General features: G+C 43.7%; 2 long non-coding RNA genes across 2 annotated transcripts; one reads left to right on the top strand and one right to left on the bottom strand.

Moving 5' to 3' along the window:
- Positions 1-31,308: 31,308 nt before the first annotated feature.
- Positions 31,309-31,687, bottom strand: LOC308458521. Its single transcript, XR_013977515.1, has 2 exons — positions 31,467-31,687; positions 31,309-31,432 (listed from the first exon to the last, which is right to left on the bottom strand). It is a non-coding gene; the product is annotated as an uncharacterized lncRNA (long non-coding RNA).
- Positions 31,688-42,657: 10,970 nt separating this feature from the next.
- LOC308458467 lies at positions 42,658-56,737 on the top strand. The gene is made up of 3 exons (XR_013977446.1): positions 42,658-42,773; positions 55,326-55,486; positions 56,549-56,737. It is a non-coding gene; the product is annotated as an uncharacterized lncRNA (long non-coding RNA).
- Positions 56,738-72,089: the final 15,352 nt, after the last annotated feature.

Here is a 72,089-nt window from a genome sequence, read left to right as displayed (position 1 = left end):
TTACCTGGAAGTAAGCCCCAATGAATTCATGGGGTCTTACTTCTGAGTAGACATAGTTTGGCTTGCAGCTTGAAACATTTCCCAACAGGTCTTGAATGGTTGTCAACCTTTTTCTTCCAACTTCAGTTACGTTGTCTTACTCATAGCCCTTATATGTTGTAGCTCTTTCCCCCTCCGCCTTCTAAAATGTAGAGTTCAGCCTGAATTTTGGATAGGTTGAATCTTTTACCGCATTGTGCCATTTCAGGGAAAGTGACATTTCTTGCTCAGTTGACCTACCCAGATTTCTGAAGCCTTTCAAAGCTGGGGTTGAGAAACCTCAGCACCGTTAAAAGCCTTTTTTTGTCATCTGTTCTCAAGCACCATGACTACAAGAAAAGCTCTGGCACAATCACTAGGCTGACAAAAATGTCAAGCATTGTCACTGCTTCAAAGAAGGCTAAAAGCAAGCCAAAATTACACCAGTCAGTTCAATGCTGTTGGCTAGGGTCTAATTAAACATGTCTACATAGAGGCCTACTGAGGTCAATGAGACTTGCTCCTACATAAGTGTTGTCAAGAGTTGCAGCCTAATGTAAAGGATTGCACAGCATGGATTACATAGCCCAAGATATTCTTCTGCCTGAGGCAAAGGATAATAATAATAATAATAATAATAATAAATTTTATTTATACCCCGCCCTCCCCAGCCAAGACCGGGCTCAGGGCGGCTAACAACTGATATAAAAACAAATTGATTGAAATACAACTTAAAAAACAAGATTAAAATACAGCATTAAAACATTAAAATGCAGCCTTATTTCAATGGAAACTCAAATCAAAAACGTTTTTTGAGGGGATGAAAACGTCAAGTCTTCACCAAGGCTAACGATCCAGACTGGTCCTACATGGGCCAGAAAAAAGCCAGGGAAGTCTCCAAATAGGAGTTCCATCACAGGAGGAGAAAGGAAAAAAGAAAGAGGGGAAGGGAATCACAGTGATTCCAAGCCAAAGGCCAGGTGGAACAACTCTGTCTTACAGGCCCTGCGGAAAGAAATCAGATCCTGCACGGCCCTGGTCTCATGAGATGGAGTGTTCCACCAGGCCGGAGCCAGTGTTGAAAGGGCCCTGGCTCTGGTTGAGGGCCTGGGACCTCTAGGGTGTTGCTATTTGTGGACCTTAAGTTCCTCCATGGGGCATACTGCGAGGCGGTCCCGTAGATACGAGGGTCCTAGGCATTGCCCACCCTACTTCTATGTCCAGAAGCTAACCAGACTGGTGAGATAGAGGAGTGAGGTAGTGTTTTCCACCACACACTGAGAGCAGCACACTAGTTATGGCGGGGGTTGCTGACATGATTCCCTCCAGAGGTCACACTTCATAATCTCTATTGGTGAGACAGTGTCCACCACTACACTGGAGAGCAGCAGACCGGTTAGGGCAGGGCTAGCTGACATTGTGATCTCTAGAGGTTTCTCAGCTTCAGTTCACACCATCCTTGACCTTGGGCTATGCTGGCTTGGGCTGACCGGAGTTGGAGTCCAACAGCGTCTGAAGGAAACCATGTCAACTACCCCTGAGTTAGTGTCAAGGAGCTGTCAAGGAGCCAGGTCATCCACAGGGCAGGCACACACCTGGAAGGCATGGAATGCAATGAACTTTTTATCATCAGAAAACAACAACACAGCAATGACCTGGTCTGTCTTAATGGGGGCATTGCTGTAACTAAGCTCTGGCATGCCCTTCCCCCTTTGGTCTTTCACTCTGGTACCCTCCCAAGCAGACGAAGCCTGCGTCAAGAGGGTGAGATCCTCCTCTGGGTCTGCCTGGCATGCTGCTCAGCAATGCAGAGGACCATCCTTAGAGGGGTGCAGAGGCAGCACATCTGGGGCTGTCTGTGCACACACTGTGTCTCTCAGCTTCTAATTCCATCCTGGAAGGCTGTCCTTCTCCTGACACCCAGCAGCAGAGCAAGCTGATAGGGCACCTGGGGAGGTGTGCATGCCTTGCGCCCAGTGGCAGGGCCAGCCGCACGCAGGGGTGGGGCCAGCCAGGGCAGGATGCTCCACAGGGCAGGATGGTCCAAGGTGAGGGCAGAGACTCCATCAGGCAAGGCATCCTTCCACCTGCCTTGTCCCACCCTCCGACCCTAGGAGTCCTCATAAGGGAGCTGTTCCTGGAGGAAGAACTGTGAGGGGAGAGACTCCATCAGGCAAGGCCTCTTCCACCTGCCTTGCTTCTCAATGTGTATTGTATTGTTTTATGTACTGTGGCTTGCCATTGTTTTATTGATTATAGTTTAGATATTACAGTGGTGCCTCGCAAGACGAAATTAATCTGTTCCGCGAGTCTCTTCGTCTTGCGGTTTTTTCGTCTTGCGAAGCACGGCTATTAGCAGTTTAGTGGCTTAGCGGCTATTAGCGGCTTAGCGGCTTAGTGGCTATTAACGGCTTAGCGGCTTTAAGAAAAAGGAAACAAACTCGCAAGAACTCGCAAGACGAAACGTCTTGCGAAGCAAGCCCATAGGGAAATTCGTCTTGCGGAACGACTCAAAAAACGGAAAACTATTTCGTCTAGCGAGCTTTTCGTCTTGCGAGGCATTCGTCTTGCGGGGCACCACTGTATTGTAACTGTTGAGTGGAATTCTGTTTAACTTTTATATGTTGATATTATTATTTTGTACTATTCTAATGATTGTTGAATGTTACTTTTTTGATGGAGGTTGCCTATTTTAAAGTTATCTTTTATTATCACATTATTGTATTGCAATAGATTGCTATAAGATGTACTGTGCTGGTCCCGAGGGCTAACCGTGCGGCGAGGTCCGAGTCCAGTCCATGGTCGAGGGTGCGGTATGGAGGCTGTCCGTTAAGGCTGAAGTGGGGTCCAAGGCAAGGAGTCGGGTGAGGTCAGGAACTCTGGCAGAAGAGCAAGACAGGGTGCAGGCAGGAACAGGCTACCAACAATGTTGCTCCTGCAACCTGGGACTGGGCTGGCTGGCTTTTATCTGCCCCAAGGCATAGGGTGGCCCCGGTCCACAGGTGACTTGCCTCTCCTGGCCTGGAGGCGAGCACTCCTCCTGCGGGAACTTAGTTCCCTCTGCCTCTCTGCCCTGAGCCTCTGCAGCTTAGGGGAGGCTGGAGGATTACCAGACCCAGAGGCAACCTCCGCTTCCTCTGACGGGGCTGAGGGTGGAGCACCTGCAGGCAATGGGTCCTCCATCCCTCAGGAGCCAGAGCAGACTCAGCTGATGCCTGCACCTGAGGATCCAGCATAGGTGAGGACCCTTCAGGCTCAAGCCCCAGCCCCGGCTCAGCTGGTTCTGGAGGCGGGGACTCCTGTGCAGGCTGGGATTCCTCAGGTTCAGCCTCCGAGTCCAAATCCCAGGCCATCACATGTGCATTTTTTGTTTCTTCAGCTTGTAAACCGCCTTGAATATTGTAAGATAGAAAGGCAGTATACAAATGAAAAATGATGATGATGATGATGATGATGCCTGTCTCCTCCCACTCAGCTGCCCTACAGCTGAGGGGGGGCAGTGGGCGGACCGTTTGGGGAGAGACGCATGGCTCAGGCGTGCTGCAGAACCCACGGTGAGTGCCGCCCGGCATTTTGTCAACCCCCCCAGTGGTGACACCCGGGGCGGCCCGCCCCCACCTTGCTCCGCTGCTGCTGAGACACACACCCCTTGAATGCTCAAGTCCTCTGCTTTTATCAAACTCCCAGCTTGCCCCTTCTGCTGACTGTTCCTCAGTGTCCCACCACCAGGCTTTGGGCCCTAAGGTGTCATCTTCGGAGCTCTCCCTGGGGGGCTTTTGGGAGGGAGGCTCCCACCACCCCTCCTCAGCCAACCAGGCCTGAAAGTTAGGGAGTGCAAGGCAGGCTATATGGAACACACAACACACAAAGGGGGAAAGGCTGGGGGCTTCTACTCCTGCTCCCCCCACAACACTTGAGGCAGTCACTTCACCCTGGCTTACTGTGGGGCTGGGCTTGTATTTTTCTGTGACTCCACAGACCCAAATACAAAAGTCTGCAGCCCCCTTTTTGAGCTTCTCTCTCATCAGATCAGCTTTTCCACATTTCTTATGTCCCAAACATTTTTGCTCTGCAAATTATACCTGCCCCCTCCCAAAAAAATAATAATCAAACTTCCAGTTCAAGTCAGTTCTCAGTATGTTAAATCTGCACTGGCTTGCTTCCTTTCTGACAATTTCATACATATTTGAACAGCTCTGAAGGTTTTTGGTTTTTTTTTCATATTCAGGGATGTTCAAGAGGAACTGTATGATGGGCAAATAAGTTGGTATAAATTTGAGAGGATTAGCAATTATTTGCAATTAGATAAATTGCCTTTTCCGTGCCTCCTCTAATTAGCATCCCCTTTACATGCTATTATCAGTGGCATGATAAAATCAAACCACAACTTCTGTTTCCCAGCTTACTTGAATCTCTTGCTGTTTTAAGCCATTATGGCCTGTCAAACAAAAATACATTTCAACTGAAATACCATTTTGATCACAGTGCCCTTCAAAAACTGAGAGCACATTTAAATTCATGAGTTTGGAAAATGTCAGTACGGGGCAAAATAAAATTCCCATAATTATAAACAGAGATTTGTGGTTTTGCATATCTAAACATTCCCTCTGCCTCCTTGCTTAGATGAGCTTATTTTTCCAACTGATTTCTGCCACACATACAGCAGACTGCCCCCCACCGGCCACCATCGCTTCAGACCAACAGTGATCACATACTGGCCAAGGAGTGCCCAGGGCTTCCTTTATGCATCCCTACTTTGTGCATTCAGAATGAAATGTGATCAATTTAATTCAGCCTTTAGTTGCCGTTAGAACATCTTACCACAACAAAATGAAACTTCAGGAAGAAGGGATGAATTAATCTGGGGTGCTTTGGCTGGGTTACTACATGTTCCAGATGTACAAGTGCTATTTAGTAGAAGCAATGGGGGAACAGAGTTGGTAGTGGTTAGGAGAGGAAACCTAGACAGCATCTTAAAAAGCAGAGACATCACCTTGCCAACAAAGGTCCGTATAGTTAAAGCTATGGTTTTCCCAGTAGTGATGTATGGAAGTGAGAGCTGGACCATAGAATCACATAATCATAGAGTTGGAAGAGACCACAAGGGCCATCGAGTCCAACCCCCTGCCAAGCAGGAAACACCATAAAGAAGGCTGATCGCCAAAGAATTGATGCTTTTGAATTATGGTGCTGGAGGAGACTCTTGAGAGTCCCATGGACTGCAAGAAGATCAAACCTATCCATTCTGAAGGAAATCAGCCCTGAGTGCTCACTGGAAGGACAGATCCTGAAGCTAAGGCTCCAATACTTTGGCCACCTCATGAGAAGAGAAGACTCCCTGGAAAAGACCCTGATGTTGGGAAAGATGGCGGGCACAAGGAGAAGGGGATGGCAGAGGACGAGATGGTTGGACAGTGTTCTCGAAGCTACCAGCATGAGTTTGACCAAACTGCGGGAGGCAGTGGAAGACAGAAGTGCCTGGCGTGCTCTGGTTCATGGGGTCACGAAGAGTCGGAGACGACGAAACGACTAAACAACAACAACAACAACAGGAGAGGAAAGGACAAAAAAAAATGAGGTTAAGTCGTTTGCATCTCTCCCCTCCCTGTTATGTTATTGTCACTGTGGCAGAATGGGAAATGGGTGAGGAGGGAGACATGGAATGAATAATAGGTAGGAGTGACAGATGAGGTGGAGTGTGATAGGGCGATACTTTGCTTAATACTCCAGAGCATCTTCACTTTGCCTGTGTTTAGGTGGCTAGCAGAGCTTGGAAAGTTCATTTTAAAAGCAGCTCGCTCACATCCAATATGTCCAGAAAGAAACTAATTCCAGTTCACATTTGTCCCTTTGCAAAACTAAATACTTCTGTTCATAATTCACTTCAATTCAGTCTATTGCCTTTCAGGATTCAGAATGTTACAAGCTGCTGTGCTGATGTATCAAATATACCTAAGACCAAAAAAACATCAAAACATACACCCAGTGGCATGTGAAATATTTTTGTTCAATTTCCCAACCAGGTATGATCTTTAAGCTTAAAGACCCAAAATGTCTAAAGAGCAAAAAAGAAAGAAAAAAGAAGAAAAAAGAAATAAAAAGGATGAACTTGAAGATGAACTAGAAATCTTTCAAAGTTCTCCCCCCCCCCCAGTGAACTTCATTCATGTTCAGTTCATCTAGTAATTATAGGAACTACTTTAAGGTGTAGTTCAGAAATTTTTTGAACTAATTCAGTAAATATCATTAAACTAAATTAGTTCGTTCCAAGCATTGGTGGCAGGTAGAGCATCAAATGCTTAATTTATTTACTGATTCAGGATTTGAGGGTGTGCCTGTTGTCTTTGAAAGTGAAACCCCTGAATCATAATGCTCTGATGTGTGCATATTCCATTCATATGATCTGCCACCACCAACCCTTTTTTTGTGGCAGAGCAGCTTTAAACATGGGACTGATACATGGCGTTCTTCTTCCACCCGAGCATGTGATCTGTTGCTAAGCTGTATGCTGAATTGGGAAATTACTTACTTTTCAGGAAAAGCCATGGAAAGGGAAGAATGCTGTGCTCCAGATGAACAAAAAGAAGAGGTTGTGCTGACCTGAGAATACTCTGCAGAGATTTGTGCATTACAGCGTCATAGCCAATGCTGCTTATACCATGACTGATGCAATTTCTGGACACATTTTTTAATTTTTCTGTATCCATTGGCACAACAAAGCTTTACCTGGTGGCATAGCTGCCAACCCATGATTTCAAGGCCCAAAGTTTTTCACCATTTCCCTGTTGCTCATCAGTTGTTGTTCCTTGTTTATTGCTCGGAATATAGGTCATTAAAAAGCTTACACTGAAAAGGCAGAATGCATTTTTAGTCAAGCTGTTTTTAACAGCCTGAAGGCAGAACTTTATCAGTCTTTCTTCCAAGCTGAATTACTGAAAGAATTTTAATGTGTTAAAATATTTTTGGCAGCAAATGCCAGTGGAAAGAATATCTGATTAAGGGGTTTTGGGTTTTTTTCAAAAAACAAAAACAGATATTGCTGCCACCCCAGACAGTCCCATTGAACCCAGGGGGCTTGCTAAGCAAGCAAGGATTCATTGGGATGGGATGGATATTACTGATAAGAGACACTCTTTGAACACGCACACCTAGAAATAAACCAAATCAACTTAATTGAAATATATATCCAAGTCAGCTTGCTTAGAATTACAAGAAGGCTGTATTCAGAAAGAGAGCTGAAGGGCATACAAAAAATTGAACAAAATATTGTTCATTAATGGAGCAAACATAGGTTATCAAGTTTGTACTGTTCAGAAAAAAATAAAAGTTTTGAAAAACTTACACAAGTGGGAAAGTTGCTGCCTCTAACATTGTTGTTGTTGTTGTTGTTGTTGTTGTTGTTGTTGTTGTTGTTGTTATACAACCCTTTATCAAAAGATCTCAGGGCAGTGTGCTACCTTAGAAACACATTACAAAACATCAATGATAAAAACATAAAGGTAAAGGGACCCCTGACCATTAGGTCCAGTCGTGACCGCTCTAGGGTTGCGGCGCTCATCTCGCTTTATTGGCTGAGGAAGCTGGTGTACAGCTTCCGGGTCATGTGGCCAGCATGACTAAGCCACTTCTGGCGAAACCAGAGCAGCACACGGAAACGCCGTTTACCTTCCCGCCGGAGCGGTACCTATTTATCTACTTGCACTGTCGTGCTTTCGAACTGCTAGGTTGGCAGGAGCTGGGACCGAGCAACGGAAGCTCACCCCGTCGCGGGGATTCGAACTACCGACCTTCTGATCGGCAAGTCCTAGGCTCTGTGGTTTAACCCACAGCGCCACCCGCGTCCCGATAAAAACATAATAACACTCTAATCCAATGCTACTACAGTTACAGTAGTGCAAGGCCAATTTTTGTATCAGAAAGTGGTGGCACGGCATTACATTAATTCAGCATAATGCTGGTGGTCAACAGAAGAAGTTTAAAGACTCTCTCAATGCAAATCTCAAAAAATGTAGTATAAACAACCGACAACTGGGAAGCACTGTCCTGCGAGCGCTCCAATTGGAGAACAGCCTTCACCAAAGGTGTCATGGGCTTTGAAGACACTCAAACTCAGGACGAAAGGGAGAAACACACTAAGAGGAAGGCACGCTTGCAAATCCACACCGTGATCAACTCCCACCCGGAAACCAATGTCCCCACTGTGGGGACGGACTCACTGTTAAGACCATGTTTAGGGAAGGCATTCTTACTCAGCTATGAGTGATCACCAAGGAAGAAGAAGAGATTAATTCTTGGGAGGCAGGGTCCTGTACCTTGATTCTCTCTGTACCTGTCTCCCAAAGGTCCTTTGTACAATAACACTTTGCACAGAAGCTTCCCTGAACTGCTAAGCCAACATCAACACATTCAACACATCAAGGATGCAATACATTCTGTTGCACTAGTGATGGGAGCCTAACACAGCATCATCTGTTTTCATGAGTTCCTTTGTGGGCACAAGCTCACACAACAGGGGCTTATTTCTCTCAAGCTACTTATGGAGAGTAAAGGGGTTACTTTAAAGGCTTCCTCAGAAAAGAGAAGCATGGAAGGTGTTTGTTGTTTTCCTTGGAGCCAGCTATAAGTAGAAAGGCCATCAAAGAAACTGAAAATAAAAACCATCTGCACACTGGTGCATACAATTTGCCATAGGGCTGAAGCCACCTTTGAAAGGTCCTACAAGACCAATTTCAGTTGTGCGTTAAACACATGTTTGCATTAAGTACAGACCTGAGCCATTTATAGAATGGCGGCTGCTGGGAGCTTACACCTAAGTAGTATCAGTCCCTTATGTGAAGTTTCAGGGGATGTGCATAAAACAGAAATGTTTCTTTATCAGTATGGGGCACTCGCCAGATGTCAGTTCTAGATCATGCCTGGAATCATTTCCTGTGGCTTTCTAATTAGTGCTGGGAAGTTGAAGAACCTCGGCAAATGCATGCTGACATTTCTCTAAAAGAGCTCAGCGTGTATGCCAAGATTATGAGCCTGGAGTGCCGTGAAATCTTCCGAAAAGCAAACTAAAATCCACATAAATATATCTCCCTGTAATGGAAAGAGATCCCAGGCTAAGCCAAAGGGTTCTGAGTCACCGATGCAAGTTGTGGATATGGACTTTGCGTGAGAACTGCACAGCAAGGGAGCTCTGCAGCAGAATGGAAGACTCATTCATTGATTCATTTGATTGCACAGCAAAGTCAAAGCCAGACGGCTGCCCTTGTCACCGTCATTGATATTGCTGGCAGAAAGAGCAACAAAATGTGGCTTGACTGCATTTCCTTCTGTCCTTAGGCCAAATTACTCCCTTGCTAAGGAAACAGTAGTTAATGGAAGAAAGATGAAAACCTCTTAACGCTTAACCCCCCCAAATTGTGCCCTTGCCTTTTTTTATTTCATAGAATCGTACACAAAATACGTCATTTATTTATCAACTGAGGATTGTGACAAACATTACATTTAGGCTCCCCCCCACACACACACTTTCATAGAAAGTTGCAATGCTGGGTTTAAACAAAAATAACAAATATGCTTAGTTTAAAAATATCAAACATATAAATTGTACTACCTCTATATAAAGTTGGATATCACTGAAATTGGGATATATGGGTATATCGATACTGGGCTCAGCTCAGGACATCAAGAGAGTAATCCAGTTCTCTGAATTTTCCCTCTCTCACCATTTTATGGCATTTCATTTCCTGTTAGTGAGAGCTTCTGCTATTTTAAATCAGAAGACCTTCTGCATTCCCTTCCCATATTTTATTTTATTTTATTTATGATTTTCAATTTTATACATTTCAGCAATTTTATAATCCTTTTAACATTTCAAAACTTGACTTTCTTCCCCCTCTTTCTGCGGTTCCTTAGATTTATTTTTCATATTTTCTGCATATCCAAATTAATTTAATTTACTCATTTATTCATCTATTTTAAATATATACTCTTATAAAACTGCAGGTTATTACAATAATCCTGCCAATGTTCTTAGCTGTTTGTAATTTGCTTGTAAATATTCAATAAACCCAGTTCCATTCTTTTATATGAAAAATTGTTATCTAGATTTCTTATTTTTCCTGTAAGTTTCACCATTTCTGCATATCCCATAAGTTTTTGTCTCCATTCTTCTTTCGCTGGGACTTCTTCTTCTTTCCATTTTTGGGCAAGTAGTATTCTTGCCACTGTAGTCGCATACATGCATAAACTTCTATACAATTTAGGTAGTTCTGTCCCTATAATTCCCTTTCCATACTTAAGCAATCTTTCCTGTTTTGTTATAGTTAATATATCTAACACACAAGCTCTTATCATGTGTATAGATTGGGGTTGTCCATGTGGTGAACCCAGGGTTATCGCAAGACATTACGCTGCTGGAGATAAAGGACAAGATACACACATGCACCATTTCATGTATGGAAGCCGGCTGGAGCAGTTTACTTCAACAATGATGAAAGAACCGCATATTCCATTGTACCTGAGGCAACAGGCTAGATACGGGAGCGCAGGGCAGGCCATGTTGTGTACACAACTCTGTCCTTCAGCACCTGTTGTTCTCTGGCTCAAAGCATCTACTACCTGAGACAGTTGATTCACCCTGCCTAATGATAGAACCGGCCCTGGATGGGGCAGTGTGCCTTAGTTGTAACTTGCTTCTCGAGGCCTGAACCAAGACAAAAATCTTAATAATATTAATAATAATAATAACAACAATTTATTTATTTATTTATTTATTTATTTATTTATACCCCGCCCATCTGGCTGGGCTTCCCCAGCCACTCTAGGCAGCTTCCAACAAAATATTAAAATACAGTAATGCATCAAACATTAAAAGCTTCCCTAAACAGGGCTGCCTTCAGATGACTTCTAAACGTCAGATAGTTTATTTCTTTGACATCTGATGGGAGGGCGTTCCACAAGGTGGGTGTCACTACCAAGAAGGCCCTCTGCCTGGTTCCCTGTAACCTCACTTCTCGCAGCGAGGGAACTGCCAGAAGGCCCTCGGAGCTGGACCTCAGTGTCCGGGCAGAACGATGGGGGTGGAGACACTCCTTCAGGTATATAGGGCCAAGACAGTTTAGGGCTTTAAAGGTCAGCACCAACACTTTGAATAGTGCTCAGAAACGTACTGGGAGCCAATGTAGGTCTTTCAAGACCTGTCGGCAGCCGCTTCCAGTCATAGGCATAAGGCAAAATCATATCATCTTTGCGATGTCTTCTTTCCCAGATCTACTCCTTGACATCTCCTGGATTTATAACCTCTTCGATTTTCAGAGGTGAGGGGACTCTTGGGCATGTTTCTCCCTCAAATTAAAGAGGTATCTGAGACTTCCAAACAATATGACTGTAGACTACGGGTGAGTGAGTGCTTGTGTGTATAAAGGAGGGTTTAGCTTTGTGGACCTCAAGTTCTCACCTAAGACCGAGCGGCTGAATAACTTTACCTAAGGTCTGACCCACTTGACATTGCTAGGTTCCATTTTAAGGGGACAAGCATCAATCTGAACAACCAGCAGAACAAACAAGCCTTGGGCTGGTGTGCTTCTTTGGCCTGTCACCTTCCCACCCCCACCCCCCAACAAAGACTAGGTCTCCCATTCCATGCAAGCAGTTGCCTACTCAGCCACGAATACCTGTAAGTTCTTTTGAAGGACCTGGTTAGAGTGCTTTTCCCTTTCATAAACTGACCTACTAACCAGACTTGTTGTCAGGAAGAAGGAGATTGCTCGGCTCTGGTCAATGACCTAATTCATTTCTTGTCGAGCTCAATTCTACTTTTTACAGGTTGGTGTTATGATAATTGTTCCACTTCTCTGGGGAGGTAGAGCCAACCTTTCCCCCGATCAAGACTCAAATTCTGGAAAGATTTAGATTGTAGATTAGAAATATCGGTTTCGGCTACAGTCCCCTGCCACGCTGTTTTCCAGTTTCTTTCTTCTGGAAGGCAATGTTCCCAGCCAGAGTAAAGAATAGTAGGTGACCTTCTAGGTCCTGAGAAGGAACTATTGATCCTTAGAATCCGCATACTTACAATTCAAGTGGCAGAGAGAAGTTTTAAAGCAATATATTCTTTTGTTTTTTGAATAGTTTAGAAACAGATCTTTAACACTTAGAATCCTATCGGTATGCAATTTCAAGGTGGTCCCCATATGCTTGTAATTTGTGCATAAAATTGCTGAAAAGTGTTGCTGGGGTGGATCATTTTATATTTATTGTTGCATCCTCCCCGCCCTCCCCTAGCAAAAAACCTGTTGCCCCCAGGAGTCCTGTGGGGTGGGGAAAGACACTGCAGCTTGTGCAATTCTGATCGAGGATGTACAATCACCCAGAGTGTCTCTAGCCAGTGTCATGCAACTAACCATTCTTCTGCTGCCCTTTCTGGCTGCTAGCACTATAGCAACATATAGCAAAAGCACCAAATGGTTTGACAGCTGCATACCTCAAAGGACTGGTATAATTCAAGCAAGGCTAGGGAGTCATGTTTTACACTGATACTCAAGTTTTGCCTGAGGAATTTAGGCTCCCCTGCTGTGACGTTAACATATGAGAGTGCTGGAGGTGAAATAGTTAAACAGGTTACCCAATCAGAACCCAGGGGGTGGAGTCAGAGGGACTATAAAACCAGCTCTGGGAGGGGCGAAGGAGGAGTTCGTTGGGAGTTGGGTTGTTGCTTGGAGTGGGAGTGAATTGGGATAGAGTCTGTGGGGAGGTTGAGTTAGTGTAGCAAAATAAGCTGAGTCAGGAACACTTAGGGGCTAGGAAGACAGGTAAATATCTGAGAGGTGGTTTAGTGAGTGAGAGCAGGTGGTGGAAGCTATAGGTCTGGATAGGCACCCCATGATTGTAACTGACCGATAATAATAATAATAATTTATTATTTATACCCCGCCCATCTGGCTGGGCTTCCCCAGCCACTCTGGGCGGCTTCCAAAAAAAATATTAAAATACTGTACTACATCAAACATTAAAAGCCTCCCTAAACAGGGCCGCCTTCAGATGTCTTCTAAAAGTCTGGTAGTTGTTGTTCTCTTTGACATCTGGTGGGAGGGCATTCCACAGGGAGGGCGCCACTACCAAGAAGGCCCTCTGCCTGGTTCCCTGTAACTTGGCTTCTCGCAATGAGGGAACCGCCAGATACCATTTATGAAACCACACGCTTGTTAAACTGCAATAAATAAACAGAAGTTTATGTTCCAATTTAACCCTGACTGGACTCAGTATTGTACCAGGTAGGGCCTGGGTGGGGGCAGCGAGAAATAAAGTGGTGGCACAGGGATCAATAGATGGTGAAACGTCCGGGGACCCTGTTTGCTATAGCAACGTATAGCAAAAGCACCAAATGGTTTCACAGATGCATACCTCAAAGAATTGGTATAAGTCAAGCAAGGCTAGGTAGTCATGCTTTTACACTGATACTCAAGTTTCCCTGAGGAATTTAGGCTCCCTCCTCCAGCCATGTTGGCAGACCTACAAGGAAAACGTATTGGGGGTGACAGCAAGGCAAGCCATTGTTGTGCTTTATTGTTTCATATTAACCAGAGAACTGACGGAGAGTGCAGAACCTAAGAGGTTGGCTTTAAAAGACCCTATTTGGTGCCATGACTCCACTTACAGAGCTCTTTTAAAAATCAGTTCATGTATTAGTCTTTCTAAATGAAATAGTCCCAGTTAATTGTGGCCATCTCTGCTGTCAGAGATGGACAGAGATGTAGCACCACAGGTTTCCTGGTGCCCTTGAGATGTTTTGAATTGCAGCTCTCATTGTCTTTGACCGTTGGCCATGCTGGCAAGAGCTGATGGGAGTTGTAGTTTTAAATAAATGTAGGCTGGGGTAGCCAGAGGGAAAGGAAACAGGAGCAGGCAAGGGAAATGAGCTATGCATTCTGTTGCTGCTTCTCTGAATGTTCTGCAAGTCTTAAAAACTTCTGCCTATGTCAAACAAAGTGAGAGGTACTGTAGGGAAATTGAGGCAACATCTCCACATTCTTTTGTCTCCTGTACAAAGACAGAACAGGGGCTCCTACTGTCCCAAATATATCTTTAAAATATTGGATTTGCCCGAGATATCTTTTAAAGTTTTTCTGTCTCTTCTATAAACCTTTATGAAATATTTCCTACTTTAAGCACTGCTACCGGCACAAACCCACAGACGGACCCCAGTTGATTTCGATGGAAATTCCTTTTACTATTTATCCTTCTTTGTGAACACAGCAGCTTAATAATAGATCACAATGGATTTCTCAGATAAGAAGAGATTGTACAGGCTTTGTGTGCCATCTTTTTCCTTGTTAAATATTTTAAGAACTGTATCCAGGCAACATCAGTGACCCAGAAAATCTGAAAGTTTATGGACATATAATAGGTTTTGAGAATGATGCTTGTTCACAAAAGAAGCATTCTTTCCTGTTTTGACCTATCAGTATTTTTCAAAAATAATGCACTGAGAAATAGCTTTGACTCAATTCTGAGAGGCTAAGTGTGACTTTGCATGTTGCAGGACAGCATCAAAACAGGAAGAAGGAGTGAGTCATGCGTCCTCATCCCATGCTTCTACAGGTATTTAATGTATGGAGGCAGAGTTTGGGCTTCCTATGGACAACTGGTTGGTCACTGTAGAAAACAAGATAGGCCTTCTCATGAGGTCTTATGACAGCTCATCGATGTCACCATAGGAGAAATGCAGACCTCCCGTTACTCCCCCCCCTTTCCCTTTGCTCACTCTCCTTCTTTGCCTACTCTATAAACCAGGCACCTCAAACCAAGGTGTGATATGCAAAAGGATAGGGAGACCCAGGTGTAGGCAGATGCCATAACAATGCCTCTTGGTCTTCAGTGGGAAGTGGGAATCACTTTGTCCCAGTTTTTATCTAGTGAACCACCCTGATATCTAGGGTGGTATATTATTATTATTATTATTATTATTATTATTATTAATCATCAGTATGCAATTATGTTTAAGAGCACTTGAGAGGTGAGCTTTTGTCTATCTTAGACAAAATATCTCAGTTATTATTGAATGTGTTGAAAGCAGTATTTAAAACAAAATTTGAATTTAATATACTCAGAGCTTGAATGAGCACAAGTCAGTTCTACTGTTGTGCAGTAATCAAACACATTTTGAAGAAATTAATGACTTTTCACACATTAGATTCTAGGTCATATAACTAGGCTATTTAAGTGTCTACCTAAATATCTATAAAGTGTTTGCACTGAACATGCCGTTAGATTGCAGACAAGATATTCACACTAAAGTGCTGAAGAATTCTCATGGAGATTTTTTTAATGAGGAAAAAAAAATCACAAACTGCTGTGAATATGTGGAGCACTGACCATAAAGCTAGAAAAATGAGAAACCGAGATAGACATTAAATGTGCAACCCTGAATTTGCCAGGTCTGAAAGCATGCGATTGCATCCTGCCTGAAAATAGCATCTGTCTGAAAGTGCCCTGGGTCAGGCAGGCCATTTGAAAAGGGCTTCTCTTTCCCTTGCTCTCCTGTTAAACTTATGAATGAATATTGATGTGTTGCGCCTGGTGGTCTGTTTTAATAATTCAGACCTAATTGATTTTTCAGTGACGGCTATGCTATGACTGTCCACCTGTTGTTCCAGAAGGGCTGTGCTCAGTTGGGGGCCGAAGGTGAAAGTTACTTTCACCTGCTCCTCTGCCAACGGAATACCTCTTTAGTTGAGAGTTTCACACACTCCCATTCCACATTCAGCACTGCAGCGGAAAACAGTGTTTATTGATCAATATTGTCTCTTCAAAGTAACACCGCATGATCCCAAATGCCAGACTCTTCAAAGTGCTGTAAATTGAGACGGCAACTCCAAGGACAGGGAATAAAGCTCTGTCAATGGGAGGTGGCCCTGTCTGAGGTCTAGTAATGCCAAACAATACACATTGATCTAACCTTGAGAATGAGAAATGACTCTGCCTCAAAAGGGGAAGCGTTTCTTCCCCCCTGTTTTACAAGCTATTCGCATGATGGACTGTCACACCTCCCCAAAGAAGAGGAACGAGCACTTTACACATGCCTGCCTCATAAATGTTAAAACCTATTGACCATCTACAAAATATTGCCTCAGTGCTGCCAGAAACTTATTTATGGTTTTGATCCACCTCGAATTGTTTGCAGTGTGAGCAGAAAAGGCGGGCGAGCTCCCCCAGGTTTAGTTTGGATTGGGATTATTACGAACAAATGTGGAAGCCGCTTGGGGAAACCTCTCTTCAAGCACCCCCCAAAAGTATTGAATTTGTGCATAGTTTTCTCCAGTGTGGTGTAGTGGTTAAGAGCGGTAGACTCGTAATCTGGTGAACTGGGTTTGCTTCCCCGCTCCTCCACATGCGGCTGCTGGGTGACCTTGGGCTAGTCACACTTCTCTGAAGTCTCTCAGCTCCACTCACCTCACAGAGTGTTTGTTGTGGGGGAGGAAGGGAAAGGAGAACGTTAGCCGCTTTGAGACTCCTTCGGGTAGTGATAAAGAGGGATATTAAATCCAAACTCTTCTTCTTCTCCTCCTTCTCACCCATCCACCCATCCCTTTGTACAGTAGGCTAATTTGTTCACTGAGTCACACATCCCTCTGTCTTCTCTAGCCAGGCTAGCAATAGGGATTTATCAGGGTTGAAAGACACCTATCGAACGCCCTCCCTTCAGATGTCAAGGAGATAAAGAACTCCGCAACTTTTAGAAGACATCTGAAGGCTGCCTCGTATCAGGAAGTTTTCAATGTCTGATGTTTTATTGTCTTTTAATATGTATTGGAAGCTGCCCAGAGTGGGCGGGGTATAAATATATTATTATTATTATTATTATTATTATTATTATTATTATTATTCCAGCCAGGGAGAAACATTCAAGGACAATATGAAGATAATCAAGGAGGAAACGTTGGCGGAAGGGTGTGGCTAGTGGGAGAGTGTGGTCTCAGGAAAGTTCCAAGGGCCAGACAGAGATGCCTGGATTTGGCCCACAGGCCTGAGGTTCCTCACCCCTTATTTAAGTCAAAGATTCAAGACACCAAAAGAGATTACACAGCAGCTAATGTCAGCAGATTAGTCTTTAATGCTTTGACATCTGCTGCGCTCTCTCTTTCTCTTGTTCTGCCACTCTCAGTTTCTTGTTTCTCTGAACAGTTAAAATCAGGAAGGGAAAGCGGAGGGGGGAATTGGGTGTAAGAAATAAATCGCCACCCGTCCTAGGCTTATCCACATTCCTCCCGGGGAGCACAAATACAATTGCAAACCACTACCTGCTCCAAGTGGGGAATTTCAATACAAGCTAGAACGCTGCATGTTATGAACTAGGTCTCCAGAGGTTCCTTTCCGAGCCAGATCTCTGAAGCAGCTTAATGGCAACTGGGAATTGGATCTATAAATTAACTGCTCCATGGCTGTCCCTTTAATTGAAGAAGATTGCACGGTCTGAGCTACCAAATGGCAGTCGTTTAAGTTCTAAAGAAGCAAGTGATTGAATGTGTTAATAAACATGCTGATTATTGCTGTACTGCATCCAGCAGCTGTCAATAAAGGACTGATTTCCATTCAAAATTGTCTTGTTTCATTATTGCTCTGGGCTTCAAGAAGCTCCACGGAATGTGCTTGTCAGACACTTTCGGAACATCTACCTCTTGCCGTTGGAGAAAAAAAAAGCAGATTCTAATTAGTCGAGTATCAGAGGTGACTTTTACAGGCAAGAGAGAGCCTCAAATAGCCTTATTGATTTCCCCACTTTTGTGTCAAAGAGCAGGAGTCTTTCAACATTTCGGTCCTAGGCTGCTAATGAAAGAGAACCTTTGCTGCAATTTACATGAAGGGCAATGGTTGCGGTGTCCCCAGTTTGACAGAGCGCCTTTCCTAATTCAGGCATGGGCAAATATTGGGAAGCAGAACCAAGGCCATGTAGCTGGCTTGGGAAATGAATTTGGAGACTGCTGATCAAATGCCCGGCCTGGCAACAGCTGCCAGAAATGTGAAAACTGGTGATATTTGCAAACTCAACAACCCGTATTACTGCATCCTTCATTTGTGACCAGGTCAGATTCAGGGTGTTCCTATTACAAGTCGAACAGAATCCATTCCGGAAATCCCTTTGACTTCCGAAATGTTCAACTTCCAAAGCTTGGCTTTGATTGGCTGCAGGAAGCTCCTACCGCCATTCGGAAGCCACGGAAGCCACGTCAGACGTTCGGCTTCCAAAAGAACGTTTGAAAACCAGAACACTCACTTCCAGTTTTTGATCATTCGGGAGACAGAACATTCAACTCCCAAGATATTCAGGAGCTGAGGTATGACTGTAGTGTGAAAAGCCCTCAGACAGTTTGGGACCAGTTTACTTGAAGGATAGGCTTGTGCCAAATGTGCCCATTCAACTGCTTCAATCTGCAGAACTGGCCACTTTGTAAGTGTCACATAACCTGTGAGAAATTGATCATTTAGTATGTCAGCACCTACTCCTTTGCTGTGCTGTTTCCAATGTCTGCTGATAAACTTCATGCTTGGACAACTTACCCAGACTTGTGGTTCTGTTATGTCGCTTTTATCTCTGTGTTGACATTATGATGTCTACGACTTCCAAAGTCTGCTTTAAATTGATATTTCAAATTAATACAGTGGTACCTCAGTTTACGAACTTAATCTGTTCAGGAAGTCTGTTCTTAAACCGAGACACACTTTCCCTAATGAGGACTTCCACCGACAGTGCCCTTCCACTGATCGGATTTCGTTCTTAGACCGAGAATTTCAGCAAAAATCTGACGTTATCCATTTCACTCAAAAATGGTGCGAAACTGTTGCAAATTATCCCCTGCAACTTTTGGCGGTGCAAAAAGCATGTTTTATCATAGACCAAAAAAATCAGCCCTCGGTGCCTTAAACTGCGGGGAAAACTTTTTTGGGGGAAAAACCCTAACCCACAGGGTCACAATTGGACCAAAAATCTGATGTTATCCAAATAGTTGCAAATTTCCCCCTGCAATATTTGGCAGTGCAAAAAGCACATTTTAATATAGATTTTAAAAATCAGCCCTCGGGGCCTTAAACCGCAGAAAAACTTTTTTGTGAAAAAAAATCATCAAAAATCTGATGTTATCCAATTCACTCAAAAATGGTGCCATTCTGTTGCAAATTCTCCCCTTCAACATTTGGCAGTACAAACAGCACATTTTATCATAGACCAAAAAAATCAGCTCTCAGCACCTTAACTAGTGGAAAATCTTTTTTGCAAAAAAAATCCCTAACCCGCGGAAAAAGTCCCTAAGTCACAATTTCACCAAAAATCTGACGTTATCCAATTCACTCAAAAATGGTGCCAACCTGTTGCAAATTATCCCCTGCAAGGTTTGGTGGTGCAAAAAGCATATTTTGTCATAGACCAAAAAAATCAGCCCTCCCTGACTTAAACCACAGAAAAACATTGTGTCAAAAAAAAAAAAAAATCCCTAACCCACGGGGTCACAATTTCACCAAAAATCTGATGTTATTCAATCCACTCAAAAATGGTGCCTGCAAAGTTTGGCTGTAAACCACTAAGAAAAATGTATTATTTTGTTCAAACAGTATATGAAATTTGCTGCATACAAAAATATCAAGACAAAATATAGGAAAATTGATACCTGCTTGTGATCCACTGGGTTCCAGCACAAAAGGACCCCTGAAAGAAGGGAACAATAGGTCCACCAGCTTCCCAAATAGTATAATATTATAGCTACATAGGACCTGTGGTAGATTACTTTGAAACTCCCCTATGGATTCGCCCTAAATAAGCTAAGACTTACTGAACCTTTTATCTCAGAGGAAAATTTTACAGCCAGGATTATAAAGGGAGATGCTAAAAATGTGGCACTGTAATGAAGCACATACAAATAGAATAACATGCTGAACTGTGGTCTTTGGGGAAATACATGCCTGATAATAAGTCCAATATTTATAAGTTAAACTGGAGAGCCGTAGAACAGGAATCTTCAATCAAAATTACATAAAATCTGTGCTCAGCTAACTAGGTCCACTGGTGTGCATTAAGCTTTTAAGCTGTTCTCTGGTGGGAATGGAGAATGAAGCCATGTATCCAACTGAGATGCAGGCCTCGGGAAACAATGTGTGGCAACTTGCAAAGTCTATTTTAAAAAATGATAATAATAAAATGACGGATTTCACTAGCATAAATTCTCGAGGCATTTGAGTAAGCAGTTATGCACTTCTGGACATTTTATTTATTCACAGCTTAATTGTATTTGTATTTCACTTCAATTATAGACTGCTCAATGGCCAGTGAAGACTGAGAAAGGGGAGGGCGGGGAGCCTAACTGAATACAGTGAAATGTACTTTATGCAAACCTCCACAGGTAAACTCAAATTAACCTGCAGTGCTGTACATGATGACCTGGGAGTAAGTCCCACTGTGCTCAACAGAACTTACTTCTGAAAAAACGTGCACAGAAATGGAGATGTTAATGTTAATAATAAGAAGAATAAGAATAAAAATGGGAGAGCAAAACACAATGGCTTTAGTGTACATGAAAATACCAAGCAGAGTTAAAGAAGCATGCGAAAATCTTTGGTGAATAGATGCCTGAAAGCTGGTGAGCTATGTACTCTCAACATCCTGGTATGCAAGTGTCTTGCGTAATACAAGGAGAAATCTGCTGGATCACAATACGGATGCACCTGAAGGATCACGTCATTCCTCCATATGCCAGGAGAGGTCTACAACCATTCAACATACCTTCCTAATGACGTCATCTGTACATTACCTGCATCTGTTATTTGCATAGCAGGAACGCAAAGCAACAGCACCAGGCTCTATGTTCTATTGCATGGGTCAGCAAACTAAGGCCCAGGGGCTGGATCCAGCCCAATCGACTTCTAAATCCGGCCCGCGAACGGTCCGGGAATCAGCGTGTTTTTACATGAGTAGAATGTGTGCTTTTATTTAAAATGCATCTCTGGGTTATTTGTGGGGCATAGGAATTCGTTCTTTCCCACCCCCAAAATATAGTCCGGCCCCCTGCTGAAAAAGTTTGCTGACCCCTGTTCTACTGAAACAGAATCACAGACGCACTTGCGGCCAGTTGATACTGGGGCCGTTCCTCTCTGCCTTTCCCTCCAAGTATTCTAAAACAAGAAGACAGCACAGACAATATCAGTTTTAATCTTCTGCAGCCTAAAAGCAGGTCCCTAAGAACCACTGTCTAAAACATAATTGTATTTCCTTCCCCACAATTTCATTACATGGTTCATTAGGTTATTGCCATTGTAATTTCTGTAATTGTGAATGCCCTTCATGTCCTTGAAGGATTGCAACTGTGCTTCAGAATGCCTCTGGTACCTTGTGAAGTGAATCTATGAATGACATGGAACGAATGCAGTCAAGTCTTCCATGTAACAGTCCTCTCTGGCTCTGCTCTTTCCTAAGCACAATCTCTTCCTCATCCTTGGTTATCATCTATCCTCTCTGGCTATATTTCAGGCTGCAGGTTATTCTTTCCTGCTTGCTTCTTCCAAATTAGCATATTATTTTTTGCGTTCTTCACCCATATCTCTTTTCAAGAAGACAGTCTACTAGGTCTCTTCTATCTCTGTGATACCAGTGAGTTATTTATAACTACTTTTTTTGCTCCCTCCATTTTTATTTTATTTTTTTAACTATATGGCATCAGTACACAAAATAAACGTTGAATAGTTATATAAAATAAAACTATTCTATATCCACCTTATCTTCCTCTGCTTTTTGTCTCTTTACATCTATCAAATGTTTCCTACCTTGGTTCAAGGTTGCTTTTGGAATATCTATCATGGCCTTTTTATGTGTACCAAGAGAGAAGGTATTATCCTTTTTATGATTAATGTAACATGAGGTTTGCAAAGAGTTGCTTGGAATAGAATCAAGGTCAAAACACTCTTACCCACTCAAAAGATCCCTGCTTACTTAAATAACTCTCTCTCATTCTCTCTTGTTACCACTTGTGATGAGAATGCTCTTCAAAAACACCACAGTCCATGCCATCCCCTTTCTTTAAATTCCTCCTCCCAAACAACATTTTCTGTGAAAGCTTCAACTTAATCCCCATAGTTTTTATCATCAAATGAAATAAAGGTTTATAACAACAACACATATTGGACTGTAACACTTAAATTAACACTTACCTGCAGCAAGTCCCATTGAACTCAGTTGGGCTGACTTCTAGGTAGATATTTACAGGTTCGTACTGTTCATCTGGGAAGGCACAACACATGGTTTTGATGGGAACTGCATCTGACATGACACAGTAACATCCAATCTGTAACTGCTTCTTATCAGATGTCTATACAGAGATTCAGTTGCTGAATCTTGGCTAGTCAGAAAGAATCTGTGTGGCCAGGGGTGACAACTTGAATAAAATGGGGGGGGGGGTTCAAATAATCTCTACCCTGCAGAATCAATCACATGATGTGGCACATGCACATCTTTTGAAAGGCAATGCCAATGTCAGGAATGAGCCAGCTCCAAGCGAAGGTTTGCAACCAACTGCAGAAAGCAGCCAGGAATAGAGAGGCTTTGATGATAGTCAGGCAGGGGGGAGCCGGCAGCTGCAGAATTCGGCTCTTTCTTCCTGAACTTGATGCGAAAGATGATAAGACAATAGCTGAAAGCGGGCTAGAACGCAGTCAAAGCTCGCCGGAAGCACAATCAGGTACGAAAGAACTCAGAGATAGCCTCTCAGAAAAGGAAGAGGTGGGATCTAATCCACCAAGTCTAGGGAGTCGGCAAATGGGAGGGTTGCAAGACAGGAAGCAAAACAAGAGATGTAAGGTTCGTAAGTTCAATTGCTTCTGGCCACGCCGGAAGGCATCTTCAGAAGGGTCATCTTGAGTGATGATGCCGGAGGCTTTGTTAGAGCCGTCTGGAACTATCTGTTTGTTTTTGTAATAAATCCTCCTTTTTAATTAGCTACGCTTACTGTGTTATCAAGCTGGGAACCTGGACTCCTAACGGTCCATCAACTGCGGGGGCCTCAAATATTTTATTGGGGGTCTGAAGGGACTTCGGCCCCTGAGTTGGCTCCTATGTGTGTGGCAGCATTGACCCATCCTTTGGCTGGATCCCTACCCAGCAAGGGATTCTGGTTGATTGAGCCTGTGATTCCCTCTCTAGACAGATGGTTAATCGAATCTGACTGACTTATTAGATCAAATAATCAAATGGAATCTGCATAATTGATGTAGTCTGTCTACTTTTTTCCGCCCATAGTGAGCATGTAGAAATTTACTTTGTGGGTCACAATTGAATGTGAGAGTTTGATGTGCGGTGATCTAAGGTTCTTGAATATAAATCAGAGAATGGGGCTTGCTTTATTTTTTTTTTCTCCCCAAAAATTTACATCCTAATTCTTTGTACAGAAAAGATGAAGCCATAACCATTGTTGGGAAGACCGATGCTTCATTCTCTTTCTTCTGCTTGGAAATAGCCCAAAATTTGGACTCCTGTAATTAAGGGAACAAAGTGCCTTCAGTGTTTTCTTTTTCTTTTTCTGCCGAGCATATCGTATTTCAGGCTTTTCACACAATCATTTGAAATCATGACAAGGACAAGGTCACTTCTAAAATTGGCTTGCGTTTCACTTTATAGCATGGCTCAAATGAATGGCCTATTTAAACAAATGACAAAAACAGACTGCCAGCCTTTTGGAGCATTGTCGAAAACTCCGGCTTGTTAGCATTCATTTCAAGCATCTGTAAGTAATTTCTAGCTGGTGGTAAAATGGAGGTTTGAAGAAAATGGTATTAGAAACATCTATTCTTTCTGAACAAGGGCCTTTCAAAATATTATTTACTTAAAACAAAGGTTATTGATGCCACCCATTGAATCACATCCATTTACTAGCACTTGAACAGGAGATTCCAAAAGTCCAAGAGCCAGTGTCAAAAAATGCAAGTCATAAGGATCAATAGGTTTGGCTATCGAGGCACCTTTCAGAAGCTGTGGCCTTTTCTGAAACTGCCAGTTGTATGAGTGATTGTTGGCACTTGGGAAGAAGGGGCATCAGATCCCACAAACAAAATCTATCAGTCAATCCATATTTATTGCGGTCAAAGACCAGACAGCAGAATTAACAACAGCAACATAGGCTACATCAGCATCAAGGAGCAGATGCAGTAGACGAAACTGAAAATTCCCTATAAACTTATTTGCAATAAACACTCCTTCAGCTAAAATGTATTGTCAAGGCTTTAGGAAATCCTATCTCTCTCATGGTGAAATGCCAGGAAGCAGAAAAACAAGAAGAGTTCTTACCAAGTAGTTTATTCAATATTCACAGAGAGAAACGAAGGAATGCGGTCTTTCTTAGATAATGGCGTTGCTCCAAGGAAAGTCCCACCCCCTCAGTCCCTCCTATTTTATGTCGCTCCTGCACTGGCTGATTTGTGCTTTCTGCCTCTGAGATTTCTGTTCTAGTACCTTCAAGGCACGCCTGGTTCTGGGAGAAGGGGGGGGGGTCAGGAATGCTTTCAAGAGACACTGAGTCTGTTAGCTGTCTCTCCCCTGGTGCCTCTTCTTCCTCTCCCAATATTTCCCAGCTTCTCCCTTCTGCAGCCTCTGAACTATGACCTTCTGCAAACCACTGTTCTAAATCTATACTGTCCTCCTCTTCTCAGGAAAGTGCAGGAAGAGAGGGGAGCAATTCCCACCATCCTCCTCAGTCCAGCCCATGACATCTACGTTCCAGAGTTAAAAATCCATAGTCATTCATTGACCATCGCTGTCACTGCAGCCTGTCTTGTCCTTGTTGCCATAAAACAGAACTTTGCAGCAGGCCTGGTGGTATTCAGATCTTTGTCGGCAAGAAGGTATTTAACATAGGTTTCCTCTGGGTGGCCAGCTAGTTTCCTCCGAATGGCTGAATCTGCTCCCTTCGGGTATCACTCTATGGCAGGCAATATAGAAGAGCATGCCCAATGGATTCAATCTCGTCAGAGTTACGTGGACATAATCTCTGTACAACTGGGATATCATGACATCTGCCCTTTCATAATGCAGAAGGGGGGACATTAAAGCGGGCTCTGGAAAATGCCCAACGGTGTTTACAGTTGTCCAAATAAAATAAAATATTGCACTCAAAATTTTTGTTTGACTAACAGATTTGCATGGCAGCATAGTACTTTCATCTGTTTCCCTTAATCACATTTATGAGAGAATCACACAGGGATGCTGACTTCCCTTCAGCCGCATTGCTGGGTCTACTGGCAGGATTGGGGTAGCAGGAGCTCCATGTGATTTAGATGTAGTGGTGGGGCCACCAGATTGCCTCCATCATTGCACTAACACTGCACTAACCTTCCCACTGCATTGCCCCTCTCCCTCCCAGTAAACCAGAGATGCAACTGTTGGGAGGACAGGTGCATGGGAGTTCCCCTCCCACCTGTCTGTCCCTGGAACGAAACCTTGCTTTGTACACATCCTTGCATTTCCGCATCCTTACCTCATTGGGATATGGATTAGATATTTCCACTGATAATGTGTCAGGGACTGGAGGAATGCTGGAGACTGCCTCCCCCTTCTCATGAACCTCCCCAAGAAAAGGACAGTATAGATCACGGGTCAGCAAACTGACGGTCCACTGTCCCTCAGACCTTGTGGGGGGCCGGACTATTTTTTTGGGGGGGGGGAGAGAATGAACGAATTCCTATGCCCCACAAATAACCCAGAGATGAATTTTAAATAAAAGCACACATTCTACTCATATAAAAACACCAGGCAAGCCCCACAAATAACCCAGAGATGCATTTTAAATAAAAGCACACATTCTACTCATGTAAAAACACGCTGATTCCGGGACCATCCGGATTTAGAAGGCAATTGGGCCAGATCCGGCCCCCAGGCCTTAGTTTGTCTACCATGGTATAGATTTACAACGGTGGTATGCAGAGGGTCATAGCTCAGAGATAGAAGAGGGGCAAAGCTGGGAGATAATGGTAGAAGCAGAGCAGGAACAGCTGGCTGACACTTTATCACTAGAGAGCATTCCAGACCCCCCTTCTCCCAGAACCCGGTGAGCAGAGAAAGTAGACCAGAGAGCTAAGAGACAATTGGCCTAGGCAGTCACCGTAAGAGGGGTGGAACTCTTGACAATTGAGAAGGGAAAGGGGGGAGGATATTACTCAGAGCAACGCCATTACAAAAGAGGCTGCATTTCTATGGCTTTCTTTGTGAATATTGAATAAAAGGCATTGGTAAGTGTTATGTACTGAAGTTCTCACCCTGGGCCAGCAGGGGGATACTGTAGATAGTTCAGGTCCACATATGCAAATAAGGGATCGAAAGTGACGTTCAGTGATTGGATAGTTACAGAAAGTTGTTACAGTTACGTTGTACTGGAGTTCTATATAAGCAGGCTGGCTGAACCCTTCAGTTCAGTTCTGTTCTGGCCTCTAAATAAACAAGAGCTGTTTGAAGAATCTCTGTGCCGTCTGATATGTTCACCCACAACTTAACAGTAAGAGCTTCTTATAAAATTACTGGCAGCCTGCCTAGAGGGAGGGGGCTCAGATTCCCTGAAGCCTGAGATGGTGTTGGGCAGCTCCTTGGACAATATGCCCTCAGTGGTCCATCCCTCCAGGTGGAACCATCTCTTTGTTACTGTCTCCACTATCTGTCTCCTGCTTGGTCCAATGTGCACCATTGCCCATAAGAAGAGGACAAAGCTGATGGAGGCTGCTACTCCATCTCCTTGCTCTTGCCATTGGAGATCATGACATTGGAGATCAATGATAATTGGAGCAAGTGAACAGGCAGCAACAGCAAAGCAAAGATCATGAAAATTCACCAATAAAGAAGCAAACTGATCTTAACTGAGCTTTAAAAGTGGGAGCATACAATTCTGGTCTACTAGTTTAAATCCTAAAAACTAGATCCAAAAAAAGGGAGTGGGAACACTCATTGGACGTGATGACACATGCAGTAAAGAACATTGCTGTCTTTAGTATATAATTTCCTTGCATATAATATAATTTCCTTGCAGAGTTCATGCCATCAATAAGAGCCCTTAGCTGCATATTCATCAATGAACGTTTTGGCAGGTATAAACTGAACGTGCATCCAATGATGGAATCAGAAGCCAGCAAAATGGAGCTCTCTTTATTATTATTATTGGATTATTCATATCTCAGTTAAGCTTCCTCTGAAGTAATTAAAGGCTAAGGCATTCATCTAGAGGATAAATCATTCCAGCAAAAATAGCAAGATTAATATATGAAAGTAGGAAGGAGCCGAGAAGCAGGGGGTTAACTATGCAAATAGATAAGTTGTTTGACTTATTTATATTTTTTCTATTAGGCATTAGATGGTACAAAGGATTATGGAAATTACTTGGGATAAGAGATGATGAATACTGTCTTCTGGTGTCAAATGACTTTCAGGACAGAAGTTAATTGAACTGTTTATCAAAGTGTAAGGTCATAGGCAACATTACGGTTAGAGGACTTTGGCATAAAATGAGAAGGCTGTTTTATGTCTAACCAAAAAAACACAGTACTGTAATTTTATTTATTCTTTTAAATTTTTAGTACATTTTATAATCAAACAAGAAACTACAAGAATACTTACAAGAATAAGCAGCCGATCAGCTAATGTATCGATACTGAAGATTTTTTAAAAGCTGTTTTATTATTAAGTACTGTGGTCAACAAGACAATTGTCAGCTGAATCACCATATTTGTCGATGATGGAAAGGCACATGCGCTGAATGAGAAACTGAAACATTTGATCATGAGGTAATTCATTGGACCGCATGCCGAGTTAACACAAATCATTACACATGGTTGTAATAGACAAGGTGTGACAACAAAATCATGAAGTTAATCTTCGATTAGGGTGTTTAATATGCAGTGGCTGGAATCCAAAGACAAGAGGGGGCATAAGAGAAAACAAGGAACAATACACAGCCAATTCCTTGCTTGCTTTATACTTTGCAAGAAGTACTGCTGCCAAAGATACAAGCTGCCTTTTGCACCAAACAGTGCTTCATTCCTTCTTCAGAAAGGTGGAAATTTGTCGAAATGATCCATAGTGATTTTTTAAAAAATGTTTAAAAGTACTTCCCCAAAAAACCCCAGAGTCCTTTCTGTTGGGGATAATTCAGACTGAAATTCCCAGGTGTCAAAAAAGGTTATTTATGTATGCTACTACTGCAGCCCGTGTTTAGTTAGCCCAAAAATGTAAAACGAGCAAGGACCCAACTAAAGAAGAATGGCAACTTCAACCGAGGGAACATGAGCAGCATGCAGGCTTAACATATAGAATAAGAGAACCAGAAAAACATACGTTTAGAGAAGATTGGAAAATGTTTATTGAATATGTGGGAAATAATTGTGTACAGCTGAAAACGCTGGCAGCATTAAGATAAATTCAACAGTGTAAATAGGTTTTGATGGATGCAATAATGGAATACTGAATGGTATAGTTTTTTGTAAAATATGCAGGGATTTATGATATGTAAAATGAACCATGGAAAGAGAAGGGAAGTGACTGATATCTTAAGGATGTAAAATGGGTATTTTAAATTGTAAAACAGAATACACACACACACACACACACACGTTGCCTTTTGCACCAAACAGTGATGCATCCCGTCTTCAGAAAGGTGGAAGTTTGCTGACACGGGGTTATTTATTCTCTGTGGACACCACCTTTTCCTCTTTCCTCACATGAACATGCTTCTGGAGTCCATTATCTCTTACCTTCAAAGCAAGTGGCATGCTGAAGAATATCCAGGAGTATCTTAGCACCCAGGCAGCACCCTATCATCTCACATGAACAGCACATTTTAGCTGGGATGATCTGGCAATAAAACATCCCTTTGTACAGGGATTGTGAGGGACTGTGGGGAAGGACTGTGAAGCGGTACAGAGATCACAAAACAGTACAGAATGAAGAGTGCTGTGACAGTTACTGCAACTTACTAAGCAAAACCAAAGTATATGGGGATAAGTGGGGTGAAGTTTTAACAAAAGGTATGTTAAGCAGGGAATCTGTCCGTGGCAAAGGATTTATATTGTTCCGAGTTTGGGGGTGGAGGAGGCTGTATGTCTGAGTTTCTTCCAATCCCTGGATCCAGCAGGGATTCAAATTGCTGGACTAGCCAAGCTTGGTTATATTTGGTATCTGAAGAAGTGTGCATGCACACGAAAGCTTATACCCAGAACATACTTTGTTGGTCTCTAAGGTACTACTGGACAATTTTCTTACTTCTCATTTTTTTATTTATTTAGTTTGGCTTGGGTAATGGCCCAAGTATGAGTTGTTGAGGTAACAAAGGAAACGGCTCTGGGCCAGAGGAAAAATGGGTGGGGCCTCTCCATCAACTGTCTAGTTATTTGTTAGAAAGACAAAGAGTTGAGCTGTGTGAGCGAGCGAGCGAGCAAGAAGCTGCAGACTGCAGGCTGGGCAGCGGAGAGATGGAGCCTTGCCTGATTATTTCTGCCGTAGCTATGGGAGAAGCAAGACCATCTTTGGGAGTTACTGCTATGAGACCCTTCACTGTAGGCTCAGGTTGTATATATGTGTAAATAAACCATATATCATCAAGATATCACCATCTCTGCTGTCCATCATTCTGAGGAAACAACCCTGGATAAACGCCTGGAACCCCTGGAATTTCTCACCTCTTGAAGATTAGGGTGACGTGTATCTATACCTTGTTTAATCAGTGTACAAAAAAATTGTTAAAAGCATACAGTCAATAAAACCAATTAATATTAATCATAAAAGCGGAAACCTACCTTAAATATATATGAGGAAAAACCAGTAGGTAAGCTGCATTGAAAAGTCTTGACCTCTGTGTCATGTAAACTGCTAATCTATTAGACTTGGTAATTAAGGATAAAACTTTGATATCACAAGTGGTCTGTCAGCCGGGGACTGGCATTACCATTCAATAATTAGAAAAAGATGAGGAACTGTGATCTGAACCAAAGTCCACTAGAAGTAATTTACTGCACATCTCTTTTGAGTTTATTATTTTTTTAATTAAAAAAACCCCACCTTGATTATATATTTAATCTCCAAACCAAGCAGTTTGCTTATGCTATCAAACTTTGTGGAGATTTAACTTTACACAACTGAGCAAAGTCAGATGGAGTTCTCAGGGATCAAACATCAAAGACTTTCTAGCATGTACCTTCCCAATGGGTAGAAAGTTGATAAGAGGGGATTCTTGTGGCTTTCATTTACTTCACAATTCAAATATAGTGCAGCTGGGGACCTAATTTGCATCCTATTTACTAGTAGGTCATCTGGGGAATTAAAGATTTGGAAGGGTGATAAGAGTTTATCACACCAGAACAGTCCCCGCTTCCAAGGCAAAGGACAAGCATGCTAGCAAAGAATACTTTAGGGAAAAGTTGCTGGCCTGTTTTTAGGAGAAGAAAATGGAGCCAAATTGCCCCTTTGAGACTGTAAGCTTAAGCTTCTGGCAGTGCCAAAGTTTGAAACTGGTAGTGATGGGTGTTGCAGAAGTAGATTTAATGGTTTGCCCACGGAGTTTATTACAAATCGAGTCCAAACTCCACAGAAGTCCAGGCATGGCTCAAAATGAGCTTTCCCTGAGCCATCACTCTGCCACCACTAGGATTCCACATCTCTTTCCTTAAAATTTGGCAATTTAGATTGGGTTTCTGAGTGGTTGATATTGACCCCCAAAAACATCAGGTTGATGGGACTGTACAGTGTGTGACAGAGCAACAGGAGCTCACCCCGTCAAACTGCTGACCTTCTAATCAGCAAGCCCAAGAGGCTCAGTGGTTTAGACCACAGTGCCACCCACCCCCTGCAAACCTAGCAGTTCGAAAGCATACCAGTGCAAGTAGATAGATAGGTACCGCTGCGGCGGGAAGGTAAACGGCGTTTCTATGCGCTCTGGTTTCCATAACGGTGTCCTGTTGCAGCAGGAGCGGTTTAGTCATGCTGGCCACATGACACAGAAAGCTGTCTGTGGTCAAATGCCAGCTCCCTCGGCTTGAAAACAAGATGAGTGCTGCAACCACATAGTCACCTTTGACTGGACTTAACCATCCAGGGGTCTTTTACCTTTACCTTTTTTTGTGTCAGCATTATATCACAACAGTACACGGGTGGCGCTGTGATCTAAACCACTGAGCCTTTGGGCTTGCTGATCAGGAAGTTGGCTGTTCACATTCGTGCACATGCAAACACCATTCTGCCTCAACCACATTTGAAACCTCCCATGTACTCACACAAACATATACCAGCCGACATCCAAAAACATGACATCCATTCATGTTCATGCCCTGGCTTCAGTCCACAAATATCCACTGGCTTCTGTTGACTGTCTTCCAAAGGTGAACTTCCATTAGCCGACATCCACAAACATCAGTCTGCTTTAGCCTTGTAGCCTCCACCAACTTCCAAATCCAAAAGCCACTGGTTTCCATCCACCAACATCTGCCAGCTTCTCTTAGGTCCATCATGAGACATCAGCCAGCTTCCAACCATGGATACCAGTAGCATTCAAGCAAGCAAACTTGCCTTATTATCACTCCCTAGCATCCCACTGCCAGAGGATTGCCTCCTTCCATTCACCAGTTTGCATCCTCCAGGTGGAAGAAACCTGGGCAGTGCTGAATGTCACATCCATTGCCAGGTGTGTCCTGCTGGAAACAGAAAAGGGCTTTCCCCTTGGCCTGCCTTTATATCCACTCAGTTGCCAAGGGCTTTTGTGACATCACAAGGAACCCACAGCCAATGGCAACAGCTGGGGAGGCATCATCTTCATCGCTTTGAGCCTCACAATGGCGGATGGCTTATCCGTGATTCTGTGCTTGCTTATTCGGGACATGGGTGGTGCTCTGGTCTAAACCACCGAGTCTCTTGGGCTTCCCAATCAGAACGTTGGCGGTTCGAATCCCTGCGACAGGGTGAGCTCCTGTTGCTGCGTCCCAGCTCCTGCCAACGTAGCAGTTTGAAAGCATGCCAGTGCAAGTAGATAAATAGGTACCGCTGTGGTGGGAAGGTAAGTGGCATTTCCGTGCTCTCTGGTTTCCATCACAGTGTTCTGTTGCACCAGAAGCGGTTTAGTCCTGCTGGCCACATAATCCAGAAAGCTGTCTGCAGACAAATGCTGGCTCCCTTGGCCTGACAGCGAGATGAGTGCATTTGACTGGACTTAACCATCCAGGGGTCCTTTACCTTTACCTTTATTTTACAGTGGGTAAATAAAGAAAGGGTCAAAGGGTCCTGTGTTGGAAGAAAAGTTTATGAGGTATGAATGCACCTTCCTTGCCAATGAGGAACCTCTGTGCTTGATAAAATGTTACCACAATACAATAGTATTCTCAGACGATTTTGCTTTATAAGAAAGAAAGAAAGAAAGAAAGAAAGAAAGAAAGAAAGAAAGAAAGAAAGAGTTGTAAAGTTTCACTTTTTAAACAATTACAGTATTTGTTACAGTATCCAAAGAATGATTCCCACATCCCTCATTCATTCCCCAAGATGCCAAGATATAAAAGCAAGCTGCCTTCAAAGAGCTTTAAAGTAGTTTTTCCAAGGAGATTTTGGGTTTCGGTTGGTGACGACTTTGTAAATTCATCAAGGGGCCAATGAACTCAGAAGTTTGGGAAGCTCTGCTGTAGATGTTGTGGGGCTTCAGTTCTCATCACATATACATTCAAGACGACAGTTTCATGGGAATTGAACAGAGCACAGTGACATCACAGTTCCTTGCAGTACAAGGGCGATTTCACACAATAAAAATAGGCCCTCCCACCTCCTTCCCAAAGCTGGGAAAATGCTAACTAGGCTTTGGGAAGGAGGTGGGAGGACTCTAGGACCTTGTCAGAGCCTCATGCTCCCTTCCCAAAGTTCAGAGCCTGGCTTACCGGGCTGTGAGATGGTGCCTCCTTGTCTCAGCATCCCGTTCATGTGCACTGCTCACACAGCTCAAACTTTACCGGTCTACTTCGCTTGTAAGGTCCACTGGATTTGATGGAATTATTATCAAATGCCATGATTTTTAAAAAATATAAGGGAATAGCTACTATTCTTGGCAAGCAAAAGTAATTATTTTCTGACCTAAATGTGTTACACACACACACACACACACACACACACACACACACACACACTGCTAAGTCATCTAGAGGGAAACTTTTAAAAACCAGGGAAAACAAGGAGGGAAACAAGGAGGAGGAATCTCTGGTGCAACATTAGAAGGAAAACAGTTCAGGAGACATGGAACGAGATTGCAGCCCAAGTGGACCCTAGACTGCGGATTGCCCCCTGTGCATTAGCCCTATGCACAGAGGGAGCAAGTAAATTGGGCTACTCTGAATATACTGACATCTGTAGCAGCCACAGCACAGAAGGTGGTGCCCTGATACAGCTTCATCAGCAAATAGAGGCAGCTTCAGTCTCTCATGTGCCACATCAGTTGTGCCTATTAATTTGAATTTCTAGCCCACTGTAGGCACATTAAGCCCATTAAAACATAGCCAGTGACTATTCAGTGCATTATAGCACTCTCCTGGCTTCAGGAGAAAGGCAGAAAGGAGTCTGACTCTCTGAACTGAATGACATAATTGTTGAGGAAAATGCAATCATAATGTGCTGCCCCCTTCCCAGTTCTCCTTGCTACATCATTAAGATTAGGTTCACTTAAAGTAATGCAGCTCCATCTATAATGCAGCCAAATGTCTACAGTCCCATCACCAGGATATTCTCTCTTAGACCAATTATGTGTTGTGCAATTGCTTTGTACAATCCTTCAATGTACTACCAGGTGACAGCAGCTGAGATCACTGTCCCCACCCCCCAGCCACACACACATTTTAAATTATAGACATGCAAAGGTAAAAGTAAAGGACGCACAGATAGTTAAGTCCAGTCAAAGACGACTATGGGGTGCGGTGCTCATCTCAATTTCAGGCCCAGGGAGCCAGCGTTTGTCCACAGACAGCTTTCTGAGTCATGTGGCCAGCATGACTAAACTGCTTCTGGAGCACCGGAACACTGTGATGGAAACCAGAGCGCACGGAAACACCGTTTACCTTCCTGCCACAGTGGTACCTATTTATTTACTTGCACTGGTGTGTTTTTGAACTGCTAGGTTGGCAGGAGCTGGGACAGAGCAATGGGAGCTCACCCCGCCATGGGGATTCAAACTGCCAACCTTCCGATCAGCAAGCCCAAGAGGCACAGTGATATGGACCACAGCACCACCCGCTACATGTACAAAAAAACCTCATAAATACATACTATATAAACTATCACAAGACACTACAAAACAAGTTTACTCATAATATTTTGGTGACCAGTTCATAACCTTTCTGGTTTTTCATAATGTGTACAAAATAACTCAATGATCTAGACTCATCACAATATAGTCACACCAATAAAGCAAATACTCTATACATGTTAATACCAATATTAAATTGTCCTTTTTTATAATAAATAAATGGCATCCAACACTGCTCAGGGGTTGTTGTTTTTTGTCTACTTCACATGACTGAACCGTTTTTGTTAGTTTAACTATTGATGCAACACATTCTATAGGTTGTTAGTCCTTTCCTTTCCAGAAACTTTCTGTTTCTGTCCAATCCTGTTCAAGCAATGACCAGCATTTTGTTTATTGTTCCAATAAGACCTCCAGAGGAAATGGGCAAGAATTTTACTTTTATAGAAGAAAGTACATGGATGGATGGAGAGATGGGCCGACAGATATCTATTTTCCAAGATACAGTTCTTGAGGCAAAGGAGTGGTGACGTTTGACAGGTTTTAAATCTTCCCATTTGTGGTAATTCTGACAGCCAAAAGTTCCAGCAATGAAGTGTACCTGAAAATGAAAAGTACTGCCATCTGTTCTCTGTAGTCAATAAGAAGGCAGGTTTCCAAATACTGATCTCATCTCCTCCAGTGTCAACAGAATTTCCTAAGATTTAATGAAGGACAGATTTTGCCCTGGAATACATGTGTGGCACATTGTCGCTAGTCGTTTTTAAAAATTTGCTATTAGCTGTAAACGCAAATGAAGTCATTTGTGATTACGAAACCAATTTTATCAGAGTCAAATTTATGTTCTCCTCTAGGGCACTCATATGGGAGGCTGATGACTGGAGAGACAGAGACATTCTCAGTGTTTTCATGCCACGGCGATTGTACCACTATAATCTTATATAACACTTGTTGTGTACTTTAACACACTGCTACACTTTGAGCATCAATGGGAAAAAGGAATGACAAACAGATCCCACCCATCTCTAATCTTGAGATGTGCATATAAAACATCTTGCTTTCATCTGGTTAACTAAGCATAAAATTATTAGAGTATCAAACGTGATAATCTCTCATCACACTTGTTAAGATACAGCTCCACAGTTTTCTAGATTATTCATTCCGTTAGCACTGATAAAATAAATATCCGGGAACAACTCCATATGCCACTTTCCTTCACAAGAGCACCTTCTATTCGATAGCATTCCCAAGGAAGAGAAGATATTTAGAGAAATTTGAACTAAAACGCTGGTGATTTTTCAGGACACCTTAAATATATATATATCATGCACACAAATTGTGGAAATGTGGAGAACCCGACTTAACATTAGAAAACTGAGGAACTGAGAGAAAACAGAATTGACCAATTCCGCCTTCCCCGACCCCAAAAATGGAAGCTGGCATACTGAAGAAAAGCGCTTGCAGACTTAGGGCAGATCCATATCATACAATTAGAGCACACCCAATGCAGGCTGAAATCTCATGGTTTCTGCCCCAAAAATATTGGGAACTGTACTTTGTTAAGGTGCTGGTAACCTTGGTGTTATCAGCACCATGCTCTAACCAACTGAAGCCCCATCATTATATGGAAAAGAAGCAAAACAACCAGCCAATTTGACCTGTGGGGAAATTCCTTATTGATTCCCTAAATGAGGCCCAGATCCTGTTTGAGCAAAGCGAATCCCCTTCGTCACTCCAATAAAAAATGTTTTTGGCTGCAGCCTTATGTAACAGAACATCCTGTCTCTAGTTAATTGTGGCACTCAGTGATGTCCCAGAGGAAAAATGGGGAGAACCACAACCATCTGCAAAAAGGGAAGGGAAAAGGCCTGGCTGGGCCAATGAGTTACAACAGAAGCCACCAGACTGCTATGGCATGCATGAGACTGATAAGGGACAAATGTATTCAAATTCCTTAAAAGGATTATCGGCCCCTGTAGCGGCTGCTGATCTCTGTAGCTTGTTGGTATTTGCAGATCAGACTTTCTGCGGTAAGAAAACCCAGCAGCCTCTGAAACTAGGCACAGAATGCTGCATATTTGTAAGCGTAACCAAATCAATATCTGGAAACTTGTCTGAGACCTGTCTTCATATTATTATTACTAGTCAAAACTGTTAGGAGGATGATAAGTTTATCTGGATCTTTTTTTGATAATCACCTGAGTGGTTCTTCAGTGAAAAACTTGAAAGCAAAAAAATTACAAATCAGCAGTGGACCTCTAGATACTACGCATGAAGTCCTATTGCCCCTGGGAGGCATCCCAGAAGCCATATAATGCATCAGGTTGCTCTCTTTGAGAGGAGAGAGAGAGAGACAGCGCTCTGACATTAGTGAGGGAGACTGAGAATTCAACTGCATTAGTTTCTTTTTAAAGCGTTTTAAATACGTTATAATACTGTGACACCAGATGGCGCTGTAGAGATCCATCTTCCGGCAATGTGATTTTCCATTATGACATTTACAATGTGTTTTCCTTAAACTTTTTTTTTCTGTGTCTAGAACCAGCCTAAATGTTCGATTCACTATTCCTGCCTCTGGGGCAACTCCTGTGGCTCTTTCCTTATTAACACCAAAGCACCAATATTGGTAGGGATGGGAAAATAGGCGTGTTGAGGACAATAACAGTGAGATCTGGGGTTTCTTTTAACAAAAACTGGAAAGGGATGGATGAGTATTTACTTCTGCCCTGCCAGCAACAGCCCAGCAGGGCATTGGATGAGACAGAGACACTGCTTTCATCTCTCCCCATACCCACAACTTTACGATTGGATGGAAATAAAGTTACTACAGCACTGCCCTAGCTCAGTGTTGAAGGCAGAACCTATTTTCCCGAGAATTCTAGCTCACAGCAATCCAAGTGAAAAAGTACAGTGGTACCTCACAAGACGAATGCCTCGCAAGACAAAAAACTCGCTAGATGAAAGGGTCTTTTGTTTTTTGAGCTGCTTCGCAAGATGATTTTCCCTATGGGCTTGCTTCGCAAGACGGAAACGTCTTGCAAGTTTGTTTCCTTTTTCTTAACACCATTAATACAGTTGCGACTTGACTTTGAGGAGCAACTCATAGAATGTGGTGTGGTAGCCTTTTTTTTTGAGGTTTTTAAAGACTTTGGTGATTTTTGAAGCTTTTCCAAAACTTTCCCGACACCGTGCTTCGCAAGACGGAAAAAATCGCAAGACGACAAAACTCGCGGAACGAATTAATTTCGTCTTGCGAGGCACCACTGTACTGCATGTGGTAGAGAGGGAGAGTTTCCCCCATTTCCCCCTGACGTGGTCTTGCTGAAAATGCGCCTCCCTGGAGCTGCTATTTGCATCAGGAAGAACGCTCCTGGGAATAACAGATTTGGATATTCCACAAAAGAGGAAGGGTATCTTTTTATATGCGACGGCGGCAGCAAGAGTTTTGATCGCAGCAAAATGGAAGAGTAATGAAATCCCCTCTATACAAGATTGGATCCAAAAGCTGACAGAATATGCCGAATTAGATGGTTTATCAGAAAAAATAAAGAATAAATCAAAACAGGAATTTGTTTCAAAATGGGAGGTTTTCAAAGATTATCTGAAAAATAAATATAGTAGTTTAAATTCTGTTGCAGCATTCGAGGAACTTCAGTAATACTCGCAAGGTAGATATAAGAAATTAGATTTATTGAGAATAAGTTTAATTATGATAAAAGCGTATACTGGCAAAAAGTAATATGAATTTGAAATATGGAATAGACGGGAGGTTGGGTCTTTAATGTTAAGACCAATAGATGTTTTATTGTTTGCTAAGAAAATTATGTGCCTATGGTTATTTTTGTAATTTGTGTGTAATTTGGTATTTGTGTGTGTGTGTTTTTTTCTTGTTGTATAAATAAAAAACTTTTTTTTAAAAAAAGGAAGAATGCTTCCAACGGAAGGTGAAGATAGTAAGAATCAAGGCTGGAATGAACCAATGAGAAGCAAGACACAATATCATGCACAGTTATCACATTGAATTTAACTATTGTCTTCTGTTTGTTACCTATTTTCTACTTAAACCCGCCACTGATATTTAATTCTTAACGTGGAAGGGAACCTGTTTTGTGCATGCTCACACTATTATAATGAGTGGGCCTTTTAATCTACTTGAATTCCTTGTTCCTTTAAAATGTTATTTGGTGGTGGGTGTAATTAAGGATTTGTGGGATACGTTAATTTTAAATGCTAATCTGCTCTGATCTGTGAAACCTATCAGTGTCTCCTGAGCACCGCATCATTGAATCATGAGAGCTGAGATACGGCACTGCGAGATTGAAGCACTTTTAATTCGGTCTTGTTGACCTTCCAGTGGCAATTTGAGGATGGCTGAAAAATGAACCCTTCAATGATAAGGCTGACTGTCACTGAAATTTAATTGTCCCCGGCGTTGGAGTGATTAGTTTTAGGGCCTTCCCTTGTCAATGCTTGAGCTGGCGTTGGTGGCATCAATAAACAGAATACTTTATCAGCTCTGACAGTTATGCCTGAGAGCTATGATTTAAGATAAACCTGTTTGCTGGAGAGAAACACCTTGGATCCTATTGGTGTTTGGTTTGGTTTTTACTTTTTTGACTTCTAGGAAGTAGTAGTTCTGGTCCAGAGTCTGCTCTCCATGCTTCCTGCATCCTTGCAACCAGTAGCTAATCCCTGCACTTAAAGGTATAAATGGGAAAACAAACAAAATGTCAAGGCTCATTATGGGAGAAAACACCAGACCTTAGTCCATAGCAAATTGAGTGGTGACGTTTAAAAATTATATAAAGGTAAAGGTAAAGGGACCCCTGACTGTTAGGTCCAGTCGTGACCAACTCTGGGGTTGCAGCACTCATCTCGCTTTATTGGCCGAGGGAGCCGGCATACAGCTTCCGGGTCATGTGGCCAGCAGGACTAAGTCACTTCTGGCGAACCAGAGCAGCACACGGAAACGCCGTTTACCTTCCCGCTGGAGGGTATTTATCTACTTGCACTTTGACGTGCTTTTGAACTGCTAGGTTGGCAGGAGCAGGGACCGAGCTACAGGAGCTCACTCCACCGCAGGGATTTGAACCGCCAACCTTCCGATCGGCAAGTCCTAGGCTCTGTGGTTTAACCCACAGTGCCACCCGCATCCCAAAAATTATATATACGTATATAAAATCCAGCGCATGTCTACACACTCTGGTAAGCTGCTTAAACTTCAGGTGGATCTACACACAGGAGGAAAAACCCGCTATAAATAAGTCAGAAATTAGATCAGGTAAAAAACTATGGGAAATCACATAGAATTTTTTTCTGCTCTCGACACCACACCATCTGGTGTGGCATGTTTATATCGCATTCAAATCATTGTTTCTTTACTAACGTAGCTGAGTCCTTTATTGGGTATAACAGATGCCTCACAGACAGACATATTGCACCATATTCATCACTCCTGATCTAGACATTTGTGCAGAAGCAGCTTGTCCGGTGTGGTGGAGTCGTTGCATTAGCTTTCTGATCACCATTATGCTTATTTAGAGGGAAATGGGAGAAGCCAGGCAGTGTGGAGGTCAATGCAGGGCAAACACACCAGCAGAGGCAATCTGATATTCCTGCTGGTGGATTTCCACTGCACCAATCTTCCCACCAAGACTGAATTAAAAGACGCCTGCTTCTTGGGAGAAAAGCAATGACAAACCTAGACAGCATCTTAAAAAGCAGAGACATCACCTTGCCAACAAAGGTCCGTATAGTCAAAGCTATGGTTTTCCCAGTAGTGATGTGTGGAAGTGAGATCTGGACCATAAAGAAGGCTGATCGCCGAAGAATTGATGCTTTTGAATTATGGTGTTGGAGGAGACTCTTGAGAGTCCCATGGACTGCAAAAAGATCAAACCTCTCCATTCTTAAGGAAATCAGCCCTGAGTGCTCACTGGAAGGACGATATGATATGATATCTTTATTGTCATTGTCCCTTGCGGAACAATGAAATTGAAAACTACATAAAACTACATAAAACTACCACAAAACTACATAAAAACTACATAAAACTACTACAAAACTACATAAAACATTCAAAAAACCCTAAAAACTCTAAAACCCCATTTTAAAACACACTATACTACAGAAACCCCTTATGCTGTGTTTAGAACCAGAATTGCATTAGCGTAGAAACTGTTTTTCAGGCGGCTAGTCCTGGCCTTTATAACCCTATACCTTCTTCCAGAAGGCAGAAGCTGAAAGAGATCATTTCCGGGGTGCGTACTATCATGTGCTATCTCTGCCGCTTTCTTATGACACCTGGCAGCATAGATTTAATCTAAGGTGGGAAGAGTGCACCCAATAATTCCATCGTGAAGCTGAGGCTCCAATACTTTGGCCACCTAATGAGAAGAGAAGACTGCCTGGAAAAGACCCTGATGTTGGAAAAGATTGAGGGCACAAGGAGAAGGGGATGGCAGAGGATGAGATGGTTGTACAGCGTTCTTGAAGCTACCAGCATGAGTTTGACCAAACTCCGGGAGGCAGTGGAAGACAGGAGTGCCTGGCGTGCTCTGGTCCATGGGGTCATGAAGAGTCGGACATGACTAAATGACTAAACAACAACAACAATCTCCCCACCACCTTGGTCCATCCTGCAACCCACCAGCTTGGGAGTGTAACGGCTCCGTCCACCCCTGAAAGCTGCTTCTCCATCTGTGCTGTGCCCTGAACAATATGGCTCAAGCCCTCTCAACAGTCTCTGCAATAGTCCTTGAAGTGTTGGCCCAGGGTGGTGGTAACTGGGCTCTGCTTCAGAGAGGAACACCATGCAAAGATAACTGCAGTGAATGGGCTTTGTAGAGCAGTAAGTGCCGTGTGGATACCTCACCTCACTCTTAGTGCTATGTGTATAATTATTCACCGATAAACTTGATCTGAATCACCTCCTTTATTGTTGGGCAGATGAAGGACACCATTAAAATGTATGCAATACCTCTGGCAGAGCCAGTAAATTATCTGTGCTCTCCTCTGGAGTGTCTAATAAATATAATAAGCATGATGATTAATCTAATCACCGAGTTGATAAGAAGCGGTAAACAATCCAGAATCCAAATGAATGCTTTTTGTCTTTTCTGGGACGGGGGTGGGAAATTTGATATCTAGTCTGCTCATTTTACCAGCTGGCAGAACAATAGAGTTCCCCATTTCATTATTTTTTTTTAAGATGCAATTATAATTGAGATATTCATACAGGTTTCACCAACGAGATGAAGAAAATTGCAAACGCTTCCCCCTCCCCAAGTCAGCATATACTAAATTAAAATCCATTGTCATAAATTCATTTCAGTTACATTTAATTCCGTGGTATTGTGGCGTGGGCGTTTTTCCTTGGAGTCGCAAATTTCTTATTAAACTCTTTTCCTATTCCCCCCCCCCCCCAGATCCATCATTCCTCTGGATCACTCGACCACATAAATGGAAGAATACTCCATTTGACACGTGTCTTCCTGATAGTGTTATGAAATCCCAAACCTAATCTTAAGAGCAAAATCCATGTTAACTGTCACCAAATTTCCCTCTCTGCAAAATTTTCCTTGGTTTTGCTTTATGGGGTGTTGCTTCAAACTTAGCAGTACATACAATTCAACTGCGGGCCTGGAAGAATTTCAGTTTTCAACTGAGAATCCTCCAAGGCAGAAGGGAGCAGGGAGATGTTCTGCTGCATTAGGTTGTATCCACAGGCTTGTGAAACTAACCTTCACTGTAGCCTTTGTCATCCTGCACAAAAGACGTTCCACAAGCTGGTGTAATTGCTGTGATATAGGTAAAGGTAAAGATAAAGGACCCTTGGACAGTTAGGTCCAGTCAAAGGTGACTATCGGGTTGTGGCGCTCATCTCGCTTTCAGGCCGAGGGAGCCGGCGTTTGCCCACAGACAGCTCTCCGGGTCATGTAGCCAGCATGACTAAACCGGTTCTGGCACAACGGGACACCGTGACGGAAACCAGAAAGAACGGAAATGCCATTTACCTTCCTGCTGCAGTGGTACCTATTTATCTACTTGTACTGGTGTGCTTTTGGACTGCTAGGTTGGCAGGAGCTGGGAAACAGCAACAGGAGCTCACACCGTCACAGGGATTCAAACCACTAACGTTCTGATTGGAAAGCCCAAGAGGCTCAGTGGTTTAGACCACAGTACCACCCATGTCCCAAATAAACAAGCACACAATCACTGATAGGTCCACCCACCACTGCGAGGCTCAAAGCAATGAAGACAATGCCCCCCCAGCTGTTGTCATTGGCTGTGGGTTTCTTGTGATGTCACAAAAGCACTTGGCAACTGAGTGGATATAAAGGCAGGCCAAGGGGAAAGTTCTTTTCTATTTCCAAGAGGCACACCTGGAAATGGATGTGACATTCAGCACTGCCCAGGTTTCTCCCACTTGCAGGAGGCAAAGTGGTGAATGGAAGGAAGCAGTCCTCTGGCAGTGGGATGCTAGGGAGCAATAATAAGGCAAGTTTGCTTGCTTGAAGGCTGCTGGTATCTGTGGTTGGAAGCTGGCGGATGTCTCATGATGGACCTAAGAGAAGCTGGCAGATGTTGGTGGATGGTAGCTAGTGGCTTTTGGATTCGGAAGTTGGTGGAGGCTACAAGGCTAAAGCAGACTGGTGTTTGTGGATGTCGGCTGATGGAAGTTCCCCTTTGGAAGACAGTCAGCAGAAGCCAGTGGATCATTGATTGAAGCCAGGGCAGGAACGTGAATGGATGTCGGCTGGTATATGTTTGTGTGAGTACATGGGATGTTTCAAATGTGGTTGAGGCAGAATGGTTGTGATGGCCTGGGCATCCGATTCAGAGGCTGAACCGGAGGAATCCCAGCCTGCACAGGAGTCCCCCCTCCAGGGCCAGCTGAGCTGGGGCAGGGCCTTGATTCTGAAGCGCCTGCACCTGGGCCGGATCCTCAGGAGCAGGCACCAGGTGAATCCACTCTGGCGATTGAGGACGCATTGCCTACAGGTGCACCTCTCCCAGCCTTGTCAGGGGAAAGTGAGTCTTCCCCTGGGTCCAGTAACCCACCGGCCTCTTCTGGACTGCAGAGGCTCAGGGCAGAGAGGTGGAGGGAACTGGTTTCTCCCAAGAGGAGTGCTCGCCTTAAGGCCAGGAGAGGCGGGTCACCTGGGGGCCGGGACCGCCCCTGGCCTCAGAGAAGATAAAGGCCAGTCAGCCCGGTCCCAGGTTGCGGGAGCAACGTCGTTGAAGAGCTGTTTCGGCCAGCATCCAGTCCTGTTTCCCCAGAGTTCCTGTCCTTGCCCGGCTCCTCGCTGTGGACCCCGCTTCGCCCGTGGAGGACTGTCTGCCGACCCTCGACTCAGGTCCTGGACCTCGCCCCATGGTAACCTCCCCCCTGGACCAGCACAATGGTGTTTGCATGTGCATGAATGTGATGTGTGAAAGAATAGATGAAACCCATGGGAGGAGGGAGATAGGTTTCAGAGAATTGGAGAATCAGAGAATTGAGTTTGGGAGGCACCGTGAGGGTCATCTAACCCAACCCCTTACAATGCCAGAATCTTTTGCCCAATGTGGGGCTCAAACCCATGACCCTGAAATTAAAAGTCTCATATATTTTGTGTTTTCATGTTGTAATGTTGTGAACTGTCCTGTGGTCTTTGAATGAAGGGCAGTATTCAAATTTTAATAGCAGCAATAGTAGTAAACTTGCACTGGAGCTGGGACAGAGCAACGGGAGCTCACCCCATCATGGGGATTTGCACCGCCAACCTTCTCATCAGCAAGCCCAAGAGGCTCAGTGATTTAGACCACAGCGCTACCCGTGTACTGTTGTGATATAATGGTGACACAAAAAGAAAGCTGTAATGCACATGCAGGGAGAGGGTCATTGGTGGTATGCATGCAATGCCACAGAGAGAAAGAGAGCAACCGCAATGCACATTTCAGGGAGAGGACCAAGCAACAACCAGCAACATTCATAATAAAAAAATTTGGACAAAGAATATGCATCTTAACACATTCTAAAGCAGGCATAGGCAAACTTGACCCTCCAGGTGTTTTGGGACTACAACTCCCATCATCCCTAGCTAACAGGACCAGTGGTCAGGGATGATGGGAATTGTAGTCCCAACCATCTGGAGGATGTTTGTCTATGCCTGTTCTAAAAGCAGTAGCATCAATGATGCAGGCTGCATATTCAAATATACTTAATTGAGAGGCACTATTTTTTCTGTGTCCCTATATAATTATCAACTTCTCCTAGTGTCTTTTCTTTAATTGCAAGCAGCTGTGGGAAAGGGAAAGGGTTTGGATCAGCGTTGTGGCACTAAGGGATGAGGTTAATGTGGGATGTAAGAATCAGGTGCAGTCAAACACAACATTGCTAGAATAGACATGAAGGTTGTCTCAGTCCTCCAGCCGGAACTTCCTGCTTTCCAGGACTGAGATGAAACTTCCTTTGTGTAACTTGAGATGGGCATGGCCTCTCCTGAAGTAGAAAAGAACCAGAACCACAGGCTGGCGACCATCTTGTCTCCTCGTGTCTCTATCGATGCCATCTTAACAACAGCACTTCTAAGATGCACCCTTGGCTCCAGGCCAAGAGAAGAATAGGGGGGCGTTCTCCCATAAGGAGATAGTCACCACATTTAAACTATGTTCTAACCTTTAAAGTCTGCCTTCTGGGAACCTTTGTGTGAACAGATGATTACAGTGGTACCTCGGGTTACATACGCTTCAGGTTACATATGTGTCAGGTTACAGACTCCGCTAACCCAGAAATAGTGCTTCAGGTTAAGAACTTTGGTTCAGGATGAGAACAGAAATCATGCTCCAGCAGTGTGGCAGCAGCAGGAGGCCCCATTAGCTAAAGTGGTGCTTCAGGTTAAGAACAGTTTCAGGTTAAGAACGGACCTCCGGAACGAATTAAGTACTTAACCCAAGGTACCACTGTACTTGTCAGTAAACGTTTTATACTTTACAGAAGACTGTGTAGCGTCTTATTTTAGGCGGGATTGAACGGGGGAAATACCAGGAAATATTTACAGAGACTCTATCGAGTCTGAGCAAGCTATCTGCTGTGCGTGTGTTTAAAAAAGGGAATGTTAACTCTGCTGATTTTGTTGAACTTGTAAAGATAAGTTGGGACAGGATATCTTAGGCAATATATCCTTCCCCGCATCCCTAAACATTCCCTTTCCCTCATGGTGTTTCCCTGATGCAAATCACATACACGCACATTAGATATTAAACATCGGGGAGTGGGAAGATGCAATGTCCCAGTCTGCACATAATGGCTTAGCATGAATGAGCAGAGAGTTGACAGTCTTTACAGGGAAGGCATCCAAGGGTGGGTATTCTATCTTACTGATCAGTGTGTGCAACAATATGAATGTCATTTAGCTGTTGGGAGCTCAGAAAAGATCTAGCACCTGAAGCTCACATATTCTTCCTGAAATAGAGCTTTAGAAAGACGAAAATGTTGTTCCTGTCTTGTTAGATAAAGGGCAGAATATAAATTGGTTTTGATGTTATGAAACCATACTGACCTACATTTAGAAACAGCGCGGGTGTGGGTGGCTTATATTGATTTGTTTAATTAGCTAGATATTATGTTTGCTTTTTATTTAACAAAAAATAATAGAGCCTTGAGGCACCTAAAAACAGATAGATTTTATTGTGCCATAAACTTTTGAGATCCTGAGCCCAGGTTGCCAGGCTGAGGGAGCATTATTCTCCTTTAGCCAATAGGCATGCACAAGGCTTCAGCATAGGGAAGGCAGAATCAGTCCATTTGGGTTTCTCATTTTTCCAGTCTTCAGTTTTCCCCTTTCTGTATCACTTTGTGATTTTTAAAAAACCACACCAATCAACGTGAAAATTCAGACATATTTTCATGCATATTTCTCCTGTCCACACATTTTTGTGGGACAATTTTGCCTAAAATCCTTTTTTCTTCTTCTTGCAATCCATTTCCCCTAATTCAACCACAACATGATTCCCCCCCCCCCATCCTTTGTTCAGAGAAAGAGAGAGGGGGGGAGGAGGGAGGGAGGGAGGGAGGGACTGTTGGGAAAGATCAGAAACCAGGAAGACCAAGTATTCTTAAAAGACTGGAACAACTTTTTCACACATTTGAGAGACCACTGCAAACAGCTGGAATCATTGGCAGGGATACAACGACACTTGTAAAGTAACATGAATGTTGGATACTATGATTAGAGAATAGATAGATTACAGTAAAAGATGCAGAAATAAAAATTAGAAATGGAACCCATGGCTGGAAGGAAGGAGGTCTGAAGGTTCGAAAGAATCATTGTTTAAAAAAAATGAAATTGTTATGTTTGTTTTGCACAACCTTTATGTAAAGGTAAAGGTAAAGGGACCCCTGACCATTAGGTCCAGTCATGGCCGACTCTGGGGTTGCAACGCTCATCTCGCTTTATTGGCCGACGGAGCCAGCGTACAGCTTCCGGGTCATGTGGCCAGCATGACTAAGCCGCTTCTGGCGAACCAGAGCAGCGCACGGAAATGCAGTTTACCTTCCCGCTGGAGCGATACCTATTTATCTACTTGCACTTTGACGTGCTTTTGAACTGCTAGGTTGGCAGGAGCAGGGACTGAGCAACGGGAGCTCACCCTGTCGCGGGGATTCGAACCGTCGACCTTCTGATCGGCAAGTCCTAGGCTCTGTGGTTTAACCCACAGCGCCACCCACGACCCTGTCTTTATAAAGGCAGTTAATCAGCTATAATAATCTTCGGTCTATGCTTGAGGTGTTCAATTTAGCCCATAGTCTTACTCATGAGATTGAGTCAAAATCAGCTTTCAAATCAATGAAAGCAGAATAATAATAATAATTTATTATTTGTACCCCGCCCATCTGGCTGGGTTTCCCCAGCCACTCTGAGCGGCTTCCATAGAAACCAAAAAACACTAAAATATCATACATTAAAAACTTCCCTGAAGAAGGCTGCCTTAAGATGTCTTCTGAATGTCAGGTAGTTGTTTATCGTTTTGACATCTGATGGGAGGGCGTTCCACAGGGCGGGCGCCACTACCGAGAAGGCCCTCTGCCTGGTTCCCTGTAGCTTTGCTTCTCGCAATGATGGAACCGCCAGAAGGCCCTCGGCGCTGGACCTCAGCGTCCGGGCAGAACGATGGGGATGGAGACGCTCCTTCAGGTATACAGCACACTGCGAGTTTCCTTAGTATACTTATCTATGAGGTGGGCTAGGACAAAGCAATGGTCCTCCTTGAGAGGTCCAGAGGTGGCAATACAAGAATGGGCTCCCCATTTGTGGACTGCTCTCCCCAGGGAGTCTCGCCTGGCACCTTCATTATATATCTTTAGGGCCCAGGCAAAAACATTCCTCTTCTCCCAAGGCCTTTAGCTAATTAAACAATCTATGACTTTTTAAACTGCACATAGGTTCTTGTTTTTGCTCTTTATTATGTTATATATATTGTGTTTTAATATTGCAAACCACCCTATGATACTCAGATGAAGAATGCTATAGAAATTTAATAAATAAGAAAGGTAGCTTATCTCCACTGAACTGCTGTTGCAGATCAATCCTGCTGTAGCATTTAGGCCCTGCATTAAAAGGCCTATTGCTACCCCTTTCATTTCGTAGCATTTTCGCCCCACATATGTTTTCCCATAAGACTTTATGTCTGCTTGCCTGTAACACGTTAGCACAACAGTCCCTCTGATGTATTTGTGTCAGATCTAGATGAGTTGTTTTAAGATTGTTTGCAAATGCTTTGTCAAATATATAAATCATTCTCCATACCAAAAAAGGATTTTCTGAGTTTTATTGCCTAGAGGTATATGAATTAGATGGGGAAAGTCTTAAGCAATTGCTTGCAAGACTGATGTTCTATCCTTGTTTTCCCCAATTCAGGGCAATTTCAATGTAGCAGTAACCAGAAATCAATGTTGCTGCTGCTTCAATTTAAAGCTTTTATTGGTGAAGAGAGAGGTACTGTATTACATTGAAATAATCCTTGTTATCTACTACAATCGCTAAGCAAAACTCCACTTCTCTTGTTTAGCTGAGCTAAATATCACACTGACAATCACCGTTCCCTCCTACCTGACCACTACATTTTCACTCCTGAAGTAGTTTCCAAGATTTTGTGATCTACAAGTGGAGAAGTAAATACCATGTCTGAGTGGATGTAGCAGCAGGAAACAGGTTAGCTGACTGCTTTCCAACTGCATATTCTTAATGTGCCCCAGACATTTTGTCTTCCTTTCACCTCAAGATATTATGAAAGAAGTAGTTAACCTACATTTCAGACAATAATGTCTGGGAATCAGTGTGCTTTTACATAAGTGGAATGTGTCCTTTTATTTAAAATGCATCTCTGGGTGATTTGTGGGGCATAGGAATTCGTTCATTTTTATTTATTTATTTTCAAAATACAGTCCGGCCCACCACATGGTCTGAAGGACGGTGGACCAGCCCACAGCTGAAAAAGGTTGCTGACCCCTGGTCTAGGTCTTTGCTTCTGGAACTAAGTTTTGAGTTCTGGTTGACATTTGGGGACTGGGTTTGGAAACTGGAAACATCAATTTGGGGATTGGGGACTGCTCTGATGGCAGTAAGTCTCAGTCTTGTGACACTCCTGGCAAAATGAAAAGAAGGATGTCAACTTTTGTTTGTGATTCCTAGTTGTGATCCAAGCCACATACTCACTTGCTACAATTGCCATTTGTGGCTTGTAGCTACTGCATTTGCTATCATACCGATGATGATGATGATGATGATGATGATGATGATGACTCTGGGCAGCTCCCAACAGAATATTAAAAACACGATAAAACATCAAACATTAAAAACTTCCCTAAACAGGGTTGGCTTCAGATGTCTTCTAAAAGTCAGATAGTTGGTTGTTTCCTTGACATCTGATGGGAGGGCATTCCATAGGGCGGGTGCCACCACTGAGAAGGCCCTCTGCCTGGTTTCCTCTAACCTCACAGTGAAGGAACTGCCAGAAGGCCCTCGGAGCTGGACCTCAGTATGGGGGTGGAGACGCTCCTTCAGGTATACTGGGCCGAGGCCGTTTAGGGCTTTCAAGGTCAGCACCAACACTTGTGCTCCGAAACATTCTAGGAGCCAATGTAGGTCTTTCAGGACTGGTATTATATGGGCATGCATTCCGTTTCTGTGCAGGCGAGGGGCAGTCATGGTGAGTGAGAGGGGGTTTGCAGTGTTGGTTTCTGCTTTCCTTCACTGTGCAGCGAAAGGGCTTGTCACGAGACAGGTGTTTACATTCCACAGTCTGTACTGTTGGAGTTTCTCACGGGAAAGGGAGACTGGATGTGACGTACACTGGTTTCCTGTTTTTCACTGTACTTTGCAGTTTCACTTTGTGATTCTCTCCGAGCTGTCAGGGAGAGAGGATGCATTTTCTGCTCCGGCAGAGGCAAGATGTCTTTCTGTAATATACCAGCTTTGAACTGTAAATAAAGCAATATAGAGTATGCAGCACGTACTCCTCATCCTTCCGCTGGGCACGAGACTCTGCTTTAAATCAACACGTGGTTATGGGCTCCAGAAGTCGAATCGGAGTGCCGGCAAAGGATCGGAATGCAGAGGGACAGGTCGGATCGGAATCTGCTCTGCGCGTAAAAGTGATTGATGAGGTATGTGCTACTGCTCCGGGCAGCCTGCCAGCTTCTAGTTAATGGCTTTATGGCTGGACTTTGAACTTTTAAAGCCGGTTTTGCCGGGAATAGGCAAAAGGCTCCCAGGCACAAGTCACTATGCTGGGGAAATCGAAAGTAACTTTTAAGTGCGCTTTTGGAATAAAGCAGCTGCAGCAGTGACGCAGCAAGATTTAAAGCAGCATATATGACGCTGAAGGCTAATGCCAGAGTCATGATGGCCCTTCAGGATGCTTGTGGGATTCCTAAGCTCAGCAAGAAAAATTATGCCGACTGGGTTCTGTATGCAGAGGCAATTCTGCGGAAAGAGGGTTTGTTTGAGGTGATTACAGAAACCCCCCCAGCTCCAGTTACAGATGCATGGGAAGCTAAGGATTCCAAAGCAAGGTGCGTTTACATCTGATGGAGATGCAAAATCTGAGACATGAGCTGCAACAGAGAGGACTCAACTTTCCAGAGGCTGTGTATTCTTTCATGATACTACAATCTTTGGGTTCAGGTTGGGAGTCTGTTGCAACCCAGATTGCTGTGCAGCCAACCGCTCAGCTAACAGTGGACTATGTAACTGCCGTGATTTTAAATGAAGCAGATCGCCGGGGTGCTAGCTGCATGGGCAAAGGGGAGTCTTCACAGACGTCGTCCCATAGTGCAGTGGAACCACCAGATGGCGCCAAAGCTTTGAAGGCAGTGAAATGCTACTCGTGTGGACGTCTAGGCCATATGAAGAGGGAATGCAGATATCCCAGGGCCAAGACAGAGCAGCGCAGCGATAGCTCATCGCGCGGAAAAGGCCGAGGCAAAGGCAAAGGTCCGGTGTCTAGGACAACGCAGCACAAGGCTATGGTTTCACGCTTCACTCCAAAGGTTGCAGAGGTCCAGAAGACGTCTAGATCTTTCTTCGTTGTTGATTCAGCGGCGACCCACCACATGTGCAACGATAAGAGACTGTTTGTGTCTTTTACACCGCAGGAAGGTGCGATTCACCAGGCGGATGACCACACTATTCCCAGTAAAGGCTACGGAACTGTTGTTCTTCACAGTTTGGACTTATCGATACAGAATGTGCTTTACGTGCCAGACGCCAAACATAATCTGCTCAGCGTTGGACAGCTGAATGAGCGGAACATTGACGTTTCCTTCAAGAACAAGAAGTGCATCATCACAAAGAAAAATGATTATGTATTGCATGCTGAATATGTTGATCGTTTGTTTGTTTTGTATTATGATGATGTTGAAAAGGATGACACTTGTTGCATTGCAGGTTCTAACAAAAGTTTGCATGCAGAATGTATTCATGATTTTCACTGAAAATTTGGTCATTTGCATTTTGAGGCAGTATCTAAAATGCCTGCCTTGGTTGAAGGTATGACTATTAAACCCTGCAGGTACCACATGAAGTGCAAAGCATGCGCAGCAAACAAGGTGAAAATGGCTGCGAAAGGTAAGGTGTCTAGTAGGCAACCTACAGAACCATACCAGGTTGTTCATGCTGATTTAGTTGGACCACTAGCGCCCTCTTTGGGTGGAAATAGGTACTTCATGGTTCTCATTGATGCATTTTCTAGATATATTTTTGTGTACAATCTCAAGCAGAAATCAGAGGCTTTTCCTAGGTTCAAGGAATTCTGTGCTTGGTTGGAAAATGTGCACGGTAAGAAGATAAAGACTCTTTTCACTGATCGCGGGGGAGAATTCACTTCTCAGCAGTTTGAAGCTTTTCTGACTGAGAAAGGAATTCAACACGATTTGTCTAGTCCTCGCTCGCCATGGCAGAATGGACTTGCGGAAAGGGCAAATCAGACATTGCTTCAAGGGTTAAAAACCTTGCTGCATGATGCCAATCTTCCAGAGAGTTATTGGGCCGAATCTCTCTCGTGTTTTGTTTACAGTTACAATCGCAGGTTATCTTCAGCGATTGGTTGTACCCCCTATGAGAAGATGTTTGGCAAGAAGCCATACATCAAACACATGAAGATTTTTGGTTCTGACATGTGGGTTCGCTCACCACAAAACTCCAAGTTAGACAAGCGTGGATTGCATGGTATCTTTCTAGGTTATCAGAAAGGGTCTTACAGAATAATGATGACTGACTCTAAGACAATTAAGCTCACGAGAAGTGTTGAGTACAATGCAAAGTGGGGGGAGAATGTGGGAATTTTCCAATGTTATCCTGATGACGGTGATGAGACTGAGGATAGTCAAAAGCAACCACAACAACCCACACCCACTAATGAAGGTTCTGAGTCTGAATCTGAAACTGAATCGGGTGATTCAGGGGATTTCAAGAGTGCGAAAGCCTCTATGCGACCCTCTGAAAGCTCTGATCAAGAATTGGAGGAACCATTGTTCACAATAGGTCGTTTTTCTCCTAAGAAGGAAGAGGAGAGTGTTGAAGACTTAAGGCTAATTCGTAGGTCACAGAGAGCCACAAAAGGCAGACCTCCAAAGAGATTTGCTGATGAGTTTGCTACGATAGCAGTAACAGCTGTTAAAAGCTCCAAGAAGGTATTTGAACCTTCAAGTTTCCAAGAAATCCAGGGTTTGGATTCAAAGGAAGCTGAGCCATGGTTAAATGCCATGAAGGCTGAGCTTGATTCCTTAGAAAGGAACAAAACATGGAAGCTAGTTCCAGTAGTTCCAGGAATGAAACTGCTTGGAAGCAAATGGGTCTTCAAAGCGAAGACAGATCAAAATGGCAAGATAGTCAGACACAAAGCCAGATTGGTAGCCAGAGGTTTTGCACAGGTACCAGGTGAAGACTATCACGAGACCTACTCACCGACAGTGAGATATGAAAGCATTAGGCTTATGCTCAAGCTAGCTGCAGAGGAAAGTCTACACATTAGTCACCATGATATTAATACAGCTTTTCTGTACGGATCTCTGGATGAATCACTTTATATGCTTCCACCTGATGGCGTACAGGTAAAACAGGGATTTGTTTGTGCTCTGAAGAAATCCCTTTATGGTCTCAAACAAAGTGCACGGTGTTGGCACACAAAACTCACTGAAGTATTGTTTTCTCTAGGTTTTCAGCAAGGGAAAGCTGATCCATGTGTATTTGTCAAAGAGGAGGGGCAAAAGAAACTGTACTGTTTGTTTTATGTTGATGATTTGTTATTCTTTTGGAAAGATGTCGCAATGTACAATAACGCCCTAGCTCAACTGAAAGAGCACTTTGACATGAAAGATCTTGGTGAGGTAAACAACTACCTATCTCTGGAAATAGAGAGAGATCAAGATGGTAACATTCTAGTACACCAGTCACGGAAAATTGCTGATGTGTTAAGCAAACTAAATCTGATGGATGCTAACCCTGTAGACACACCGATGACAACAGGTTATCAGGTAGATGACACTGAAGAAGCATTTTCTGACACTACACTGTACAGAAGTGTGCTAGGCAAGCTAAACTTCATTGCCAGATGTTCAAGACCAGACATTGCTGTTAGCTGTAATTTGCTAAGCAGACAAGTCAACAATCCTAGTGTCAAGGATTGGAAAGCTCTGAAACGCATAGCGCGGTATTTGAAAGGCACTATGCATTACAGACTGAGACTTAACAATCAGAAGTCTGGTGGTCTTGAGATATTTGCAGATGCAAGTTTTGGAAGTGACACTACAGACAGGAAAAGTACGTCTGGAGTTTGCTACATGTACAATCAGGGTCTGTTTGATTGGTCATGCAAGAAGCAAACAACAGTTAGTTTAAGTACTTGTGAAGCCGAACTGAATGCACTATCGTATTCACTTAAGGATTGTGAATGGTTAGTACAATTGTGCAAAGATATGAAAATTCCTGTCAAATGTCCAATCCAGGTTTACCAGGACAACAAAGCATGTTTGGCTTTGCTGAAGTCTGAAGGTTGTAAGCAAAGCACGAAGCACTTGCAATTAAAGTTGCAGCATGCTAGGGAATGTATTCAGAAGGGACTCGTAACGGTGTCCTATATGCCAGGTAATGAAATTCCTGCTGATGTATTGTCCAAGATTGTATCAAGGGATCAACACTGTACCTATGTGCAGAAGTTGGGTTTGTACTGATATTGTACGAACACGCTGCCCAGTGATGTTCACAGAAAGGGGGAGGATGTTGGTTTCTGCTTTCCTTCACTGTGCAGCGAAAGGGCTTGTCACGAGACAGGTGTTTACATTCCACAGTCTGTACTGTTGGAGTTTCTCACGGGAAAGGGAGACTGGATGTGACGTACACTGGTTTCCTGTTTTTCACTGTACTTTGCAGTTTCACTTTGTGATTCTCTCCGAGCTGTCAGGGAGAGAGGATGCATTTTCTGCTCCGGCAGAGGCAAGATGTCTTTCTGTAATATACCAGCTTTGAACTGTAAATAAAGCAATATAGAGTATGCAGCACGTACTCCTCATCCTTCCGCTGGGCACGAGACTCTGCTTTAAATCAACATGCAGTGCATAGGCCAGCTACGGTGGAGTTTTTTTGCATGCATTTCATGTTTTCCGTGGGCAGGAGGAGTGACTGGGGGGGTGTTGGAGAGTGAAAAGGGGGGTTGCAGGGTCTGGTCCAGGGCACGGGGAGAGTTTTTGAGCGGGCAGAGGAGGCAGGGGTGGGTTGGACTTAGAGAGCGAAAGATGGGGTTTGCACTGTTAGGATCATCCTACTCTCATGAGGGACACGGGTGGCGCTGTGGGTTAAACCACAGAGCATAGGGCTTGCCAATCAGAAGGTCGGCGGTTTGAATCCCCGTGACGGGGTGAGCTCCCGTTGCTCGGTCCCTGCTCCTGCCAACCTATCAGTTCGAAAGCACGTCAAAGTGCTTAAGTACAGTGGTGCCTCGCAAGACGAAAAGAATCCGTTCTGGGAGTCTAGCGGTTTTTTCGTCTTGCGAAGCAAGCCCATTGACGGATTAGCGGATTAGCGCTATTAGCGCTATTAGCAGCTTTTAGCGGCTTTTAGCGGCTTTTAGCGGCTTTTAGCGGCTTATCAGCTTATCGGATAAGCAGATAAGCGGCTTAGCGGCTTAGAAAAAGAGGGGGGAAAGGAAAAAAAACCCGCAGGAACTCGCAAGACATTTTCGTCTTGCGAAGCAAGCCCATAGCAGATTCGTTTTGCGAAGCACCTCCAAAACGGAAAACTCTTTCGTCTAGCGAGTTTTCCGTCTTGCGAGGCATTCGTCTTGCGGGGCACCACTGTAGTTAAATAGGTACCACTCCGTTGGGAAGGTAAACGGCGTTTCCGTGCGCTGTTCTGGTTTGCCAGAAGCAGCTTAGTCATGCTAGCCACATGACCCAGAAACTGTATGCCGGCTCCCTCGGCCAATAAAGTGAGATGAGCGCCGCAACCCCAGAGTCGGTCACAAATGGACCTAATGGTCAGGGGTCCCTTTACCTTTACTCTTGTATAGGTCCCTGGCAGAGACACATGCCTGACTGGAAAGTTCTTTCCCTCCTGGTTGAGAGCAGTGGGAGGAGAGAGAGTTTTTGCGTGGACAGAGGCAGGTGGGTCTGAGGCAGAGACGTGGAGACTTGGAGTCATTGTAATGGATTGAAGTCATTTCTGCAACAGGTAAAGTGATTTTTAGCCCTCCAATTCCCCTCTGACCGGTCCCATATTTTGCTTGACGTGTCCTTTATTTTGTCCGACCAAAGGTTGCAACAGTAGGGATGGGGGTTAATGGTCTGTTCACTGCATGATTTTATCTGAATCAGACCTGATGTACTCTTTCTCGACAATGGACATGCACACACAAGAAAACACACACACATGCATTGCCTGTCACACTGCCAACTAGACAGCTTACCTTCTGCAGCCGGCCAAAATGTGGTTTCAGTCGATTCTGTCTTTATGCCTCTGAGCTACTAATTTAGAAATGCTAGGTTTCCCCTTGTTTTTTTCCTAAGCTGTTTGCTCTTGTTTAATTCTGTTTTATTGAGTTACAGCACAGCAAACACTGCTTCAGGCCTTCCTACTTCGCTTTCAGTTCTTGCAACGTTCTAAACAGGGTCAGGTTATATATATATATATATATATATATATATATATATATATATGCAGCATGTAAGAACAACAAGGTTTATAGCAGGATCTGGTTCTCTTCTTATGTCTGTTGGGCGCAGAAAGGATCATCCCTAAATGGCAAACACATGATGCACATCTTGTAAATCACTCGTTTGAGTGTGCACTAAGTTTAATGAGATATACCAGGCACAGGCAAACTTGGCCCTCCAGCTATTTTGGGACTACAACCCCCATCATCCCTAGCTAACAGGACCAGTGGTTAGGGATGATGGGAGTTGTAGTCCCAAAACATCTGGAGGGCCGAGTTTGCCTATGCCTGAGATATACGATCTCTAATACACACATTTCGTGTATTGTTTTGGAAAGTGTGACTATGGTTGCTTCACCTATAAATAAGAACTGAATTGAAATTCTCCTCCATCCCTCCTGAGATCTAATAAAAACTTATCAAAACAAAACATATTTGTGAACAGGCCGTTATTTGAATCTGCTCTGGAGATTCCCAAAAGAATGGATTGTAAATATGTGTAAGAACCAACTTTTTAATAAGTAAATTTGTGATTTAATTGTCTTCTCTCTCTCTCCCTCCCTCCCTCTCTTTCTCTGTAGAAGTCTCCTTCAATTTCAGAGCACCAAAATGAATATGAAATATCAGAATAATAAGGCAGACATTTAAGGAAACAAGAGGCTGATTGCGTAAAGATGGAAAACTGAAATGGAATATGAACAAGATCACTTTTTCCACAGCCCCTTGACCCTTGCGGTCAATAAAAAGTGGTTTATATGAAAAGATAAAAAGTGAATAAGGTTGAGGATGTGTATAGCAGGGCTTCCTTAGTTGTGATTATCCCGCTTGAGGATAAGAAAGACACGTGGACACAGTATATTAGAGGTCCAGCACTGAGGGCCTTCTGGCGGTTCCCTCACTGCGAGAAGCCAAGTTACAGGGAACCAGGCAGAGGGCCTTCTCGGTAGTGGCGCCTTCCCTGTGGAACACCCTCCCACCAGATGTCAAAGAGAACAACAACTACCAGGCTTTTAGAAGACATCTGAAGGCAGCCCTGTTTCGGGAAGCTTTTAATGTTTGATGTATTATAGTATTTTAATATTCTTTTGGAAGCCGCCCAGAGTGGCCGGGGAAGCCCAGCCAGATGGGCGGGGTATAAATAATAAATTATTATTATTATTATTATTATTATTATTAATGGGCAAAAAAAGGCCACAACTTTATTGATTACAGCATGTAAGAGGCATTGGCTTAGGCATTGGATAAAACAACAGAGCGTGACTCCACTCCCTCGGGGAGGGGTGGGTCTATCAAGGGTTAACCACCAGTAGGGGGAGCCTGTTGATGCAAATACAACTGAAAGCTCCCCCTGATGTCACTGGGGGTTGTGCCATGGCCCTAGCCACCAGCAAGGGCATCGGACAGGATCCACGACCGCCGGATTCCTTTACCGGAATACCCATAAAGTGGAGGGGTAGGCGATGGCCACACCCTGCCCTCCAACACACAACCATATTCCAATGCCTAAACAGCAGCACAATGGCTGAGAAACGCTGCCGGGCCGCGTTTGAGTGGCTAAACCCCGCCCCCAAGCCTCCAGCCGATTGGCTGGCCACCTTGGGGGTGTGGCACGGCAGCCAGAGCAGTAGGGCAGGGGGCGGAACACCCCTTGCCAAAGCAGGAAATGGCTCCTGCTCACAACTCCTCCCCTCCCTGGAGGAGAGGCTATTCAGATGATGTGTGGATCTCTTATTACTTGGGGAATCTCAGAAAATATCCCTGGGTAGGGATGTAACACCTGGATGGGTGGATGCCATTTTATGACGAAGTGCTGGGTGGATAACAGGAGGATCAAATATTGCATTCATTCTGTGTTTTGGAATTCTGGTATAATATTTCTACATTTCAAAATAAAAAATATGATTTTTAAAAATAAATTTAAAAAACCTATTCTGTGCAGATGAGATGAAATGCCAGGCTGCAGTTGCTTAATTTGAGCACCTTCATTTCATTGCTGCTGGGCTATACTGTAAATCTCAAGCATATTAAACACCCATTAAAGCCTTATTATTAGTCACCCAAAGCCGAACTTTCAAGCAAGCGCTGAGAAATAATTTTACCTGCAAGGTCTGCTGCTTTGGGAGAGAGCTGTCATTGCATCCCCCTCCTTAAGGCAGCTATTGAGTCCTCGTAGCCTATTAAAATATTCTAATCCCCATGCTAAGCATATGTTTTGGATCAGCAGGCCAAAAAACTACCGGCTTTCATTATCATATTGAAATCAGCACAGAAGGAGAAATGTCTTTATATGTGGTCTATCAGTTTGCCAGTTTCCGCAGCATGTCAAAGACTGAGATTCAGGAAAAGCGGCTTGTTGATGTCATCAGGCAGGGTCTGGTTCTATCATAGAGTTGTTAACTCCTGGATGTAATAAATCAGATACATAGATTGCTTCTGAGAGTGTGTCCATCTATCAAGAGAAAGAGATGGAGGCATGGAGGTCTGGGGGGGGAGGGGGGACTGGAGGGAGGAAGAAAATTAAGAAAAAATAATGGGGGGCTTCTATTTCTTGGTGGTGCATTTTTTTCTTTGTGTTTCTTAGTAGAAAAAAAATAGATTTAAAGTATCTTGTTCAGCATTTTTCAGAATTATGAGTTAGGTTATTTAGTTTTTAAAGCAGTGCTTTAGATGTAGATGTCGGTAAACTCCCAGGAATTTAAAGGAGGAGACTCTCTCCACACAGCCCCCCACCCCCCGGTATACAACGGGGCAGGTTCCCCTCTCTTCCTCTGGAAGTCTAACACCATCTCCTTTGTCTTGCTAATATTTAGGCGCAAGTTTTTCTCTAAGCACCATGTAGATACTTTATGAACCTCCCCCCTGTACGCTGTTTCATCTCCGCCTGCAATTAGGCCCATTATGGTAATATCATCTGCAAACTTAATAATTACTGTGGATGGATCAGATGATATGCAGTCATATCATAGAATCATAGAATCATAGAGTTGGAAGAGTCCACAAGGGTCATCGAGTCCAACCCCCTGCCAAGCAGGAAACACCATCAGAGCACTCCTGACATATGGTTGTCAAGCATCTGCTTAAAGACCTCCAAAGAAGGAGACTCCACCACACTCCTTGGCAGCAAATTTCACTGTCGAACAGCTCTTACTGTCAGGAAGTTCTTCCTAATGTTTAGGTGGAATCTTTTTTCTTGTAGTTTGGATCCATTGCTCCGTGTCCGCTTCTCTGGAGCAGCAGAAAACAACCTTTCTCCCTCCTCTATGTGACATCCTTTTATATATTTGAACATGGCTATCATATCACCCCTTAACCTCCTCTTCTCCAGGCTAAACATGCCCAGCTCCCTTAGCCGTTCCTCATAAGGCATCGCTTCCAGGCCTTTGACCATTTTGGTTGCCCTCCTCTGGACACGTTCCAGTTTGTCAATGTCCTTCTTGAACTGTGGTGCCCAGAACTGGACACAGTACTCCAGGTGAGGTCTGACCAGAGCAGAATACAGTGGCACTATTACTTCCCTTGATCTAGATCATGTATACAATGAGTACAGGTAGGGATTTAAGATTAAGATTATTTCTTCAGACCTTCCTTTGATCAGTAACTAGTGCCCATTGGACTGATAGGGCAGAAGACAGAGAGGCCAACAGTAGAAGGGGTCAGACCCAATGACAGAGCCAACTAATTCTACTTTTGCCCCATCTTCCTCCCTACTGACTTCTAGGAGGGGCAACACTGAGACTAAGGAGAAGGAAGATGATAGGAAGTTCCACCTCCTGGGATGGTTGTAAGGAAGAAGAAGAAGAAATTCTAGCTGCAGGGTGCTCCCCGATGCTTTTCAACATCTTTATGCACCCCCTCACCCAGTTTGTCCGGAGTTTTGGGTTGGGCTGCCATCAGTATGCTGATGACACCCAACTCTATCTGTTGATAGATGGCCATCCTGACTTGGCCCCAGACACACTGATCAGATGTTTGGAAGCTGTGGCTGGATGGTTACGTGGGAGCCAGTAGAAGTTAAATCCTTCGAAGACAGAGGTCGTTTGGCTGGGTCGGGATGATATGGGATTGGGGAGGCAACTCCCATCTCTTGCAGGGGCGCAATTAGTGCCAGCACTGTCCGTTAAGAGTTTGGGTGTAATCTTCGACACCTCCCTTTCCACGAAAGCGCAGATTGCAGCTATATCAAAGGCAGCATTTTCTCATCTCCGCCTAAGCAGTTGGCTCCTTACCTCTCTCGCCCTGACCTAGCCACTGTGATCCACGCAACGGACACCTCCAGACTGGATTATTGTAACTCGCTCTACATGGGGCTGCCCTTGAGACTGACCCAGAAACTCCAGCGGGTGCAGAATGCCACAGAGAGACTCCTTACGGGTCCCCGCTGCGGGATCACATTCACCCAGTGCTATACCAGCTGCACTGGCTCCTGGTGGAGTACAGGATCAGGTTTAAGGTGCTGGTTTTAACCTTTAAAGCCCTATACAGCCTAGGACCCTCATACCTCTACTGGTATGTCCCATGGAGGACCTTACGGTCTTCAAACAAAAACACCTTGGAGGTCCCAGGCCACAGAGAGGTTAGGCTGGCCTCAACTAGAGCCAGGGCTTTTTGGGCTGTGGCTCCGATCTGGTGGAACTCTCTGTCACAAGAGACTAGGGCCCTGAGGGATTTGACATCCTTCCTCAGGGCCTGCAAGACAGAGCTGTTCCACCAGGCCTTTGGCCAAGGCACAGCCTGACCCCCTCCTTTGGTAATTCTTCACAGAACTCTAGCCCAATGGTTGCCATCAATTTGATTTGAACTGATTTTATAATGAATTGATTTTATAATGTATTATTTTATTGTTGTTAGCCACTTTGAGCCTGGCTTTGGCCGGGGAGGGTGGGATATAAATATATTAATATTATTATTATTATTATTATTATTATTATTATTATTACTATTATTATTAATGATTTGTGGTTCTGGTGTTATTTTTATAAATGTAAAGAAGTAAATGAACTCCACCTACAGTATGCTCACTTTGTATATCAAATATGACGCAAATGTTGTACGTCTCCAGCCTTCTCTGCTTCCAAAAGGAACCAAACCAAATAAATGCTGTCCCTGGAGTGAGCTTCTCATCCGTCTGAGAAATGGGGAGCATGCGGCACTTCGCTGCCTTTGTGGTTCCTTCCTTTTATTGTTATATGCCAGAATCACACATCTGAAATACTTTCTGTATCCCTGGATGACTGCAGCAAAATAGGACAGATGGTTTTCATTCCCTTTGTGTTATGTCATCCTCCATTCTAGGTCTGGCAAAACTATGCTGGGTATCAATGTTCCGTTTTTATTCATAGTCAGATATTGCTATATTTATGCTGCAAGAAAACTTTACTAATGAAAAATAATTTGTCAAAATGCATTCTGAGCTTTTGGTTAAGGATGGGCGAGGCATTCAATTCAGTTCACATTTTTAGGAGAACTTAGCACACTTTCCAAAATTAAATGAAAACCAAAACGCAGCCATCCTGTCAACTACTCTTTTCCATATTTTGCAGTTCTCCATCCAAGCACTGTGTATAAAAATACACATATTAGTGAAAGTAACATACAAAATTGTATTATATTAAGGGGGGTATTTTTAAAAACAAAAACCTGAGTATATGTGTCAAACGACATACAAAAATATGTTCACACTAAAATGCTGAAGAATTTTCATAAGGATTTAAGCAATCAATCAATCAATCAATCAGAAATTACTGCAAAAAATATGAACTGAATATCTGATTGGAAAAGTGGAAAACAGAGAAAACTGGAATGTGGTAGATCGGTCTGTTCCTATTTACTTTGAATTATACAATGAAGATTCCATGCAATGGTAAACATAACCCTTCCTTTTAAATTACATCCCCACCAACATTTCTCTGATGAGAATAGGGACATCCTAAGGAAATGGACATTCCAGGATCAAATCAGAAACCAGGATGGCTTTGGGACTGTCCCTGGAAGATAGGGACACTTGGAGGGTCTGTCATTATAACCTACATGCTTTCAATCTGGAAAGCTATTATTAGTTTTAGTGCTAGGAACTGCAGTAAGGAAGCCATCAGAAACTAAGGAGTGTAGGGTATCATCTACTAGCATTATCCCAAGTTAAATCTGTGACTCTATAGCTGGTATTTTTCACAGAGAATGAATCTGCACTTTGGCAATCCCTCAGTGTCCAACAATCTCCATTCAAGAGACTGGAAACGGACATAAAACGCTTCCACATTATTTCTGTGACAAGGCAGGCAGGGTAGATCACACACTTTGGGGGTGAAATATACTCAGAGTCGCAAAGTGATTTCATGCTCTTTATTCAGCTCATAGTGGTGAGGAGGAATGAATGGAAGTCCCCTCACAGTATCTGCTTTATATACATTATTTACACAATGGGCTGCACATGATTGGCTAATTCCGGAATTCTACTGTAAGCCAATCAGGTTGTGGATTCACTTCTATCTGGAGCAGGATTGGGTGGTTCCTGCCAACCAATCATACTGCTGCATTGTTCTAGGACCAATCAGACTGCTGCATTCTGAATCCTATTGTTCTAGGACCAATCAGACTGCTGCATTTTGGATCCTATTGTTCTAGGACCAATCAGACTGCTGCAGTTTGGATCCTATTCAACTCAGTACATAACAGGGGGCAAAATCAGTTTTTAAAAAGAGACATTTTTGAGATGTTTTCATGGGGAAACGGCACTGCCGACATGCGATGCCATACGTCCAGATTTTCAAAGACATTTAACCGATTTTTGCCTTGACACTGCTACCAACTGCAGTATTCTGGATACGTCCGGAGAAAATCCAGACATTCTAAAGAATGCTAGGGAGACATGGCAAAACCTTAGAGGAACATTGAAACAAAAAACATCTAGAGAATGGATAATATTCAAGAACTATGTAAAACTTTATTGTACAAATAATTCCATATTAGCAGAAATTGAGTGATATTTGTAAAGAAAATGATTAGAGGAATATATACAAAGTAGAAAGAAATGATATTATGTAATACAGATCTGTGTTAAAAAATAATGTTTCTATTACAGTATAATGATAAGGATGGGAAGGATTGTGTTGATGAACACTTTTATTGTGTAAATAATGTCCTCTTTTCTTTTCCTCTTTTGATTTTTTTTTACTTCGTATGTTTGTTATTTATTTATTTATTTTCTTTTCCTCTTTTTTGTTCCTTTAAAAATTTTCTATTCTCTACATAATTTTCTTTTTCGTCATATGTAAAGAGATAGCATATAATGTTTGTATTAATTTTTAATCAATAAAGAACTAAAAAAAAAACAAAAAAAGCCCTTCCTTTCTGAAACAAAGGAAGCTTGTTTAACTCTGGGTTACACTGTTTGTTCCTCCAGCCCAGTATTGTGTACTGTTCATTTCAGGAAGAGGTTATTCTAAATCTGAGCCAGTTCATAACAACAAGCAGAAATCAAAATGGCGGGTAGCAGAAGGGAAACAGGAATGGGAAAATAAAATATTTGGGGCTGGGGGATAAAATACAAAAATGTTCAGACAGCAGGGAACCTTTGGGGAAGAAAAGATGGCAGCCACCACTCTTCCCCCACCAGTAATTTATCCAGGGGTGTACGAAGGGGGGGCAGAGGGGGCGGGCTGCCCCGGGTACCACTTGGGGGGTAACAAGATGGTCTGCTGCCTCCCCCTAGCTTTAGAGTGCCTGAGGGCACACACACAGTCAGTATGGACGCCGCTCGCGCAGCATCCGTATGGGCTGCTGCTCGCGTGCACCATCCATATGGGTGTCCATGCTGGATGCCACGCATGCGCCGCCGGGCGGTTTGCCCCGCCCCTCGGTGTCCCGTCCCGGGTGCCAGAGAGGGTTCCTCCGCCACTGAATGTCTCTAGTATGATGCTACAATGTAATTGAACTACTCTAGTGGGGTAGCTAGTGAATTATTTCAGTGGAAAAATGATGGGACTAGGGTTCGATCCCCTCACAGGACACAATTCATTTAAAATGACAAGCTATTCAACAATCATTGTAGCTCAAGATTTCTTTAGAATCAAGGTACCCAGATTCATCACCAACAGAGAAGCAAAACTGTGGTCCTTTCTGTGCAGAAGAAAATAACTTTCCATACTTCCTAGGAGAAGGAAGTTCTGTCCATTCATTTAAAAGGATAGATTGCCACAGTACGAAAATTAATCAACTAGTTAACATTTCAAAACTGAGAAAGATTACAACTGATGAGATTTAAAGTCCCTTCACACACCCCTAAATACCACCCCCAAAAAATAATTATCCTCTGCTTAATGAAACATCAACTTGTCTGAAAAGGTAGAAAGTCATTTTGACAGGTTCCTGTTGATGCTTCTGTGCTTGCTGAAAAGCAATTAGCCACCAAGGGCCCCTATCACTCCTTTATATATTTATTTTTTCTTAAATAAACAAGTTGATGTAATTATATATATTGGGGGGTGGGGTGGGGTGGAAACAACCTGGCTTTTATAATATCCATCAGAGGAGAGGAAAATGACTGTTGATTTTGCCTCATTTTCAAGACAGGCGGCCAAAGAGGCATGTCATAAATCCATAAAGTACCACTTTAGCTATAACAGAAGCTTTTAATGAGAGACTTGGGGAAATATTTCAATTCTGTTCAATAAGGGACAGATCAGGCAGACTACTCCGCAGATGGCAAGATGCTTCCCCTCCCCCTTTGGGGCCAGATGCACCAAATAGGGAATGAAGTTGTCAATCAGTCATCATGAGCGCACCGTGCAAGCTGTCACTCAAGCTGCGCAAGGGAAGCCAGAAGAGGCTCACAAGACTGCAGCACTTGCGTATGATCTGCGATTCAAATGGATGCTTGTGGTGTGTAATGGCAGTGGAGGTCCTCCTTGCTCAACCCTCTGCTTCTGTTATACAAAACCCTGGGTCTGTAATGAAAGGGATGTCTGAGTAGGTGGCGTAGCATAAACTTTAGAGTGTTAATCCCCCCCACTTTCTGGGTTTATCATGAATTGCATCTGACCGCAGTAAAGTCCCATAACAACTTCTGAATGCTAATACTGAGCTCAGGTCCACAAAGTGAAGCGAGCACATTGTCAGGCTCCAGGAAAGCCACTTCTGATCCTGGGGAGGAGGTGGGGTTGCGGGCTTTACGCCCACCCCACATGTGCGGGGGCTGGCTTCAGCCCCCACGAGACCGAGGGAATCCCGGCCGCGTCGCCCACCCCAGCCAGCCAATCGGGTGGCTGGGGGGGGCGTGGCCTGCCCTATTTAGGGCCAGCACAGCCAGGGCTCGCCCTCTTTTCGCTGCACCAGCCAGCTGATTTTCCCACCCTCCCTCCCTTTAGGTAGGCTCCTGACTTTGCTATGGGCTTCGGTCGGTCGCTGCAAGGGGCCTGGTAGGAATTTTTCCCAATTGGCAATTTCAGCCAATCGGTTTTTCGCCTACCTCGTAGCAACTCGTCACAACTCCTCGGTATTGGTGGTTAGGCATTGGTGAGAAGGGGTTAAGAAGATGTGGGGGGGGAGGAAACGCCATCACCTCCCCCAAGAGCTAAGGGTAGTCCATTAAAGGATTCTGGGGGGGCGTGGCCCTTGTCCGAAACCTATGGAGGTGTGGGCCTAAGGCACGCCCCCAAGCGGTGACCCGGGGGAGCTCCTAGTTGACGTGCCTCAGCAGGACTCCCCCTTTTGGTGTTAACCCATGCCGGTCTTCATGCAATCGGGCTGGAGCCGGTTAGTCGATAGGACCAATGCCTAAGCCAATACCTCTCATTCCTGAAATCAATAAAGTTGTGGCCTAATTTGCCCATTTAACCTTTTAATTGGGGTCCTGTGTCATTATTTCTCCTTGCTGGGGAGCGGGAACTCGCCACGCAATCAGCTTCCTCCCTCCATGGCAGTAGATAAGCAGAACAAAGGAACAGGAGTCTTCTTACCAGTTGGAAACTTTAATAATCACAGCGAGAGAACAAAGAACCCATATCCTAGAACAGCGGTGCTCCCAATTAAGGCTTCCCCTTATGTCCCTATTAATCTACATCACTTTTACATCTTGTAATCGGAGCTTGTACCCTCTGCACTTTCTGTTCTGAGACTTTCTGAGCTCTTCTTGACCTTGGGGAGAGTGGATGAATGCTGTCCAGAGACTGTGAATCTGTTAACCTTCTCTCTCCCAGTGTTTCTTCTCCTAGCTGTTCCCCATCCAGTATTTCCCAGCTTCTGCCTTCTGACCTATGTCCCTCTGCAAACCACTGTTCCAAATCTATACTGTCCTCCTGCTCCTGGGAAGTTTGAGGATCAGGAGCAGGGGGAGAGGGAGGCTCCTACCATTCCTCCTCATTGCAGCCCTCCTCAGCACAGTCCCTGACATCATGCAGAATGCGTTTAATCCAATATTAAACAGCCACATCTATGTGAGCCCACTGGATCAGACAATGCCCAACTAGTCTTGCCTCCAGGTTTAAGCTGTAGGTTAGGGTTGCCATGTGTCCTCTTTTTCCAGGAAACGTCCTCTTTTTCAGGGGTAAAAGTTCTCGTCCTCTGTCATCCCCCTCTCCTTGTGCCCTCCATCTTTCCCAACATCAGGGTCTTTTCCAGGGAGTCTTCTCTTCTCATGAGGTGGCCAAAGTATTGGAGCCTCAGCTTCAGGACCTGTCCTTCCAGTGAGCACTCAGGGCTGATTTCCTTCAGAATGGATAGGTTTGATCTTCTTGCGGTCCATGGGACTGGGTACTTTGCGTCAATTGAAGCAGCAGAAACTTTCTAACTTGGTGTCAATGACTAGCTTTGGATTTGAGGGCATTTGAACAGATTTTTCTTTTCTAGTCCAACCAAGTTGCAATGCAGGTAAATGCAGTTGTTGCAGGCGAGGATCGAACCTGCAACCTGGGCATTATCAGCACCACATTCTAACCAATTGAGCTATCCAGGATGGCAGAGGTAGTGTGTTTCTGAATACCAGCTGCTAAAAACTGCTATTGCACTCAGATTCTGCTTGCAGCCTTCCCATGGGCATCTGGGGGGTCACTGTGAGAACAACATGCCAGACCAGATGGACCTTGGGCTTGGTCCAGCAGGACTCTTCTTGTGTTTGTATGTGAATCAGGCCAAAAGTTATGATCTGCCTTCAAATCCCAACCTCCTTAACTATGCCCTGGATTCAGAAAATCCTTATCCTTGGATGAGTCCAGCCAAGTGAAATGTTATTTCTGGTTCAGACTGTTCTAGTCTGTTTAGTAGCAAACTGAATTTTCGTCCAAGCTACTGTATATGCAGCTGCCTCTTGTGAACCAGATCTTGCAACCTTTCATAAATGTGCTTTATTGGGGCTCTATTTGCATTGAGATAAATGTGTGAAAACCTAGAGCAGCTGTAGAATTACATGCCCCAGAAATCCATATTACATGAAGGCAAAGCAATTCAAAGAGTGTGGCAGAAAAGATTTCCCAGTGCTAAACTTTATTGAATAGTGGAAGTTCTTTGTATGGATTCCAAGGGACAGACTGAAGGTGTGATCTCCTGCTACTTTCTCAGCTCAGCAATGAATATGCATCTGTTCCAAATCCAAAATCTCTGCATGGATTTTTGACCATCATTCTGTTGAGCACAAGTGAATCTGGTTCACAGCACTGTAACCCAACCTTATGCACAGCTACTGAGAAGTAACTGCTACCCATTTCAATGGGTGTTTAACCCCTTTGGAGATACTTTGATGCATACCCCTCTTCTCTGGACAGCGAGAAGTTGCAGGAGTGCAGAGTTGACCCAGTTTAACATGCCAGTACCTTGTCTAAGCTGCTAATCCTCCATGTCTGACCAGACATGTTCTTCTATTGGTAGCTATGCAGCCCAGAGTTTTGAAAGGATTGAAGGATTGATGTAGAAAACAGTAGCTGATAAAGGCTTTCTGGGAAATGATATACAGTGGTACCTTTAGTTATGAACTTAATTTGTTCTGGAGGTCCGTTCTTAACCTGAAACTGTTCTTTACTAGAGGCGTGCTTTTGCTAATGGGGCCTCTTGCTGACGCTGTGCCGCCAGCACACAATTTCCGTTCTCATCCTGGGGCAAAGATCTCAACTCGAGGTAACTCTTCCAGGTTAGCAGAGTTTGTAACCTGAAGCGTTTGTAACCTGAGGCGTTTGTAACTTGAGGTACCACTGTATAATGACCTGAAAAAAATGTTTAAAATAACTTTTGTAAAAAAAAACCAACAACCCAGAAGCTTTCTTATTAGGAATTGTAGGTAAAGGTAAAGGGACCCCTGACCATTAGGTCCAGTCGTGACCGACTCTCAGGTTGCAGCGTTCATCTCTCTTTATTGGCCGAGGAAGCCGGCGTACATCTTCCAGGTCATGTGGCCAGCATGACTAAGCCGCTTCTGGCAAACCAGAGCAGCGCACGGAAATGCCGTTTACCTTCCCACTGGAGCGGTACCTATTTATCTACTTGCACTTTGACGTGCTTTCGAACTGCTAGGTTGGCAGGAGTAGGGACCGAGCAACAAGAGCTCACCCCATCGCGGGGATTTGAACCGCCGACCTTCTGATCGGCAAGTCCTAGGCTCAGTGGTTTAACCAACATCCAAAAGGAGCAGGAAAGACTTTTAATGCATGCAACAGCAGCAACACGGATGCTACTAGCCCAAAGATGGAAAGAAGAAAGAGTCTCTACCAGAGAGGAATGGCAAACTAAGCTTAAACTATGCTGAAATGGCAAAACTGACCGGAAAGCTCAGGGACCAAGAAGACAAGGAATTCAAGAAAGAATGGGAAAAGTTTATAATTTATTTAGGAGACCACTGCCAGCAAATGAAAACATTAGCAGGATTTTAATCTCACTTGTAATGTAACAAATACTATGGATAATATGGATAGATATAAAATATAGACTACAAAATAATGTGCAGTTGAAAATGTTGACAATAGGACCATGGAGGGGATGGGGGAAAGTCTTGAGATTCAGCGTAATCTCTTTATATGGATGTGTATTTGGTATGGCTATAAATTTATATTGTAAAATCAAATAAAAATGATTTTCAAAAAAGAGAAAACAGTAGCTGATCACTCGTGGAATGGCACCAGTCTGTGGACCATCACCTTGTGTAACACCATTATAGAAGACGACACAGAACTGGAACAAGGATGTAGAACTCTGCTACTTTGATGAAATTCTCTATGGTGCCAAAATTGCTCCATAAATGTTCCATAATAGTTCTTAGAGTATTCTACAGTACCGAATGTCATCACAGCATTATTTATTTAGGGGAAAAAGCACTGAATAGCCATATTGAAAGAGGCAAAGGCTATGAAAATGAATGAGGTTATAGAATGGCAAGCAATACTTTGTGCCAGAAATAACATCCCTCTCCCCTCCCCTCCGCTGGCCTCATTTTCAGTTCAAAGCATGTGTGTTTCCTAATTGAGGATGATTTAAAATGTGACTTTTATAAATTCAGTCCAGAGATTGGGTTCCAATGCTTCTGGCTAGGTGCTTGCAACACAATCCAAGGAAAGGAAATGTTTCGCAGAAAGATCTAAGCATCTTATCTGCTAACAGCTCACCCCAGCCATATTTACTAGGTGAAAGCACTTGTGTAGACCTTGCTTCTCCCAGCCAACTCTCCCATCAGCTGTATTGACCTGACATGAACTAGACAACTCAAACGGGTGGGAGACATCTTACAGATATAAGCATGGGAGATCAGAAGCAATATTCCTAATCCTGGCCATTGAGAACAACCTACAAGTGTCTTCAGTGGAGATTTCCATGATCATACCAGAATTTTCAGGTGCGGTCTACTCCATCACAATGAGAGAAGTTCATGTGAGCAAGATAAAATCAAGTTACACAGTTATCTGTGATGTTGTGGTCCTGATGCTAAGGTGGAATGTGGAAAATCCAAGCTGAAGCCCTTGCTTTCTGATGGAGCTTAGCTGGTGACGTTGGTCAAAATATTAACTTTGAGTCTTTCCCCAACATGGCGTTTTCCAGATTTTTTGGACTACAGCTCTGATATATAGATAGATATATAGATAGATATATAGATAGATATATAGATAGATATATAGATAGATATAGATATAGATATAGATATAGATATAGATATAGATATAGATATAGATATAGATATAGATATAGATATAGATATAGATATAGATACATGGTGCCTAGGGAACAACTTGCACCTTAATATCAGCAAGACAAAGGAGATGGTGTTGGACTTTCAGAGGAAGAGAGGAGAACTAGCCCTGCTGTACATCAGGGAGGGCTGTGTGGAGAAAGTCTCTTCCTTTAAATTCCTAGGAGTTTATCTCAGTGAAGACCTTACTTGGAAAATCAATACAACCCAGGTGATTAAGAAAGCCCAACAGAGACTCTATCTCCTCAGAGTATTGCGAAAGAATGATGTCAATCAACATTTGATGATCTCCTTCTACAGGTCCACAATAGAAAGTGTCTTTTCATACTGCATCATGGTGTGGTACGCTGGTTTGACATCAGCTGATAGGAAGTGCCTACAGAGGGTGGTGAATATAGCACAAGATATTATGGGCTGTCCCATGAATCCACTGGATGACATTGCGGAAGAATGTTGCCTCAGGAGAGTGAGGAAAATTCCCAGGGATGATTCACACGCTGGCTGGCACTTTCTTGATCTCCTGCCCTTGGGCAGAAGATATAGAAGCATGATTAGTCACACCAACAGGGTAAAGAATAGCTTCTATCCGTGGGCTGTTAGGCTGCTGAATGAAAAGATAACAACAGGACAACTGACTTTTGGGTTTGGTGGGTGTGCGTCAGTAAACGAGGGGAATTAAGACCAAGAGAGCTGAGTGGGGGGTGCTCCTGTAATCTCACTGTATACAAGTTGTACAAGTGACAATAAAGTATTTCATTTCATTTCATTTCATTTCATCATCCCTGGCCATTCTACCTGGGTTGGGATTTGAAGTCCCAAAAATCTAGAACAGGGACATCCAACTCCCAAGTGACTGCTCAGAAGAGACTCACAGAATAAAAAACTGGCAATGATCTACCCCTTTGGGGGGGGGGGGAGGTTTCAGGTTGTTGACCTTTTTTTAGAGGAGCAGGTCAAAAATGTTGAGCTTTCTTTCAGGAGGAAAGGAAAAAGTTGCTCACCAAAAGATTGCTCAGGAAACAGTCAGCCTCACAGCAAAAACTCTGTCTTCCATTCTGGTGATCATGCAAGATTGGAGGAGGAGGCAGGGGCAGATGCCCTTTTTCCCCCACAAAGGGACAAGAGCCTGCGATCGACCGCGATCGACAAAAACCTCCCAGGGGATTGACCAGTCAATTGTGGTTGACCAGTTGGACAGCCCTGATCTAGAAGATGCCAGGTTGGAGAACGCTGGCCTAATATATCTCCAAAAGTTGTTAGGGAACTCCAGTGTCACCCTGAGCAACTTGAAGAAAGGGCAAAAGCAAAGGTAATGTAATGGACAACCATGGCTCGTATATCATTGAACACAATGTTTTAGCTTATTTGTTATAAACAGGAAAGAGAAAGGATCTGTTCCTCATTCTACCAGTCAACCTGGACTTTGGTATATGTAAATCTCATAAGCCAAACTCTGAAAGCAGCATTGGCAAGAATCCAGAGGTTTGATTATTTCTGTATTATACATTTCTAAGAAGGAAGTTGTGGTGCTGTGAAGTGCTGGGTGCGGAGCTGTTCTCGCAGCAGCAGCAACATCACCCCACAGGAACAGGGCAGTAGTGAGGTCAGGCTATGCAGGAACATCAGTAGGAGCCCTGGTTTGGCTCCAATGGTGTGCCAATACATGGAAGCAGGAAAAGGCTTCTCTCCAGTCTTAGCACTGTGATCTCACAGCACTGAGATGAGAGATAAGCCACTGCCCAGCGCCTTTTAAGAAACATATGACATCAGGTGGTCTCACAGTGCTAAGATGAGATATAAGTCCCTGCTGCTTTCTTATAATGTCTTAGAGAAATTAGAGGCTTATTTCTCATCTTAGTGCTGTGGTGCTTGGCCCTTATGTCTGATTTTAGTGCTTAGCACTTAGAGAAACGCTGCCTACTCTTTTAATAGTTCACTCTCCAGTCTTAGCACTGTACTGCAGT

The sequence above is a fragment of the Podarcis pityusensis genome, assembly GCF_964106645.2.
Source record: "Podarcis pityusensis genome assembly, chromosome: 11".
Lineage (NCBI taxonomy): Eukaryota > Metazoa > Chordata > Lepidosauria > Squamata > Lacertidae > Podarcis > Podarcis pityusensis.
Note: the sequence above shows the minus strand (reverse complement) of the source record. Positions and strands in the feature narration are given on the sequence as shown.